This window comes from Chiloscyllium plagiosum, unplaced genomic scaffold (genome assembly GCF_037043375.1).
Source record: "Chiloscyllium plagiosum isolate Xiang-an unplaced genomic scaffold, Cpla_swu_hap1 HiC_scaffold_14, whole genome shotgun sequence".
NCBI classification, from domain to species: Eukaryota; Metazoa; Chordata; class Chondrichthyes; order Orectolobiformes; family Hemiscylliidae; genus Chiloscyllium; species Chiloscyllium plagiosum.
The window spans coordinates 83,926,137-83,992,057 of NW_028270152.1; the positions used below are offsets into that span (position 1 = coordinate 83,926,137).

A 65,921-nucleotide genomic window follows, 5' to 3' on the forward strand; every position below is an offset into this window, starting at 1 on the left:
TGTTGAAAGTGATAGGTGATGAAGGGAGACAGAACGTCTCATCTACTGCATCCATTACACCCAATGTGGTCTTCTCTACATTGGCGAGGCAGGAGGTCAACTTGTGGATCATTTCAGAGAACATCTCTGGACAGCCACATTAAACAATTCCATCGCCTTGTGGCTGAGCACTTTAACTGCCCTTCCCACTCTGCCAAGGACATGAGGGTCCTGGGCCTGCTCCATCGCCAAACCCGAGCCACCAGAAGCCTGGAGGAAGAAAGTCTCCTCTTCTGCCTTGGGACCCTCCAACCACAGGGGATCATAGTGGATTTCCCCATTTCCCCATTTCCCTTAATCCCACCTTATCCCACTCCAACCTTCCAAGTCAGCACCGCCCTTTTGAATGTTCCTATATGTCCATCTTCCTTCCTATCAATCTGGGCCACCCTCCTCTCCGACTATCACTTTCAACCCCACCTTCATCTACCTTTTAGATGAAAGAAGGCAGCTTAGAAAAATGCCAAGTGTTGCAGTAAGCCAGTGGATTCAGAGAAATGTAGGACCCAGCAAAGGATGACCAAGAAACTGAGAAGAAAATCAGAAAGAGAAAAAGCGTGCAAATGAAAGAAAAACATAAAAACTGCTAAAAAGCGTCTATCAATGCATGAAAAAAAAATAAAAACAAGGTCAAATGTGGAACAGTTGGTGTGCGTTCAAGGTAATTTATTGCAGAGAACAGAGAAATCGCAGGGAAATGAAACAGTTTATTTGTGTCTATCTTCATGGAAGAATGTCCAGAAATTCTTCCAGAAACACCAAGTGACCATGGGACTTGTGTAAGTAAAGTCTAAGACCATTCTTATCAGTGTTGAGGTTATCTTTTTGAAAAGAAAGCTGGATTGAGTATTTATAAATCTGACAGACTAGATATACTTCATACAGGAATTTCAGAGGAAGCAGCGATAGAAATGTTGATTGCATCGTGGATTTTCACTTTATTTTCCGACACATTCCCGAAAGGCGTTTAGAGAATCTGGATAAAGCAAAGGTTATAAATATTATCCAACAGTTTAAGAAAGGATGAATTTGGAGAATGGTGAACTACAGACCAGTTATCTTGTCATCCGCAGGCGGGTTGGACTCGATTACAAAGAACATGCTACTAGATATTTAGAAGGTAATAACGTACCTGGGGACTATGATAATGTACCGATGGAAGGAAAAGCAGAAGTGGCAAACATTTTTTGGAATGGTTTGAAGATGATCCTTGGAGACACAGGCAATGAAGAACCTATGGGTAACGTGGAGTTGGATATTCAGGAGCTTTTTTTTAAGAACTCACACAGTAATCTCATAACAAAAATTAGAGTGAGAGGTAACTATTGACCAGGTCACTATTGATGTACGAGTATTAGATCACTGTTAAGGAACATATGCAAATGGGAAAGTAAAAATTAGGTTTACATGCTTGTGAATGTAATTGGAATAGAAAGGATGTAGTGAACCAGTCGCATCGAGTGTTGGTGAGACTAACATTAGAGTATTGTGTAACGTTCGGAGTCCCAATCTCCGAAAGAATAGACTGACTATAGAGGAACTGCAAATGGTATCATCCAGATTAATCCCTACGATGATTATCCAGATTAATCCCTAAAATGGCAAGATTGTCTGATGTGGAAACTCAGCCTGTGATCTCGACTTTCAAAACACAAGAGGTGATTGCAGAGAAACTTAGAAACATAGCGGGGACTGAATAACAGAGGGACATGGAGAAGTACAAGTAGGCGAGATATGGGAGAATCCCACGATATTCTACACGGACAAATAGGACAGAGTAATCAGCAAACAGTTAGTGTCCATTAGAAACCAAAGGGACAATCTGTGTGGAGAAAATTGATGGATTGTTACATGAGACCTTCACAGCTATTTTACTTGGGAGAACGAAGATGCAGGTCCAGAATTCAAAAAATATGGACTGGAAACTATTGAACAGATTGATGTAAAATATGAGCAGGGATTTTAGGCTTTGTTCTGTAAATACTTGAACCAATCTCCATGTCTGACTGAGTTGTATCACAGGCGGCTGTTGGGATCAAGGGAGGAAAGACCCTGACTGAATATTTTAATTAGAATCTGACCATAGGGGAGGTGGCAGAGAACTGGAGAACTGCTAATACGATTACACCTCACAGTAAGGGCCTGAGAGATAGACCAGGTAACTATTGATGTACGAGTATTAGATCACTGTTAAGGAAACTACTGGATAAAATAGGGAAGGAGAAAATTGAACTCCAATCAGAGTCACAAGGTTTGATCAGGGATAATCATCATGTCTTTATCAGAAGGAAGGCATATCTAATGGGCTTGATTGAATTAGTTTGAGGAGGTCGATGTTTAGTTTTGTAGAAAGGCCTTTGACAAATTTTCAGCTGGGAAACTGAAAAATAATGTAAAATCTTACAATATGAAGGATAAATTGACAAGTTACAACGAAAATTGTCTTAGTAGCAGGAGACAGAGGGTGGTGAGAGAAGGCTGTTTGTGTGACGAGAGACTAGTGTCCCCAGGTGTACCACAGGGATCAGTGCTGTGTCCCTTATTGTTTGTGTTATTCATAAAAAAAATATAGATGTGAATGTGGAGGGGGCGAGGTGGAGAGTGGGGGAGGTGTGATAAGTAAATGTATGTTTGACATAAAGATTGGCTGGGTGGTTAGCAGTGAGGAGGAAGGCCTTAAGTTGCAGGAAAATTCAGAAGGAATGGTCAGATGGGCAGATAAATGGGAGAACGAACCAGGCAGGAGAGGACTCAATGAATGGTAGCACACTGGGAACCTCAGAGTGTGCCTCTCCACATATCCCTGAATGTGGCTGGACAGTTTAATGGACGAGTTAAGAATTGAACCTTGGGTGTTGTGTTTCCTAATCAAGGCGTAGATTATAAGAGCAATAAAGGGCTTTGGTTGGGCCAAAATGGAATACTGTATGTAGTTCTGGGAGCCACATTCCAGGAAGGATGTGATTGTACTGGAGAGGGTGCAGTGGTGATTCACCAGGATGTTCCCTGGCATGGAGCATGAAGGATAACTTGTCAAGTTATCCTTCATATTCTAAGAGTTTACATTATTTTTCAGTTTCCCAGCTGGAAATCTGTCGAAGGCCTTTCTACAAAACTAAACATCGACCTCCTCAAACTAATTCAATCAAACCCATTAGATATGCCTTCCTTCTGATAAAGACATGATGATTATCCCTGATCAAACCTTGTGACTCTGATTGGAGTTCAATTTTCTCCTTCCCTATTTTATCCAGTAGTTTCCTTAACAGTGATCTAATACTCGTACATCAATAGTTACCTGGTCTATCTCTCACGCCCTTACTGTGAGGTGTAATCGTATTAGCAGTTCTCCAGTTCTCTGCCACCTCCCCTATGGTCAGATTCTAATTAAAATATTCAGTCAGGGTCTTTCCTCCCTTGATCCCAACAGCCGCCTGTGATTCAACTCAGTCAGACATGGAGATTGGTTCAAGTATTTACAGAACAAAGCCTAAAATCCCTGCTCATATTTTACATCAATCTGTTCAATAGTTTCCAGTCCATATTTTTGAATTCTGTACCTGCATATCAGCTATGGAGAGAGGCTGGATAAGCTCGGGTTGTTTACTTTGGAGCAGAGAAAGCTGAGGAGGGAGTGATTCAGAAGGATAAGATTATGAGCGGCACGGACAGGGTGGATAGCCAGCAGCTGTTCCTTTAAGTGAGAGGGTCAAGAACAAAGGAGCACAATTTTAAAGCGAAAAGTTTGAGGTTAAGAGAGGATTTAAACATTTGTTCACCTAGAGCGCGTTGTGTTCTGGGATTATTTCCTGAGAGGGGAATTATCACGAGTAACCCCACAATCACTAAAAAGTACTTGGACGAGCAATTGGAAGTATCACAACATTCCAGGCTATGGGCCTGGTGTAGGAAAGTGGGACTAATATAGATCGTGTTGTATTTCTGTTGGCACAGAGTCTATGCTCCTGTGAGTGTATGGTTTGGATGGTCAATTATTGTGCAGTTTAAGGCATGAATTGATGAGTTTCTGAAGAGTATATTCACAACGATTATAAGAGTGAACGGTAATAACTCGTTAAATTATGTCAATGTGAGAAAAATAGAAAACAAGTGCAGTTTCCATACAGTTTGACACCAGAGAATGGAGAATGGGGAACAGGGAAATGGCAGAACTATGAAGCCAGTACTTCAGTTCTGTCTTCGCAGAAGTTTCAAACAATACAAAGAAAACCAAGTCTGGTGTGGGAAAATGACAGAGTACATGGAACATAGAACATAGTAAGTAAACGGATTCGGAGAAATTATTGAGCCTGAAAGTAATGGTCATAGACAACACTAACATAGATTTATGAAATGGAAATTATGTTTGAGAAACAGACTGGGAGACAAATGAAAGAGAAGCAATAGATGCAAAACATTTTGAGTTTTAGAAACGTTTTGGTAAATCTCCAAGCCTAGTTTGCAAAATCAAATCTGAGTGGATTGGGGCTAATATATGGCCATATTTCAAGAATGGGACAGCTGGCAGGAAATAGTGAATTGAAATACACAGACTCGTCAAGCAACAACCTGACATTGTCTGTAAGGTATAATTCTGCGAGTATGACTATATCCCAGACTCCCTATCACTTTCCCCGAAATCTCCTGTCTCATCAGCAGGACGGAAATAGCAGAAGTTGTGGCACAGTGGGATACAGTTGGAAGGGAATTGCTTTTGGAATCCTCAACAGTGACTCCGTATCCCATGAAGTCTCATTGCGTTATTTTACACATGGGAAAGGAAACCTGCTGCTGATTACCATGTACCAGCCACTCTCAACTGATGAATCAGTACTCCTGCATGCTGATCAACTCTTGGAGGAAGCACTGAGGGTAGCACGGACGCAAGATGTACTCTGGGTGGAGGATTTCAATGTCCACCTCCAAGAGCATCTCAGCTACAGCATTACTGATCGGGCTGGCCGGGTCCTAAAGGATATAACTGCTAGACTGGGTCTACGGCAGGTGGTGAAGGAACCAACAAGAGGAAAATACATACTTGACCACAGCCTTACTAATCTGCCAGTTGCAGAAGTATCTGTCCATGACAGTATCGGTAAGAGTGACCAACGCATAGTCATTGTGGAGACAAAGTCACACCTGCATATTGAAAATAGCCTCCACCATTGTGGGTGGTACTATCACGGTGCTAAATAGGGCAGATTTCAAACAGATCTAGCAACTCAAGTATGGCTGCCAATGAGGTGCTGTGGGTCATCAATAGCAGCAGAATTGTACACCCACAGAACTTCATGGCCTGGCATATCTCACTCACAACAATTGCCATCAATCCAGAGGATCAAAATTGGTTCAATAGAGTGTGCAGGATGGCAGCAGCAGCACCAGCCATACCTGACAATGAGCTGTCAGCCTGTTGATGCCACCACACAGGACATTTGTGTGCCAAACAGCATAAGCATTAAGTGATAGACAGAGCTAAGTGATCCCACAAGCAAAGGATCAGATCTAAGCTCTGCAGTCCTTCCACATCTAGTCGAGAAACGTTGGGGACAATTAAACAATTCACTGGAGGAAGAGATTCCACAAATTACCCCTTCCTCCATGATGGAAGAGCCCAGCACTTCAGTGTATACGATAAGGCTGATGCATTCTCAACAATCTGCATTCAGAAATGCTGAGTGGATGATCCATCTCAGCCCTCCAGTGGTCCGCAGCGATTCATTTACCAGTCATCAACCAATTCGATTCATGTCCATGCGATATCCAGAAACGGTTGGATATACTGGATACTCCATAGGGTCCATACTCTGACAGTATTCTGGCAATAGTACTGAAAACTTGTGCTCCATAACTTGTCTCTCCCGTAGCCAAACTGTTTCAATACAGTTACAACAATGGCTTTTCCCATTATGTGGAAAATTACCCAAAGTATCTCCTGTATACAAAAAGCAGAACAAATCCAATCCGGCCAATTACCACCCCAACAGTCTACTCTCGATCACCAGTAAAGTGGTGGAAGGTCTCAGTGTTTTTAAGCAGCACCTGCTCAGCAATACTCTGGTCAATGACGCCCAATTGGGCTCCACCAGGACCACTCAGCTCCTGACCTCATTACCGTGGTTCAAACATGGACAAAAGAGCTGAATTCCAGAGGTGGGGTGAGAGTGACAGCCCTTTAAGTCAAGACTGCATTCGACCCTGTGTGGTATCAAGGGGCCTTAGCAACACTGGAATCAATGGGTATCAGAGGTCAACTCCCTGCTGGTTAGATTCATACCTGACACGTAGGAAGGTGGAGAAAGTGAGGTCTGCAGATGCTGGAGATCAGAGCTGAAAATGTGTTGCTGGAAAAGCGCAGCAGGTCAGGCAGCATCCAGGGAACAGGAGAATCGACGTTTCGGGCATAGGCCCTTCTTCAGGAAGGTGGTCATGGTTGATGAAGGTCAGTCAACTCAGTTCCAAGTCTGTAGGAGTCCCTCGAGCAGTGACCGAAAACTTCTTCAGGGCTGCTTCATCAATGACCTTCCCTCCATTTTAAGGTCAGAAGTGGGGATGTTCGCCAATGATTGTACAATGTTCTGCAACATTTGTGGCTCCTCAGATACTGAAGCAGTCCATGTTCAAATGCGACAAGGTCTGGACAGTATCCAGGCTGACACGTGGCAAGTAATATGCAGGCCACACAAATGCCAGACCGATACAATCACCAATAAAATACAATCTAACCTGCCCCTTGGTATTCAATGGTGTTACTATCACTGAAGTCCCCAGCATCAAAGTCCTGGTGGGTAATCATTGTGCAGAAACTCACTGGACTCGCCACATAAACACAGTAACGACAAGAGCAGGTCAGAAGCTCGGAATACTGCGGCGAGTAACTCACATCCTGACTTCCAAAAGTCTGTCCATCATCGACAATGCATAAGTCTGATGTGTGATCGAAGACTCCCAATTTGCCTGGATGAGTGCAGCCCCAACAACACTCAAGAAGCTTTATACCATCCAGGACAAGGCAACCAGTTTGACGGTCCCTTCATCCACAATGCTCCACCATCAACGCTCAGCAGCAGCAGCAGTATTTTACTATCGACATGCTGCAATGAAATGATTCACCAAAGATCCTCAGAAACCATCTTCCCAACTCACGACCACGTCTATCTAGAAAGACAAGGACTGCAGATATATGGAAATACTATCATCCTCAGGTTCCCCTCCAAGTTATTCACCATCCTGACTTGGAAATATATCACCGCTTCTTCACAGTCACTGGGTCAGAATCCTGGAATTCCCTCCATAGTGTCTTTGGAGGTCAACCACAGCACATGGACACCAGCGTTCAAGAAGGCAGCGCGCCACCACCTTCTCAAAGGCAACTAGGGATAGGTAATAAATGCTGGCCCTGCCAGTGTCACCATGATTCACGAATTAAATAAATAGAAATTAACAGAGGAAGTTTGCTGAGTTGTCACAGGGATCGGTGCTTGGGGCCCAGCTGTTCACAATGCATTTTAAACATTTGGTTGCTGGAATCAGGTACAATATATCCCAGCCTGCTGACAGCACTAACGGATGTGGGATTGTGAGTGGGTGAGGAACTTGTGAAAACGCACCGAGAAGACTAAGACAAGTGGAGTGAATGGGTATATACGTGACAGTTGGAGAACAATGTGGATAGAGGTGACAGTGTGCCCTTTGGTGGAAAGATAAATTGGCAGCCTACCATTTGAAAATGATTGTTTGAAACATGTTGATTTACAAAGGGACGTATGCTCCTTTTTGTTGTTTCCTTCTGCATAAACCTCTGAGGCCCATGCAGCGCAGTGAGTTCTGCAACCACATGTCAATACTGGACATGGCATTGGCACGCTGACTAGTTTACATAGACCCACTAAATGGGTAGCTGTAACATTGAAGAAGATCTGATCTCCCTGTACACCAGTCGCTGAAAGCAATATTGCAGAAACAGAATGCAGTGAGGAAGATAAAGAGTTTGTTGACCTTCATTTCAGGAGGATGTGAGTCCAGGAGAAAGGGTGTCTTACTGCAGCTGTCCAGTGGCTTTGGGAGATATCATCTCGAACATTGTGCAGTATTGTGTGCAGTTTTGGTCTCCTTACATAATAAAGGACAAACCTGAATTTGAGGGAGAGCAGTGAAGGATGCCCAGACTGATCTCTGGGATGACGGGCTTCTTGTGGGAGTGTATTCTCTGGGGTGACTGGTCCTGTATTCCATGGGCTTTAGGAAAACGAGTGGAGATCTCAGAGAAATATACAAAACTCTGACAGGGTGAGTCAGATTGGAAGCAGGGATGATAATTCCCCTGGCTGGGACGTCTAAAACAAGGGGCCACAGTATTAGTCACAGGCAGTCACTCTGCATTGAGATGATAATAAATGTCTGCTCTCACTGACTGGGGAACCTGGGGAATTCGCTCGCACCTGGAAACCAAGACACTGATTATAAATAAGGATTTAGGGACAGTAAAGGGATAGTGGGAGAGCAGGAGTACGGTGTGGAAATGAAAGGTTAACCATCATTACATTGGATTGGTTAGCAAACTCGATGGACCCAACGTACTACTGCACTTCCTATTTTATAGTTTCCCAAGGTTACTCAGATTAAGGGGTATGTATATAATGTGGGGTAAGTGCATTGAGGAGATTCTTTCCATGAAATAGAATGGGGGAGGCTCAATGTGTTGTATGACCTCCTCCTTTCCCGATGTTTTTGTGCAGTCAGTGGGAAAGCTCTGTAAATGTTGTGACAAGCTCTCAGATCTTTGGAAGGATGTCTCTACAGGGTCGACAGGACTGTGTTCCCATTCCCTTTTTTATACTGATGCTGAGGCCGGGTGTTCTGTCCGGTTTCATCTTTTCAGACTGCGGAGTAGTTAGATGCAAATGAGTGCCTTGCTTGGCCGTTTCAGAGATCTTTGAAATGCTTATCACATGTCAGGTTCTTTGGAGTCACTTTTAGGCCAGCCCGGGAATCACGGGAGATTCACTTCCTTAAAGTATATTGGAGAAGGAAATTCTGTTTACAATCCATACTGGCTTCAAGGTCACTGTTACTGACCCCAGATTTTAGATCTCGATATTATATTAATTGTTTTTGACTTCCACCAGCTGCCAGAGCACTAGCCTGGTCCGGATTAGTAATCCAGTGACATTTCCACAACATCACCATCTTCACATGGGGACATATCGGAAACCACCCTGAGCTGTTTATTTCTGTGCTGCTTGACAGTTCTATCAGAAAGAACTCCCACCAATTTGCCTGTCGTAATGGGAATGAGGGGGTAGTAATTGGTCAGACTGTAATTATTCCCCGTTTAGGGGACGGGACATAGCTGAGTAATTTTCCACATTGCCAGAGAGATGTCAGAGTTGAGCTGGAATGAAACAGCTTCCCCAAGGACACGGTTTGTTGTGCAGCACAAGTCTTCAGTCCTATTGCAGGAATGGGGTCAGGGCCCATTGCCTTTGCCGTATCTATTGTGTTCAGCTTTTCTTCATCTGACATGCAGCAAATCGAATTAATTAAAGACTGGCATCTGTGATTTTGTGGGCATCATGATGAGGGTGAGGTGTCTCATCGACTCAACACTTCTGGCAGAGGATGGTGCAGATAAAACATCCTTCTCTTTTACACTGATGTGCAGGTCTGTTCCATTATTTAGGATGGGAATGTTTATGAAGTCCTCTCTCCAGTCATTTATTTAACTGTCTATCACCATTTATGACTGAATGTGGCACGACTGCAGGGCTTCAATCAGATCTTTTGGTCAGGTCCGGTAGCTTTAATGATTAAGGTTCATGTGATTCTGACTCTGATATGTTCACCTACACTCGTCATTGAGCCATAGATGGTGTTGATGATAATGGCAGACTGAAGTGTTATCCTGGCAAAAAGTTACAAGTTGTGGTTGAATGCAGGTCTGGTTCTCCTGCTCCTGTAGTCTACAGCACTACATGAAAACGCAGTTTCCAGCTGCAATATCTGCAAGGTAATTCTGCTGTCTATTCCCCAATTCTCACTGAGACCCATTCACCCATAAGCCCTGCACTCAGTGCCCTAACCTGGTTTCTGATGTGGTAATACTTCAATTTTCAAACTCTCATCCTGCTGAGGATCTCTCGCACCTGGTCTTGATTCCAATCTGACACATTCCACAAAAGCATTTAACTGATCTTAATCCAAATGTTTAATTCACTTGAATCTTTTTCCTTGAGTAATACCATCTTCTTTGTTTAAATTGAATGTTGTTCCCTCTGTTTCTCTTCCTGACCATGATTAAAAGCTCTGTACTGTCAGTGATGCCAGCCTTATGTAGTTTCAGAGCAAATTAATTCTCTGGATTCCCAATGATCTTCATCACATTGTATGCTTCCTTTTTTGATTTTATGGCGTATCACTCATGGCTGCCTTGTCCTCCCAAGAGTATGTTTCATCTTCTTGGTTTGAATGTCTGGTTATATCTTCCACATTATCCCCAGAAACTCCTCCCATTGCTGCTATATGGTCTTTCCTGCACAGCTCCCCTTCCAATTAACTCTGGTCAGCTCCTCCCTCATGTCTTTATAGTTACATTGCTCAATTATAATCACATTACAACGAGAAAAGAGCAATAGATATAAACCGAAAGAAGGCGTTTTGAGAGATGGGACACAAAGAATAATTGGTAGATTTCTTAAGTAGATACAAAGGGAGAACAAGAAAGAGGATATAGATATGGAGATATGGAAATGAGAAAACTACATTATCGAAAGAAGTAGATGTACTTCCCTCAACGTTTTGGCAATTCCTGTGTGCTGTGATCCTTTGTACAATGCACATACAACAGAGCAATATTTTCAAATGCTGGGTCTGATGCCAGAACATTTGTTCCAATAATATGACAGACACTAGTTTTGGAAAGAACACAGCAGGCCAATATATTTTATTCCTGGTATAAAGTGGATTAACTGAAATAAGTTGGGAAACCAAAAGCAAGAATTTGTAACACATATCATGATAAGAATGAGAGATTAGAGTTGGGAATCGCAGAAAAGGGGGAATGTTGAGAGAAGGGGAACGTATCACTTCAGATGAGGATCATATTATGTTTTAATGCTTTATAAATTTTATACATCATGTGCATCATTTTTCGTTAACTGTGTCTCCGTTGTTCATTCAGAATGTGTTGGACACATATGAACAATCTTCCTTATCTGAACACACACTGATTAAACAGTATATATAAAATCATTTTTCCTCCATTTCAGACTGTCCTGTTGTCGTGCTAGCAGGACATATGAACACCAACTGGCCACCAAAAGACATGACCCATTATCACTAGTTTCGATACATGCAGACAAAGAAGGACGCCATGTTGACTGTGACAACACACACATCCTAGGACAAAGCCACGCACGAAAGTTCTTTGAGGCATGACATTCTAGCCAGAAGTACATCAATAAACACATCAATTTAGATCCTATCTACCTTCCCTTGAAATGAAGAACTGTAAATTACATCACCCACCTTAAGAAACTAAGACCTATAAATTGAGAGGCGGGACATACCACCAGTGCGTCATCGGAGAATCTAACTGATGATGTTCCCTAGTCATGGTGACGAAACATCCGAAAACAAACTGTCAAACTCAGCAAGTTAACATACATACTTACAAATTGTTATTTTTCTCTTAATAGTGGAATTTGGCACTATTTTGTCACTCATGTTTTTACAGATTACGAGGTGAGGTGAGCTTTTCTGGGTTTGTGGTTTTAATTAACAGGGGAGTTCGATATCGACATCATAACGGTTTGAGGGCTTGTCGTATGGTATTCGGAGAGATTAGAACAGATTTGGGGTACAAAAGGTCCCAGCAGATTCCATCACTCGGCAGTTAGTGACCTAGATCTTCAAATAAAACAGGTGAGAAAATTCACTTAATTTTGTTTGCTTGTGGTTGGCTAAATTTAAGGAAATGGCTTTTAACATTGCTAAAGAGGTTCTGAAGTTTGAAGATGATTCCCAACTTTGCCAAGAAAGTGTAGAAAGACAAAGGAAGGGCATACTTTTAGAATTAACGTGTAGATTAGAATTGGGTTTCACCAGGGACAAAAGGAAATCTGTAATCATAATGGAGTTGTTCAAGCACTTTGGTATATAAGAGAAGCAGGCAACTGCAGTCGAGTTAGAAAAAACCTAAATTGCAAATATGGCAACTGGAATTAGAAGATAAAGAGAGAGAGAGAAGATAGAGAAAGAGAAAGAGAGGAAAAAGGAAGAGAGGGAGAATTTGAAATTCTGAAGTTTGGAATTAGATAAGAAAGTTAAATTAGCAGGATGAAGATGAAGGGAGAACGTAGGGATGGATACAGTATGTTAATATATTGCCACATTTAGGTGAGAAAAATGCCAAAACCTCTTTTATTTCATTTGCAAAATTATCTCGGCAGATGACATGTCCAGGGAACCTGTGGGTAATGCTAGTTCAGACTAAGATGGTTGGCACAGTTTGAGAGGTATGTGCAGTGCTGTTACATAAAGGAGCAAGAGATTATGCAGATGTCAAACAGGCTATTTTGAGTGCTTATGAATTGGTACGAGAAGAATATAGACAGCGGTTCAGAAATATCGAGACAGGACCAGGTCAGACTTATATTGAGTTTGAATTAACCACAGTCATTTTGATAAATGGTTGCAGGCCTTAAAAATGGATAATATCTGTGCAGCCCGATGGCTGGACGAGTTTAGAGACTCACTTTCCAGACATGGTAAGAATTCATGTGAATGAACAGGGAGTTCAAGAAATGAGAAGCACAGCAGAAATGGCAGTTAAGTATGCATTGGTGCATGAGATGAAATTTAGATTCTAGGAGGATTTTCATCCTGTGAGGGATAGAAATTGGGAGAATGGGAGATCTTACACTAAAAAAACATAGAGTAAAGCACACTGGCAATAGTTTACCACAGGTGGATAAAAAAGCCCAAAGGGTTTGAAAGGAAGAGAAAGGCCTCAGCTGTTCACATTATAACGTAGTGGAACACATAAAAATATAGTGTCGATGGTTTAAGAAGGGCACTGGGAAAAGTTATTTTCACTGCAGTAAGCTGGGACACACATGCTGGGCATTGAAGGAAGACACGTTGGGAAAAGATGTGGTAAAGAAGGTTAAGCCAGTGGTATTAGTGAACCTGGTAAAGGAGACCCCAAGTCGAGCAGAGGAGCTGCAGGAGAGTGCACAGTCGAGGCAGTGGCTGTGTATGGAGTCAGTGCCTGATCTCTATAAACAGTCAACCTCTGTCGATAAACCTTACTAAGAAAAAAATGGGGTGTGGGGGGAGGACAAGAAGTTATAATTAGGCAAGCTACGGGATCTGTTCAGTATCTAATAGTTGAGAAGTGAGGAGCCGGAAAGGCACAACAGATCAGGCAGCATCCGAAGAGCAGGACAATCGACATATTAGACATACACCAATCGTCAGGAATGTGGCGGGGGGACAAGGGGGCTGAAAGATAAATAGGAGGGTAGGAGCTGGGCTGGCGGGAGGGTCACTGGAAGGGGGAAAGGAAGATGTAGTTGGCAGTGATATTGATATGTTGGAGGGGAACGTGGAGTGGATAGATGGGAAGAAAGATGGACAGTTAGAACAGTTCAAGAAGGCAGTGCTAAGTTGAACGATGGATCTGTAATGAGGTTGGGGGAGGAGCGATTTGGAAATTGGTGAAGCCAACGTTGACGACGTACAATCTGAGGATCCAGCTGTCCTACCACCTATCCACTTCACCCTCCCCTCTGAACTATCACCATCAGACACCACCTACATATACTTATCGCCTTCCAGGCTACCTTCCACCCAGCTCCACCCCATCCTCCGAGTTAATTCTCAGCCCCTTTCCCCTTCCTTACCTCCCACTTTCCTGATGAAGGACTTGTGCCTGAAACATCAACTCTCCTGCCCTTCGGATGCTACCGACCTGCTGTGCTTTTCCAGCCCCACACTTTACAACTCTGATCTCCAGCATCTGCAGTCCTCGCTTTCCCTCGGCCTCTAATAGTAAGAGATGGAAGTATTTTCATTCTTTCTGACATGTTACTCAACAGTGTGATAATTTGTGAAATGTGGAGAGAAATTAAGCATTCCCTTGTGTAAAACTAGGTTGGAGTGCCAAATCAAGGTTGGGGAAGTAACAGTGAGAGTGAGTGACAGAGTGTCAGTTCCAGGAATACGGTTTGTTCTTGGGAATGATTTAGCAGGATCCAAGGTGGGAGAGGCCCCCCTTATGGTGGAGAAGCCAAAGTAAGACTAGGAAACTGGGGAATTAAAAGAAAAAATACTCAGGGAGTTTTCCAGACAGTGTAGTAACAAGATCCCACTGTCATAAGTTACAACAGGAAGGAAATCCCAAAGAAAAAGCCCGAGGAGTTGATGCACGGAAGACTCAGGCTAAAGCATTTCTAGTGGCTGGAATGCACAAGGACGTGGTTAATTTTTGCTGTCGATGTCATACATGCCAAATGGAAGGTAAGTCACAGACAGTAATAAAACTAGCACCCTTTTTTGCCAATTCCTCTATTCGAAGAACCTTTCACGTGGGTTATGATTAATTGTGGAGCTCTGCTTTCTAAAATAAAAGTGGAAACCAATATCTGCTGATCATAATGGATGTGTCTACCCGATTTCCAGGGATAATTCCATTATAGTGTGTTAAGGCAAAAGGGAAGTGGAGGAGTTGGTAGCTTTCTTTACTCACTGTGGGCTATGCAATGTGATTCAGTCAGACCAAGGGTCTCATTTTACCGATCAGCTGTTTAAGGACGTCATGGATAGCTTCGGCATACAGCAGTTTAAATCAACTGCGTCCCATCCCGAAACGCAGGAAGCCTTGGAAAGTTGGCATAAAATGCTGAAGAAAATATTTACTACATACTGTCAGAATTATCCGAATGACTGGAATAAAGGCGTCTCATTATATTGTTTGCCATTAGAGATGCCCCAAATGAACCTACTCACTTTGCTTCCTTTGAGTTAATATTCGTACATGAAGTGAGAGGTCTTTTGAAATTAATTAAATATAAATTGACAGGACTGAAGTTGGAGATGTAACACTTGGATTATGTATGTGAGGTGAAGGAGAGATTAGATGGAGTAGATGATTTAGCTAAACAGCACATGAAGAGGGCACAGTATGGAATGAAGCAGGTGGCAGATAAAAACTCTGATGATTTCCCGTGGGGATGACGCATTGGTATTGCCACCAATGGTAGTAAATCCCTTCAAAGCCAGGTGTAGTGGCCCCTTTCAAATTAAAAAAAAAATTGAGTCAGTTAAACTATCTGATAAATACACCGGATATGGAAAAATAGTCAGAGAATGTCTTGTGAATGAATAATGCTCCAGAGACATTGAAGAGAGTTGTGACCAGATGAACAAATTGTGCAGTTTATCTGTATGATGCAGTGGTCTTTAGCAAGTGATTAAAAGCTCACATGTTACAGCTGGCAGAGCATGTTGAACGATTACAAGAAGCAAACTTGGTAATAAACTTAAAGAAAACAGAATTCGCGAAGCCAGAGGTGATGTTCTTAGGACATTACATTGGCCATGGAAGGTTGACTCCATGGAACACAAAGACGAAGGGCTTTGAGGAATTTCCACCACTATACTCGAAGAAAGAGGCGGTTCGATTTTTGGAACTAAGTGGACTCTATCGGAAGTTTGTTGCAAACTTCAGCAGCGTATTGGCACCACTGCTGGATTGATTAAAGAAGAATTGTGGTGGACAGAACAATGCCAGGCGGCATTTGAGAATTTTAAAGCAAGATTAATCACCACACCAGTTTTAGCTGCACCTAATATTTTGAAAACCTTTGAAAATTGTATTTGATACTAAGGATATAGGGCTCGGAGATGTATTGATACAGAAAGATGATGATGGAATTGAATGGGCAATTAGCTACTTGTCGAAAAAACTCAATATCCACAAGAAAAAAATACAAAATCTCCATTATTCAAAAAGAATGATTAATTTTTGCATTGGCCTGACAATATTTTAATATTTATATGACAAACAAATTGTCGGAGATGATTGTGGATAACGACAAACCTCCCGCATTTTTTTTGAATATTTAAAGTCCACAATATGAGAGCATTTCATTGGAGTCTTATCTTACCGACTTTAAAATTACAAAATGTACATGCTGTGAGTCCTAAAATGTGATAGCAGATGTGTTATCACAGATTTAAAGGAAAAGGTTTAGAAAAGATTTGACTAACTCCAGTGTTATATATGTGTGCATAATTAATATGAATAGTACAGCTGAGATTAATACTTTTGCAATTCATAATAATGGGATTAAAAATTAGAGAAAAAGAAATGAAGCTATCTTTTCATTCTGCTGGTTCATGCTTTTTCTGAAGGGGGCAGGTGTTATGAAGCCAAAAGCATGTCCGGTCACTTTAAGACAGAACGGGTTTTGCTGAATAGAATGTACAGTCACAGGTGCCAGCTAAAGGTCACACTGTTCCACCTGTCACCATTAGCTGGATAATGGATACCTGAGTTTTGGTTGCTGTTTTGACAACAATTCAAATACAACCAAAGAGTTGAAATAACGCTGAGGTTACCAGAAGCCAACGGTATTTGAATATTATTGTTTGGACACCTGGAAAGCAATCAAATTATGAGAATTATTGTATCATGGGAAGTATGTAAACCCAGCATTTTGAAACTAGATGGAGAGCTACTGCCACCCAACAGCAGAGTAACTGCTGTAGAGCAGGATTGCTTACTGGCCATCTCAAACACTTTCTATGAAAGATACATGTCCATGCAAAAAGCTACTTGTAAATAAAAAAAATGACCCAGGGAGATCAGCAGCTGGAAGAGTGAACACAGTGGGGAAGATGGATTCTGTGTGGTCTTGAGATTGTAATGATTAATATGTGGGTCATTGGACTAGCATATTTTTACAGAGTTGGAGTCAGATAGTAAGTAGCTAAGAAAAGAGGGGTTTATATTTGTGAATAGTTGTTTTTGAGTGTTCACTATTAAAGATAAGAAACGAACTTGTTATTTTTTGTTTAAATACTGGAATGCAGGAGATCTGTGTCGATCATATTTTAACAGATTACGACGTGAGGTGAGCTTTTCTGGGTGTTTGGTTTTAATGAACAGAAGGGTTCGACTCTACCTTGTAAATGTCCATCCACGCTAATCCAATTTCCCTGCATTTGGACCATATTCTTCCAGTCTTTCCTATCCACATATTTATCCAAATGCTTGTGAAATGTTGTTAATGTACCCCCTTCAACGACATCTGCTGGCAGCTCATCCACGTACCATCCTCTGTGTAAAGACGTGCCCCCTCAGGTTCCCTTTTATTCCTTCCCCTTTAACCTTAAACTGATTCCCTCTAATCCTCGATTCTCTACACCTTGGGAAAATATGAGAGCATTAACCCTATCCATATCCCTTGTGATCTTATACAGCTAAAGAAAATGTCCTAGCTTGTCCAACCTCTTCCTATAACCAGACCATTGGGTTCTGGTAACATCTTTGTAAATTTCTACTGTACTCTTTCTAATTTAATAACCTCCTCCCTATAACAAGGTGACAAAACTGAACACAATACTCCAAGTGCAGCCTTACCAAAGTCCGGTGCAACTGCAACATATATCCCAACTTCAATACTCAATATCCTGGGTTTTGGTTTCTCAGCAATATCAGAAACTATTGGGTCTCAACAGAGTTGGAAACTTCAGTGGATGTCTCCTGGCTGCTACTCTCTCTGAATTTTCTCTTGATGCTGTTTTTAACTCTGGATAGGAGAAATGTTTGCGACTTTCTGTGACTGAATATTCTATTTTGCCAGGGGCTGTGTTTATGGGATTTTCCTATATTGTGACAGTTCATTAGTAATAGCTCCACGATCTATTATTCTGTTAACTTGTCCAATAGAAATAAGTTATTCTAAGTTCGTCTATCTCTTGTTTCATTTCATCTTTCGTGTTTCAATAAATGGTGTTTTGCTTCACACCGAGTAGTTTGACCAGTCACATTGCATCTGGAACAGACACTTTTCACTTCCTTTAAAATAAGAAAACATTAGAATCTAGGCTTCAAAACGTTTCGAGGATCTCTGGTGTAGTCCATCACACTAGACTCCTTCTATTCCTGAGTAATAGGCTGGAGGCACTGAATGGGTTGTCCCTGTTCTTCTCCAATAGAGTCAATGGACAGAATGACTTCCTCATATTTCAGTGAAACCAGCGTGAGGTGCTGAATGAACTCTTATTTTACTGTGGCAATGTGCAGTGTCAGTCAGTGCTGTTACATGAATGTTACGGACCCTTTAACAGTGCAAGCCTCAATGGAGTCTGGGTCTTGCTACTCGTGGATACAGACCAGTTCATGAGCTGACGGGGGACAAAATGTTCTGAACATTGTGGAATATTCAGTGTCCATCCCCACTTCTGATCTTATGGCGGGGAGGGTGACGGCCGGGAGATATTGATGAAACAGCTGAAGATGTTTTTGAAGAGAAAGCTTCCCTTACGATTGCCCACAGAGGGGACACAGGACTGAGATGATGAACATATTCCTTTGTGCCATGTTTGACCCTAAAAACTGGATAGTTTACTCTGATTCCCATTACATCCATTTTTGTTAAGCTCCTTGATGTCAACAGAAGTCAACCACTGCTTTGACATCAGGGCCAGTCATTATTACCTGAACCCTTGTGTCAAACTTTTTTGTTCACATCAATAAGTCATGATATAGGAGCAGCGAGTGCTTTCTTCAAACAGGTGGTATTGAATGTGTGGACTTCTCTTCTCAAGAGTGTTCGGAGAGCCAGATGACCGAAAGTATTTGAAGAGCAGGTAGATGGATATTGATCTTTCAGAGAGTTGAGGGCTATGAAAAATTGGGTATGAAAGAGGATTTGAGAACAAGAGCAGATTAGTCATGATCTTAGTGAAGGGCAAGGCAGGCTTGAGGAGTGAATGACCTGCCCCTGTTTCTAATGTTCTCCCATTCTGTTATTGGAAAGTTAGTGGGTGTTATTTTCATGGATGTTCTGTTATTGTTTATTGCAGTCAGTGAGACCAGAGGATTGTGTGAGCCATCGCTGGGTGAGGTATGGGGGTTGTATTCAGTGAATCTGTGTCTACAACATGACCAACAAATGAAGCACAAGTTGCAGAGAGGGGAGAGGGGAAGCTCTGTAAAGAGAGATGAGGGTAATCTTTCATACCCAGCCTGAGTTTTCTAATTACATTTCACAAATCACCTCAAAGCGTGTGTGACAGTCTTGAAGGGCTGAATGGTCTCCTCTGTTGCTGTGAACCAGGTTATAGCAGCAAGTATCCTCCAACTGCTCCTGTCTAGCAGGTATGAGGGGCTGAATGGAACACAGGAACATGGGACTGAGGAGCAGGAGAGGGTCATTAGATAGAACATAGAACATAGAACATAGAACAATACAGCACAGAACAGGCCCTTCGGCCCACGATGTTGTGCCGAACATTTGTCCTAGCTTAAGCACCCATCCATGTACCTATCCAATTGTCGCTAAAAGGTCACCAAAGATTCTGACTCTACCACTCCCACAGGCAGCGCATTCCATGCCCCCACCACTCTCTGGGTAAAGAACCCACCCCTGACATCTCCCCTATACCTTCCACCCTTCACCTTAAATTTATGTCCCCTTGTAACACTCTGTTGTACCCGGGGAAAAAGTTTCTGACTGTCTACTCTATCTATACTTTGAGCCTTCTCTACCAGTCACTAAGATTGTGGCTGATCAGGTTGGGGTCTCCTCCCCACTTGTCTGTCTGTGTCCCGTTATCCATGAATCACTTCTCTATCAAATATTTAATTAATGCAGTTTTCAATCAATGTGAACATAGAGGCACGATAACATTCCAGTGAAGGGAATTCTGACTTGAAAGGTGCTTTCAGAATTTTTCATCATCCCTCTTGTAGACTCCGAGAGTCGTGCAGAATGGAAACAGACCCGTTAGTCCAATCTGTTCACTCCGATCAGATATCAAATCTGATCTCGTCCCGTTTGCCAGCATTTTAGCCAATATCCCTCCTCTTTCAGATACTTTTTAAATGTGCGATTGTAACTGCCTTCACCACTTCCTCTGACAGCACTTTCTGTACACACACCACTCTCTGTGTGAAATATTTATCTTCAGGTTCCTTCTAAATCATTCGCCCTCTCCCCTCCAACCTATGCTCTCTTGTTCTAGACTCCCCTCTCCTGGGGAGCAGAACGTGGCTGTTCAGAACATCCATGCCCCTGATGGTTTTATAAATCACTATAATGTCACCCTTCAGCCTCTGGCAATCCAGGGAGAAACACCTCAACCTAATCAACCTCTCCCTAAAGCTCAAACCTCCACTCCTGAGAGAATATGTAAATCTTTTCTGCAGAAAACCGAGCTGTACTCAGTATTCTTAACGTGGCCTCACCAACATCCTGTACAGATACAACATACCACCACAACCCCAATACTCAATGCTCTGACTGATTAAGGCAAATGTGCCAAATGTGTTCTGTCCCACTCTGTCTACCTGCGACTCCACTTTCAAGGAACAGTGTACCTGCAGCCCTATGTCCCTTTGTTTCACATCACGCCCCAGGACCTTACCATTACGTGTATAATTTCTACCCTGATTTGCCTTCCCAAAATGCAAAACCTCGTATTTATCTAAATTAAACTTCATCTGTCACTCCTTTCCCTTTGTCCCATCTAATTGTGTTCTCGTTGTACTCTGAGATAATCTACGACACCACCTTTCTGATGTAATCCGTAAACTTACTAACTATAGCCCCAATATTCACATCTAAATATTTTCCATAAATGATGAAATACAGTGAACTCAGTACTGATTCTTAAAGCACACTGCTGCTTACAAGCCTCCAGTCTGAAAAATATCCCTCTTTCGTCAAGCCAATTGTGACTAGCTTCTTCTGTATCCCATGTGACTGAAACTTACTAATCTGTCTACCAATCGGAATGAAATACTAGCAATGAAGAGAGGTTGAGTAGGTTAGGTTTATTTTCACTAGAAAAAATGAGATTGAGGGGGACCTGATTGAGGTTTGCAAAATCATAATGGGTATAGACAGGGTGGATGGAGACAAGCTTTTTCCCAGGGTGAGGGATCCAATAACGAGAGGTCACGCTTTCAAAGTGGGAGGTGGAAAGCTTAAGGGGGATAAATGCAGTAAGTATTTCACACAGAGGGTGGTGGGCGTTTGGAACGCGATGCTAGCAGAGGTGGTAGAGGGAGGCACGGCAGATTCATTTAAGATGCGTCTGGACAGATGCATGAGTAGGTGGGGAGCAGAGGGATACAATTCGGCAACAGATTTGGACAGTTCATTTGGATCGGCTCAGGCTTGGAGGGAGAAGGGTCTGTTCCTGGGTTCGAAATTTTCTTTGCTCTTTGATGTTTAAATGAACACCTTGCTGAAGTCCATATAGACAATGTCTACCAAACTGCCTTCATCAATCTTCTTTGTCACCTCTTCAAAAAACTCAACAAAATGAATGAGACATGATTTCCCATGCAGAAAGCCCCGTTGACTACCTCGATCAGCCCTTGCCTTCCCAAACGTGTTTAAATGCTATCCCTCAGAATCCCCTCCAACAACTTACCCATCACTGACATCAGGCTCACCCATCTATAGTTCACTGTTTACTTTTCTAGTCCCACTCCTCCACTGCTTACAACAAATGTTCAATGTGACCAGGTTTGTGATGTAGCCGATGATACCTGTCTCAGATTGGGTCAGGTTCAATTTTAGGAACAAGTCAGACTGGTTTCTGTAATCTGCTAAAATAACACGTTTATGATCCAGAGCAATGTTACTCAAACTATGATGGAAAGATGAATGGCAAACTGTTTGGGTATTGCAAATATATAATCAATAATTCCCTTTCTACACACACACACACACACACACACACACACACACACACACACACACACACACACACACACACACACACACACACACACACACACACACACACACACACACACACACACACAAAACCGACAAAGTCTCTGCCATTTTAACTTGAAAGAAATGAAAAAAGGAAAAATTGCAAGATTGTCCAAAACATTATTCTGCTTCTGAAGATGTTGAGATATTGTACTCACACAGCTGCTAGCAATGGGATTTCATCCAGGGAGAGTGGGATTTGTTTGAATTCCCTTTGCTTTAGGCAGTGAGTACATCCAATGAATTCTGGTCAGCGATCACCCAAAGGGTTCGCACGTGGTTAGCACTGCAGCCCCACAGCACCAGGGACTTAGGATAGATTCCAGCCTTGGTTGACTGTCTGTGTGGAGTTTGTACATTCTCCACTTTCCTCTGTGAGCTTCTAATGAGTGATCCAGTTTCCTACCACAGCTCAAACTGTGTAGGTTCGGTGGATTGGTCATGCTAAATTGTCTGTAGTGGTCATGGATTTCTAGGTTAGGTGCTTTAGTCAGGGGTAACTATAGGGGAATGGGTTGGGAAGGTTGGTGTGGACTTGTTGGGCTGAAGGGTCTGTTTCAATACTGCAGGGATTCTATAAAAATAAGAACGGTGTCGACGACTGTAGAGTTTTTTTTTAGCTCGCACACATTGCTGTGATGAGGAACAATGAAGGAGAGAGTGTGCAATAGGCCATTTTCTCTCGGGCAGATTATATTTTCTCCCTCTCTGAGCTGAATCACACAATAATGTTGTCCTCTCCCAAACTGGACCATGTGAGGTATCCTTGTACATTGTCCAATCTATGTCTTCATCACATTCCCTGTTCCATATAGGTGCATCATTGCTGCTGTCATACACAGAGTCATACCCTTATCAGAAAATGGTCTCAGTCGATTTGAAATACGTTCACATGTCCCTGCGTCATTAAAAAAAAGTAATTTATTCAAAATACCTGTGTTAAAATGAATGCATTTTTATAAGAAATACAGAAATTGCTGGAAAAGCTCGGCAGGTCGGTCAGCATCCAGGGGCCTTTTACATGCTGTAGTTGTACCAGAATCTGGCAGCTCATTCCATATGCACACCACCCTCTGTGTGAAAAGGTGCCCTTTAGGCCTCTTGAAAACCTTTCCTCTCTCACGTTCAACCAATGGCCCTCTGGTTTTGGACGCCCCTAACCTGGGGAAAATTCCTGACTACTCACCCTATCCATGACCGTTCCGATTTTATAAACCTCTATTGCTCCGAAATGTGACTCCTATCAACACGAATACTGTATTTTCAGTCATCCTGGGTCTAAATTCTGAAATTCAATACTGACACCTCTTCCTTCTCCATCAAGTCAAAATTCTAAATCCATTTTAATCAGTTTGTTCGGATATATCCTCAGACACTTCTGTGGACTTTACACGAGACCTTTGTGTCCGGAGGAAGGGACACTATCCTCACTGCGCAATACCCATCAAGCTGTAACATTATTTTCCTGTGTGTTTGCTCATCAGCCTGTTCTGACATGCTGTGACATACCTCTGCAACAGGCAGGACTTGAATCCAGTCCTACGAGTTCAGAGCTAGGAACACTACCACACAAGTTCAGGAATTGAAATCAAATCCACAGCTCTGGCTCAGAGACATGGACACTACTCACTACCCTAGCATACCCAGATTTTGGGTCATATTTGAAGTTCCCGCTTTCAGCTTGGTGTGGATTTAATATAATCAGGTTACCATTACTGAGCTACACAAAATACTTTGTATTGTTAAACAAGTACAAGATATTTGTCTCAACTGCAGGATATTGAGTGCATGTGCTGTGCCATCGAAATTAACTATGAACATAGTGGGCTTTGAGAAGATTTGTAGCTCAGGTTGAGGATTTGAATGTAGGTTTACTCACTGAGCTGAAAGGTTCATTTCCAGACGTTTCATTAATTTACTAGGTAACATCTTCAGTGGACTGTGTGCAAAGCAATGCTGAAACTTCCTGCTTTCTATTTGTATGTTTGGGTTTCTTTGAGTTGGTGATGTCATTTCCTTTGATGATGTTATTTCCTGTGGTGAAGTCACTTCCTGTTCCTTTTCTCAGCAGGTGTTAGATGGGGTCTAACTCGATGTGTTTGTTGATAGAGTTCTGATAGGAATGCCATGCTTCTAGAAATTCTCGTGCATGTCTTTGTTTGGCTTGTCCTTGTATGGATGTATTGTCCCAGTCGAAGTGGTGTCCTCCTTAATCTTTATGTGAGGATAATAGCGAGAGACGGTCATGTCCTTTTTTTGGCTTGTTGGTGTTCATGTATCCTAGTTTTCTGCCTGTCTGTCCAATGTATTGATCGGTACATTACTTGCACGGTATTTTCTAAATGACATTAGTTTTGCTCATTGTCTGTATAAGGTATTTCAAGTTCATTAGCTGCTGTTTTAGTGTGTTGGTGGATTTGTAGCCTACAATAATGCCAAGGGGTCTGAGTAGTCTGGCATTCATTTCCGAGGTGTCTTTGCAGGGGAGAGTGGCTAGGGTTTCTGGACGTGTTCTGTCTGCTTGTTTGGGTTTGTTGCTGAGAAATCGGCAGACTGTGTTCATTGGGTACCCATTCTTTTTGAATACCCAGTATAGGTGATTTTCCTCTGCTCAACGGACTACCTTTGTGCTGCAATGTATGTTGACTCGTTGAAATAATGTTCTGATGCAACTTCATTTGTGGATGTTGCGATGATTGCTTCTGTCTTTCAATATTTGGTCCATATGTGTTGTTTTTCTGTAGACGCTGGTTTGAAGTTCCCCATTGGCTGTTCACTCTACTGTTACATCTAGGAATGGCAGTTTGTTGTTGTTTTACTCCCCTTTAGTGAATTGTATGCCAGTAATGGTATTATTGATGGTCTTCAAAGTTTCTTCTAACTTGTTTCGTTTCGTGTTGACAAAGGTGTCATCCACGTAGCGGACCAGAGTTTGGGTTGGATGATTGCAGAGCTTTTTTGCTCAAGTCTCTTCATTATTGCCTCTACTAAGAACCCAGATATCGGAAATCCCATGGGTGTTCCATTGGTTTGTCTGCCCGTTTTGTTGTTGAAGGTCAAGTGGGTGGTAAGGCATGGGTCAACTAGCTTGATGATATTCTCCTTGTTGATGAAGTTAGTGGTGTTTTGTGTCTGTGTCTTTGGGTCTTCTAATAGTGTAGTCAGTGTTTCCTTGGCCAGGTTAATGTTGATTGAGGTAAACAGAGTTGTTACATCAAAGGAGACCATTATTTCATCCTCTTCTATCTTACTGTCTTTAATGGTCCTCAGAAATTCTTGGTTGGAATGGATGGAGTGGAGTGAGCCTTATACTAAGTTTCCTGGTCTTTGGTGTAGCTTATTGGCCAATCTGTAAGTTGGTGACTGTCGTGATGGGACTTCGAGGTGGTAATTAGTGAGATTGTAATTATTCTCCTCTTCGGGGACTGAACATAGCTGAGTAATTTTCCACATTGCCAGGGAGATGTCAGAGTTGTAGCTGGAATGAAACAGCTTCCCCAGGGACACGGCTTGTTGTGCAGCAGAAGTCTTCAGTCCTATTGCAGGAATGGGGTAGGGCACATTGCCTTTGTCGTATCTACTGTGTCCAGCTGTTATTTCATGTACGTACATCAAATCGAGTTGTTTGAAGACTGGCATCTGCGAGTCTGTGGGAATCATGATGAGTGTGAGTTGGATCATCTACTCAACACGTCTGTCTGAGGATAGTGCAGACACCACATCTGAGTGGTTTTATGAAAGGGAAATTATACTTTGCCCTGTAAAATCATGCAAAGTATTTCTGGAGATGCCTGAGAATGTAACAAGCGGATTTGATGAAGGGGGTCTGGTAGTCACGAGGCTTTCCAGAGATTTTCCACAAGGTATTAGTAAATAAAAGTTCTTAAACAAGACAGAAGCTCGTAGGATGATGGATAATGTATTAACATGGAATGATGATTGGTGAGCACATAGAAATCGGAGAGTCAGGATTAATGAATCTTCATGATAAAGTTGTATCTGCTGGAGGACCACAGCTATCAGTCCGATGGCATCAGTTATTTACAATCTATACTGATAGTCTGAAGGAGGGAGCTGAGTGCAATATACATCTGAGTTTGTGGATGACACTGAGAACCAAAAGACAGGCTGTTATTTAATGGAGAGGACTTCCAGAAAAGGAGCAGTAAAAAGGAATTGGAGTCTTCAGGTGTATGAAACAGAAAGTCGGCATGCTGATGCATCACGTAACTAGGTTGGTTCAAAAGACGGGTTCCTGGGATGGAAGGTTTGTGTTCTTGAGAATCTCTAAAATGGTGAGGCGATTATTTATTGGGGTTTAAATGAATGAGGAGTGGTACTGCTGAAAAATACAAGACACAGAGATGGGTTGATGCGGTAGATGTTGAGAAGTTGTTACCATTCCTGGGTGGAGTCTCGAACTCGAGGACATAGATACCGAATATGGAACATCGATTTCAGTCTGAGATGCAAAGTGATGTCTTCTCCCAGAAGGTAGTGAATGTCTGGAATTCCCTGACCCAGAGAGGTGTGGAGGGATACAAGGAGTCGGCAAGAAAGTGGAGTTAGACCTGGAGTAGATCAGTCATGTTCGTATTAAATGACAAGGCAATCTTGAGGGCCGAATAGCCTACTCTTGTTCCTATTTATTAATTTCACATGTTATGCTTTTGGAAAGTAACTGGCTATTTTCCAGTGAATTTGTTTGAGTTAACCCTGGGTGCGGTATGGGGCCTGTATTCACAGCGAATCTGGATCTGGGACATGACTTACATCTGGAGCAGAAGTCACAGAGAGGGGAAGTCTGGAAACAGCGATTGGGGGTGAGGGTCACTTCCTGGCCCAGCCTGGATTTTCCAAGTACATTTCCAAAATACACATAACCATCGGAGTGGCCTCGACCTACCCCTGTGTCGCAGGTGCGAAGGGCTGATTGGAACATCAGAACATAGGACTGAGGGACACGAGGGGGCCAGTCGGCCCTTTGACACTACTGCACTTGTAAATGAGGTCATGGCTCATCTTATTGTGGCCCCAGCTGCACTTTTCTCTCCATGCATCATTATCCCTGATTCACCTGTCTATGGAAAATCAGCCGAAGCCAGCCTCGATATAATACAAAGACTTTTGCCATCCCAAACTTCTGGGAAAGATGATTCCCACTTGAATATTCTCACTTTGTAAATTTCTTCTCACTCTAGTTGTGACTGAGGATGGAGGGTGTCACTCTTTCCTTTCTAGTCCCACTCCTACACAGCTGACAACAAATTTTAAATGTAACCAGGTTCGTGATATGGCCGATGATAAAGGTCTCAGACTGGGTCAGGTTCAGTGGTAAGAACAAGTCAAGCAGATTTCTTTAGTCAGCCACAAGTGACTAACAGAACGAACGGACGAGTATAGTGGACCTGTTGGTAGCACTGCTGCCTCACATCACCAAGGATCTGGGATCAATTCCAATCTCAGGCGACCCTCCATGTGGAGTTTAAACATTCTCCCCATGCCTGTGTGTATTTCATCTCAGTGCTCCAGTTTCCTGCCACATTCCAAATATCTGCAGTTTAAAGTGGATTGCCCAGGGATGCCTATGTTAGGTGGGTTAGTTATGGGAAATGCAGGGTTACATGGATAAGGTAGAGGGCACGGGTGGGATGCTGTTTGGTGGATCAGTGCGGGCTTAATGGATGGAATATCCTGCCTCCACACTGTAGAGGTTCTATGACAATGACAACAAATTTGGACTACAAACACCCAGTGGGTGTATACCTGATCCACTCTCCTCAAGGTCTTGTATGTTTCATTCTCATTCCACGAGTAACCTGTTAAAACCTTCATAATATAATCCCTTCACCCCAGGAACACGTGAAATGAAACATCGCTGAAGTGCTTTCAATGTAATTATATCCTTTCTCAGATAAGGAGACACACAAAAAAAACTAATCTCACACTCAGATCCTAAGGTTTATATTCGTTTTCTCAAAGTGCTGTGAGTGTTTGGAACTCTCATCCCCACAGAGCACTGAAGGCAGAGATATTGAATATTTTTGAGGCACCGACAGAAGGTTCATGAATAACAACAGAGTCAAGGATTTTCGAGGAATGGGCAGCAATTTGCAGCAATTTGTATCAAATTACACGGGTCCAGAACATACAGGAATATAATGCAAAATGAAATGATAATATCGATAAAATGTTAAGGGGGAATACAAGATGGCGGCGATCCAGAAGGTCTGTTTTACTGGGCTCTGCATCACAGCACTGGAAACGTGGTTCTCTAACCCATCCCATCCCAGCCATTTACGTAAAATTCAACACTAAAAGAGCAACAGAATCTTTACTAATCCCGTTTTGTCAAGTGGAAATGACAAAACATGGGAAAGGATCGATTAAGTCCCAACAAGTGGTGCACCCGTCAGAAGCATCGAACATGCCTGGGGCTGCAGCTGCAACCCACTCTGCTCGTTCCATGGACCCAGGTACTCACCAGGCCTTGGTCACTGAGTTCACCAAGTTATGTGAAATGATTGAAGCCATGACTGAAGAACAGTTCAGCCGTGGCTTCAGCCGCTCTCAGCCGCGCTTCAAAAACATGAGCAGCAACGTGACAGCCTTGGAAACAGAACAGACGATATCAAGCGCCGAACTGCAGTGGCAGGGACCGTAATCAATTCCTTTCAGGAGAGGATACTTGCCTTTGAAAACCAGGTCCATACCTTAACTGAACATGACGACGACCGCGAGAACAGGGTTAGGATGAGGATGTTCACATCTTCGGTTTGCTGGACCGGACGGAAGGTGGTCAGCCAGTGAGTTTATTGAGAACTGGCTGCAGTGATTCCTTCACTTCAAAACTGAAAAGGGACAGGTGAAGACTGAGACAGTTCGTCGGATTATGGTGCGCAGGTCAGACTCAGACCAACGCCTTCGCCCTGTCCTTGTGCGGTTACATAGTTATGGGGATAAACAAAGATTGATGGAATCGTCCAGAACACAATCTTCCAATTGCTTTAATTCAAGAGGGCCCCAGTATTATGTTCTTTCAGGACTTTTCAACGGTGGTGATTCAGGAAAGAAAATCTTTTGATGACATCAACAGAAGAGTAAGGGAACTCGGGATTCAGTATTCCTTACTGTACCCACCGATACTCTATATTGCTTTCAATGGATCCATACACTCTTCTGACTCTCCAGAGAAAGTGAAACCTTTGTGGACATTTTAAAGTAAGATGGATGTTTAGATAGTCATGTTTCTCTCTTCAAGAAATTTTCTTGGATTTTTCTGGTATTAACCAGTGTTAAACTGTAGTCGGGGATGGGTAGAGTATTCACTTTTAACTTCTTCATTAGTATTACTATTTTTTTCTTTCCTTGCTTGTGTCTGGGGTGTGGCTCAAGCTAAAATGGGTTACAAAGATAGTTGTGATGACTAAATACCGACCAAAGGGCAGTTGAAGGCCGATTTTTGTTGTTAATTGCCCCGGATGTCATATTGGTAGTATGCAGAAGATAAAGTTTTATGATATGGAACCGTCCCCACTGGGCGGGTGTGGGGTAAATTCCCTATCGAGTGTCATTGGCACTTTGGATTTTGTTTCATTTTTTTGTGTTTTTTTAGTTTAATTTTGGAAAGTTTTGAGAGCTTGTTAGTTGCCGTAGTCTTATTTTGTGTTGTTTTTAAGCTCAATGAGTTGTTTTTCATTCATGATCAGTGATGTGAAATTCGAGTTCTTCCTCTCTAGAGCTCAAATGTTGCTACAGTGTGCGATGGATAATGATGTTCTTAAATGGTGTACCTGGAACAATAAGCGGAGCCATCTTCCAGTCAAGAGGAAGAATGTACTTTCTAGTCTTAGAAAGGAGAGCGTGGATGTTGTCCTATTGCAGGAGATATACCTTGATGACAAGGAACATTATGAAATTACAGAAGGGCGGGTTTGATCGGATTTATTTCTTGTTTTTTAATAGTAGGAGTAGGGGAGAAGCCATACTGGATAGGAAGAAACTTGCAGTTAAATTCTAGATTATATTTGACACTCAAAGGAAGATCATATCCTGAAATCCTTGAACTATGGGAAAGAACACAGTATTTTGAATGTTTATTGCATCCTGTCGAATCCTTCGGAAACCATGTTAGATGCAGTTTCCAAATTAAGTTATCTTGCCTCGTGGCACATTATTGTAGACGATTTCAATTGTATCACGTACCCCACAGTGGACAGAATGTCCAAAGGTCCCCCAGTACCCTCGTTATAATGTAAGCAATTAGTGGATTTGTGTGCAGAACGAGAGCTGGTGAATGTCTGGAGGCAGATCTACCTTACAAGTAGGGATTTTATTTTCTTCTTTAACCTGCAGAAATATCACACGAGGGTTGATATCTTCCCCATCCTGCAACAATCTTAGATTCGGTGGCATCCTGCACAATTTGGAATATTACCATGAAGCAGTATACCTATTGATTAAGATTAAGGGCAATATAACAGATTTGATACACTGGCGAATGTATCCCTTTATTCATAAGTCTAGTTAGTTCATTGAGTATTTCTGCAATGAATTCAGATCTTCCTTAGCCATTAATTCAGATTCAACCAGTAACCCATCCATTCTATGGGAAATTGCTAAGGCTTATGCCGAGGGAATAATTATTCCTTAGGATGCAGCAGAAGGGGGAGCAGGAACGTTGGTTTGCGGCACAGCTGAGGGCGGCCGAGTGGGCATAATGTGATAGACCCTCAGTGGCTAAGCTGCAGAGGATCAAAATGCTTCAGTCTACAGTGAAATCCACACTCAAACAGACAGCCAAGAAGGAACTTACTTTTGCAAAACAAAGGTTGTTTGAACATGTTGAAAAGCCAGGCAAGGATTTAGACTGTCCTGCCAGGAACCCGAGCGCCCTTCTCAAGCCATTACCTCAATTAGGGAATGCAATGGGATCCTTACCTTCGATTCCAAAAAGATTAATGTCTCCTCTCTGAGGTTTTTCTCCAAATTATTTCAGACTGAACATTTTAAGGATAGATGGATAAAGATGGAGTCATTTTTCAAGAACCTGAGTCTTCCAGGAGTAACCCCTGAATAGGTGTTGTGCCTTAATGCACCATTGTCAGCGCAGGAAGGTGTGAAGCAGCTTCACAATGGAAAGGCGCACGTTCCTGACGGATTTCCTCGTTAAATTTATAAATAATTTATAAACCTATTGTCAGGGCTGATGTTTAACACGTTCCGTCACTCATACAGTCACGAACCCCTCCCTCCATCCTTAAGAGAGGCTCATATCTTTCTGATGCTGAAGAAAGGAAGACCCTGGAGGATTGTGCTTCTTACACACCAATCTCATTTTAAAATGTTGGTTACAAAATCCTATCTGAAACCCGTGCATTCAGGCTGGAATCTTTGCTGCCTTCCGTTGCCAAAGAGGACCAAACAGGCTTTATAAAGGGCCGTAGATATTCCTACAATGTTAAGAATTTACTCAATATGATCCAAGAGTGTCAACAACAATCTGTCCAGGGATTATTGATCTCTTGAGATGAGAGAAGGCATTTGATTGGGTTGAGTGCCCGGATCTCTTCTGTACATTAGAATGGTTTGGTCTTTGCAAGGTTTTTATCAAGTGGGTGAGGTTCCTTTACCGCGATCCTCTGGCTGCGGTTGTCACTAATGGTGTGCCAACCAGAAATATTAATATTTCTCCAGGCAGCCGCAAAGGTTGACACCTTTTGCCATTGTTGGTTACGTTGGTGATTGAGCCATTGGCGGAGGCCATCCGTAGGTACGCCAACATATCTGCCCCAGAAGTGGGATAAAAGTCACGTAAGATTTCATTGTATGCAGATGAGGGTCTTATGTTTTTGTCAAATCCCACAATTTCGGTAGTTCACGTGATGCAATGCATTAATTCACTTTTTGCCTTTCTGGCGATAAGATTAATTTTACAAAGTTGGAGGCCATGCCTATGGGAGGTCTTAGGGAAATACCTGATACTGAGGGCAAATCCTGGTTTCCTTTTAAATGGTCACTGAGGTGGTTTCCCTATTTCAGTATATTCATTGCATTCGTCTTTGATCATTTATTTAACGTGAACTTTGTCCATTTGTTTGACAAAATTAAACAAGACATTCAAAGATGGGAGTCATTTCCAATATCCTGGCTAGGTTGGATAATTGATATTAAAATAAATGTCCTTCCTCATTTCCTATACCCCGTGTGAATGCTTTCTTTGATATTTCCCAAACAAATAACGCATGTAGCGGCACGGTGGCACAGTGGTTAGCACTGCTGCCTCACAGCGCTAATGACCCGAATTCACTTCCCGACTCAGGCGACTGACTGCGTGGAGTTTGTACATTTTCCTCGTGTCTGTATGGGTTTCCTCCCATAGTCCAAAAATGTGCAGGTTAGGTGAATTGGTCGTGCTAAATTGCCCATAATGTTAGGTGACGGGGTAAATGTAGGGGAATGGGTCTGGCTGAATTGCGCTTCGGTGGGTCGGTGTGGAATTGTTGTGCCAAAGGTCCTGTTTCCACACTGTAAGTAATTAATCTAAGATGCTTTTTAGGGAAAGAATGGCTGGTTTAGCTCTTTTATTTGGCACCATAAGTGATTCTTTATCGAGATAACAAAATTGCAACTGCCCCACAGATTGTGAGGAGTTGATTTCCCCGATTAAAAGCAATCAATTAAGTTTTCTCTCATCATGTTTGAGTGCCTGGGCCGCTGAGATCTCAGCATCAATTTGGCTAGACATTGAGTTCTCCCAGAAAAAGTGAACCCTTATTATTCTGTTTTCTTAGATAAAATGACAACGTTTATGGAGTATTGTCATAAACTAATGATGATCAATACTGTTAAAGAATGAAGGACAATGCGTCACGTTGAGGACAATATAGCCAAAATCATGTTTCTTATCCTTATAATTGGTCTACCGTGTTGTCAACCGGGGATAATGGATTCCAGGTTTAAACTGTGGGCAGCGAAGGAGGTACCTTGCTTGGGTGATTTAGAATTAGTAGAATCCCTACAGTGTGGAAACAGATCCTTGGGCCCCAAAAGTCCACTTAGATCCTCTGAAGAGTAAGCCACCCATACCCATTCCCCTACCATACTAAATTTACCCTGATTAATGCCCCAACTTACAGATCCTGCAAACCTATGAGCAATTTAGCAATGGCAAATTCATCTAACCTGCACGTCAATGTGACTGTGGGATAAAACCTATGCAGTCACAGTTGACAATATACTAAGTCCACACAACCAGTCACACAAGGCTGGAACCAAACCCTGGTGCTGTGAGTCAGCAGTGCAAACCACTGAGCCACCACGTGCTACTTGAGGGAGAAACAATGATATCATTTGATCAAATAACTCGTAAGTATGGGCAACCTAGTAGAGACTTCTTCTGGGTTTTCTTTCACACGAGAGATTTGATTTAAAAATTACTTTTAACAGACACTTATAGATCCGATATAGAGAAGTGGATTCTTACTGTTCAGAATACCCTCTCTGTCAGTACCCTTAATCATTAGTTGGATAGTGTCCCCTCAGACAAGACTGTGCAGCTTCGTGACGTCTGTGCGAGAGAGTTGGGGGTTTAGATCTCTTCACAGACATGGGAGAATATTTGTGAGAAAGCTCAAAGGATTTTGATCTGTAATACGGCCCATTCCATGCAGTTGAAAATTCTTCATAGGGACTATCTGACACCAGATTTCCTCTCAAAATTCAAAGTGGGATTATCTTCAGCATGCCCTAAATGCATAATGACTACAGACACTCTTACTCATTGCATGTGGTCCTGCTGCAGGCTTTGTATATGTTGGATCACTGTTTTAGGTGTGGTAGAGTTGGTCTTGGGGACCGAATTGGAGATGGACCCGGTTTCTCTTTTCCTGGGCCTGCCCAGAGTATATTACGCAGATGCACATGGGAAAAAAAATATCCTTACTTTCTGTGCTTGGAAAAATATTCTGTTGTGCTGGATGTCTGAAAACTCCCCGGGGAGTTGTGTCTTTGTAAGCTCATCATGGAGAATATCCCTTTGGACTTTCTCACCAGAATGGTTCACCAAAAATCAGAGGTTAATATAAGTCATAGAATCATAGAGTCATGGAGATGTAAAGCATGGAACAATACACTTCAGTACGACCCATCCTTGCCGATCACATATCCCAAACCAATCTAGTCCCACCTGCCAGCACCCAGCCCATATTCCTCCAAACTCTTCCTTTTCATTTACCCATCCAAATTCCTCTAAAATATTGCACCTGAATTAGCCTCCCTCACTCCACCTGGCAACTCATTCCACACACGCACCATCCTCTGTGTGAAATAGTTGCCACGTAGGTCTCTTTTATATCTTTCTCCTCTCACCCTAAAACTATGCCCTCTCGTTCTGTACTCCCCGACCCCAGGTACCTATTTACCCTATCCATGCCGCTCATAATTTTGTAAACCTCTATAAGGTCACCCCTCCACCTCCGACGCTCCAGGGAAAACAGCCCCAGCCTGTTCAGCCTATTTCGAAAGCTCAAATTCTCCAACACTGGCAACATCCTTGTAAGTCTTTCCTGAACCCTTTCAAGTTTCACAACATCTTTCCGATAGGAAGGAGATGAGAATTACACGCAATATTCCAACAGTGGCTGAGCCAATGTCCTGTACAGCCACAACATGATCTTTCAACTCCTGTAATCTATACTCTGACCAATAAAGGAAAGCATACCAAATGATTTCTTCACTATCCTATCTACCTGCGATTCCACTTTCAAGGAGCTATGAACCTACACTCCAAGGTCTCTTTGTTCAGCAACACTCCCTGCGACCTTACCATTAAATGTATAAGTCCGGCTAAACCTTGCTTTCCAAAAGTGCAGCACCTCACATTTATCTGAATTAAACTCCATCTGCCACTTCTCAGCCCATTTTGCCATTTGGTCAAGATCCCGTTGTAATCTGAGATGACCCTCTTCTCTGCACACTACACCTCCAAACTTACTAACTGCACCTCTTATGCTCGCATCTAAATCATTTATGTCAATGACAAAAAGTAGTGAATCCAACACCGATCCTTCTGGCACTGCACTGGTCACAGGCCTCCGATCTGAAAAACAACCGTCCATCACCACCCTCTGTCTTCTACCTTTGAGCCAGTTCTGTATCCAAGTGGCTAGTTCTCCATGTATTCCATGAGATCTAATCTAACCATGGAGAACCTCATCAAAATCCTTACTGAAGTCCCGATATGTCACATCTGCCCCTCTGCCCTCTTTGTTACTTCCTCAAAAAAACGCAATCAAGTTGGTGAGACATGATTTCTCACGCACAAAACCATGTTGATTATCCCTAATCAGTCCTTGCCTTTCCAAATACATGCACATCCTGTCGTTCAGGATTCCCTCCAACAACTTGCCCACCACCAACGCCAGGCTCACTGCTCTATAGTTCCCTGGCTTGTCTTAACCGCCCTTCTTAAACAGTGGCGCCACGTTAGCCAACGTCCAGTCTTCCAGCACCTCACCTGTGACTATCCATATTACAAATCTCTCAGCAAGAGTCCCAGCAATCACTTCTCGAGCTTCCCACAGAGTTCTAGGGTACATCTGATCAGGTACTGGGGACCCGTTTCAAGACATCCAACACTTTCCCCTCTGTAATATGGACAGTTTGCAAAGGTGTCACCATTTATTTCCCTACATTTTACATCTTCCATATCTTTTCAACAGTAAATACTGATACAAAATACTCGTTTAGTATCTCCCCCATACTTCCTGTACTAGGAAAAATATTCTGTTGTGTTGGATGTCTGAAAACCCCCTGGGTCTGTTGGGTAGTTGTAAACTCGTCATGGAAAATATCCCTTTGGACTTTCTCACCAGTATATGGTGCACCAAAAAGCACAGATTGAAATAAGATATGGCAACCCTTTTTGGATTACCGCGATACAGGCTTATCTGCCACTTTAAAAGAGGCATTTATTTAGTCATGATGATATTGTCTAATGAATCAAATTGAAGAATTATGAACATATGAATGTGTATCAATTAATGCTCTTGAAGAACGAGAGCTATCACTTTGTTATGCTGAACCGTATTATTTATTTATTATTTATTGGGGGTTTTTTTTCTTCTGTCCGTTTAGCGATTTTAACTTGCTTTGCATGTACATGCACAAGAATGTTTTTTTTCCAGTTATTTAAGTTGTTTTGTTATTGGTTTTATATAATAATAAAAAAATTCTTCTTCAATAAAACATTTGTTAAAAAAAATTAAAATGCTAACATTGATAGAATAGAGACCCAAAGAACTCTCATTAGAGAGACCACTCATGCTGGTTTATGCTGACGGTCACCACATGGGTGATGGGGTGAGTTTGAGAGAGCATCCCCTTCGTGGTAACCTCTGTCAGTGTGAGGAATTGAATCTGCGCTGGTGTCCTCCCTCTGCATCACAAAGCAACCATCCAGCCAATTGAGTGGGAGACTGTGGAACTGTTGCACACAGAATCAGTCAAGGGGCAAGATAAGCTTTCATGACAAGGAAAAATGTATATTTGATATAACGGTCATGATAACGGCTGAGGATAAAAACGTTCTCTGCTAGAAATTGTATTTTATATTGAGACAAGTGTTTGGAAGGTGTCTTTGGCTGAATACAATAAGGGGAGACAAGCGAAATAACCATAATGACTAATTGTGATTAGATATCGATAACCAGAAAATAAGTGCATGTTTTTGATTGGCCTGTGGAAAGCATGCTGACTGTTGCATGAATTTATAAAGAAGATGATATATATTGTTCGGAGATTCCCTTTCCATACGAAATGCTTTCTGAACGCAAGCTGGAAGAAACCCGGGGTAAAAAATGCCTGAGAATTGTCTGCTCGGTAACAGGAAGCTGGTGGTTGAATGAATGAAAGCTCCTGTGACATGGAGCTGAGAAAACCATCAGATCATCACCGAACGTAATGAATTACTGAATGGCCTCATGATGGATTTTAATTGTGTGTGATTTGTAAAACATATTTCTCTACTCCATCCTCTTACTTGTTACACACTGGGGCACAGCCGTTTTCCTGAAATTGGGAACAAGTTGGAACATTATCTGTAACATTCCATAATTGGCATTCTCCAGAATATTCTATAACTGTGTGGGGGGCATTAGAAATGCAAGAGAGAAAGAGAGGGAAGATGATGCATGCAGTAGTGAGAGTGGTGGAGCATGAACCTTGATCGGGAGAAGGTGCTATAACAGATATGCAGTGAGTGTGAGGGAGCAGAGAGAATATGGTGACCCTTATCCTGACAAAGGGGGCAAGGTTATTGATGCTTGTCCTGTATTGCTGGGCATTTCTTCAGACCGAAGATACTGCACTGAGCTGGGTGGTGAGCTCAGACCAGGCTCAGTGGGTCTGGTGGTGTGATCCCTCTGGGAAGAGAATGGTCCCCCTCTGTACTAGCCCATCCACCAAGACCTCCGTGCTGCTGTCGACAAACCGTGGTGTAATTTCCCCTTAGCTGCCATGCTCGGGTAAACTGTGCAGGACAGCTCCAAACTGAGAAAGTTCAACCGTGTGACAGTTGGCCTTTTAGAGATGGCATCATTGCCAGGAATCACAGAATATCCAGGGGCATCCAGGCGACTGTGAATACCTCCAGTCATGATGGGTGGGAGAATCGGGCTGGTATTGTATGGGAGGGACAATATGGAGTGGGGTGGGTAGTTAATGAGATGCGTTTGGTAAGATAACACCAGGAAACTAGCTCAGCCTCGTGCATACAACCCCTCTGTCACACTTAATGAAATTGTCACTGAGACAGTTTTTTGTTTGAATCAGCCCAGTGAGGCGAAGACTCTGCTTTCCTCACTCCCAGTTACAAAGCTGCAGAACAAATGCTCATCCAAAACTCTCCATCGCCTGAACTCACAGAAATATCCCTTTCACTCATAATTCTTCATAATATTGACCCGTGTTGAATGATACTATCGAAATGTCTTCATTTTAGCATTCTGAAACCTGTGAACATATCCTTCATGACATTTTTTCTCAGTCTCCCCCCCCGACTCCACTGCAAAACACACTCATTTACAGTCATACTGCATGAGACTGCCAGTATGACTGACCATTTGTCCCAGCTGGTCCACGGCAACCAAAATGCCCATCCACACTCACCCCATTTCGCTGCCCTTCTTCTGTATCCCTCTCATCCTTTCCTATCTGTGTATTTGTCCAAATGCCTTTTCAATGTTGTTATTGTACCCACCTCAACCACTTCCACTGGCAGCTCAGTCCATATGCGTACCACGCTCTGTGTAAAATTGTTGCCCCTCAGGTTCCTTTTTATATATTTTTTTCCTTTCCAAACATTCATGGGTGTTCTCTAGTCCTCGATTTCCCAACCTTGGGAAAAAAATTGAAATATTCACCCCATGCACCCCTCTCGTGATTTTATAAGAGTTACACTTCTATAAGAACCCCTCAGTTTCCTGCGCTGTAAGGAAATAAGTTCTAACCTGTCCAACCTCTGCCTATAACTTAGAGCCTTTAACCCAGGAAACATCTTTGTAAATTTCTTCTACATTCTTTCTTGTTCAATAATTTCATTTCTAGAGCAAGGTGAACAAAACTGAACACAATACTCCAACTGCAGCCTTACCAACATCCTGTACAACTGCAACATAATGTCCCAACTTCTATACTCAATGCCCTGATGTAGGCCAGTGTGCCAACAGCCTTCTTCACTGTCCTGTATATCTGCGACTCAAATTTCAGACAACCGTGCACCTGATCTCCAATGTCCTTTTGTTCAACTACACGCCTTAAGACTCTGTCATTCATCATTAAACTCCTACCTGTATTTGACTTTCTAAAATGCAAGACGTCACACTTATCTTTATTAAACGCCATTTGCTATTTCTCAGCCCACTCGCTTATCAAGGTACTGCTGCCATTTCTGATAATGTTCCTCACTGTAAATGATGCTTCCTAATTTAGAGTCATCTGCAAACGTACTAATCTTGCGCTGTGCACTCTGGTCTAAACCATTGATGTAGTTAACAAACAGCAATGGGCCCATGATCGACCACTGAGGCACTTCACTAGTCACAGGCCTCCAGTCCGACAAGCATACCTCCAACATGGCCATTTGTTTCAACACATCAAACCAATTGTGTCGCCAATTTGCCTGTTTACATTAGAGTCCATGCCATCTAACCTTCCAGGGCGGCCTACCATGTGGAACCTTATCAAAGGCCTTACTGAAATCCACATAGACTATGTCCACCACCCTGCCCTTGTCAACCTTTCTGGTCACTTCCTCAACAACTCTAACAAAATTTTTAAGGCATGATCTGCCACGCACAAAGCTATGCTGACTGCTCCAAGTCAAACTCTGTCTTTCCAAATACATGCACATCTTATCACTCAGAACCTTCTCAAGTGGTTTACCGAAAACAGATGTGAAGCTTACGGGTCTCTATTTCCCAGTCTTTTCTTTTCAGCACTTCTTGAATAAGGGCACATTTGTTATCGCCCAGTCTTCCGGGTCCTTGGCCCCTGAACTGTCTTCTCTTGCCTCTTGCATATGTCTGATCAGGATCAAGAGGTTAATCTGACTTTAAGCATTCTAATATGTCCATTAGTACCATTAGTGATATGGACTGTACCAAGATATGACAATTAACCTCCCAAAGGTCACAAGTCTTCATGTCTTTCTTCATGATAAACACAGAGGGGAAATTGAGGACCTCACCCTTCTCGTGAGGTTTTACACATGCGTGCCTATTTTTTTTATTTTAAGACGTCCTATTCTCTCTCTAGTTGTTCTTTTTCTTAACTATACTGAATTTGGATTCACACCAATCTGCTCAGCCAAGGCTATCTCATACCCACTTTTCGCCTTGCTGATTTCCTTCTTCACTCAATTCCTGTATCCCCTGTGTACATCCAGGGATTCCCTTGGTCCCAGCTGCCTGTACCTGAGCCACGCCTCCTTTTTTGCTGGTCAGAGCCTCAATATCTCTTGTCATCCAGGGTTCTCTCTTCCAGTCTCACCTTCCCTTCACCATCACAGGAACATATAGAGCTATCTCATTTTTGAAGCCCGCCCCCTTGCTGGGGATCCTTTTACCTGGAAACAAACTACTCCAATCATCCCCTGCAATCCCCTGTCTAATTTCAACAAAATACGCCTTGCCCCAACTTAGAACTTGAATCCGTGGACCAATTTTGTCCGTACCATAACTATTTTAAAATTAATACAGCTCTAGTCACTTTTCCCAAAATTCTCCCCCACTTTACCTCCGTCACCTATCCTACCCTATTTCCCAAAAGTAGGTCGAGTTTGTCCCTTCCCCAGTAGGACCCTCTATATATTGTTTGTGGAAACTATCCTGAACACAACTTAACGAATTACGTTCTATCTAAGTTCTTAACCATCTGGAAGTCCCAGTCTATGTTAGGAAAATTAAAATCACCTATTATGGCAACCCTATTGCTCCTGCAAGTCTAGCCAGTCTCCCTGCATATTTATTCCTCTAATTCCCATTGATTATTTAGAGGCTTATACTGCAACCACTATAACATCACCATTCCGCTCTTACTTCTTTGCCCAGTTCAGAAAACCTCATTGGATATTATCTCAGTTATTTCATCATTAAATACTAGAGTGATATGCGCCTTTAACAGAACTATTGGTATTTAAATTGTGTCCATTTACATCTATTCCTCGCAGTGATTTTCACATTCGTAGCACCGCTTGTCAAGGTACAGTGGATACATGGAGCTGTAAATGGATGGGAACTGCACATCCTGTCACTTCCAGCATTGGTTACATTTTTCCCCACACTGGGCAGTGATCTAATACAGTGTTAGCGAACAATGCAATAGGCTGGGTTTATATGCAATAGGCTGGGCGGCACGGTGGCACAGTGGTTAGCACTGCTGCCTCGCAGCGCCAGAGACCCGGGTTCAATTCCCGCCGCAGGCGACTGACTGTGTGGAGTTTGCACATTCTCCCCGTGTCTGCGTGGGTTTCTTCCGGGAGCTCCGGTTTCCTCCCACAGCACACAAAGATGTGCAGGTTAGGTGAATTGGCCATGTTAAATTGTCCGTTATGTTAGGTAAGGGGTAAATGTAGGGGTATGGGTGGTGTGCGCTTCGGCGGGTTGGTGTGGACTTGTTGGGCCAAAGGGCCTGTTTCCACACTGTAAAGTAATCTAAGTAAAGTAATCTAATCTAATATATGACTGAACCAGTGCGGACTGCGCAGCTCCCCAGGATTATAGATCAAGCATTGTTGTGGGCTGCACAGAGTTTAACTCTGGATATTGTTGGGTTGCATACAGCTGTACACTAGCCGCATCTACACTGTGCTCCATCCTGAATATGTAATGGATGGGCTGGTTATGTGAGTTGGATTGAGAATGTGATAGAACTAAACATCTAACAATACCTTTATTTTGTGTTTTCATTCTTGTGATTGGACCCGTCAAATCCTGACTCCTCCTGTTAGACCCATCCTTCTGGGTGAGTCACGGTGAGTGTTGTTGCAGCATCTGAGTGTGCAAAATGACCAACAAACGGAGCAGAGGATGCAGAGAGTGGAGTCTCCGTAAAATGGAATGAGGGAATCACCATCAGATCAGCCGTGGTCTTTGTGAATGGTGGGGCAGGATTGAATGGACCACCAATGCAACTAATTCATATATTTCTGTTTGTTCCAAGCAAACTCCCCTTCTCTCCCAGTCTCCCATACTGGTCGGGAGTGAGTCATCTCCTGCATAACAGTTTGCTGGGGCCTCACTAACATCCAGATTTCCTGTGCCCCAGTTTCGAGCTCTGAGTGACTCCCTCCTTTCCCTGTGCCCCAGTCTCAAGCAGACTGCGTCCTGTTCCTGTGTCCCAATCTTGGGCAGCTGAGTGACTGCCTCCTGATCCAAGGTTTGCGATAGTAGATGTCCCCCTCCTGCTACTGAGTAACAGGCTCCAATATCTCTGTGCTCACCTGCCGCTCCTGTGGAATGGACTTGGGGTTCTTAATGGACTCTTCACATTCCTGACAGCTTCTCCTGACTAAAAGCCTTTCTCCTGTTTCTGTAAAACACCATCAAAATTTGAATGATGTATTTTTGTATTTTACTCTCAGCAATTGAGCAAACAAGCTGACTGACAGAATTCAGAAGCTGAATAGCCTCCTTCAGTCTCTGTGTCATACACTCAAGAGGCAATAGCGTCTCAGAGATTCACAGCTCGGAAAAATACCTTTCGGTCTGATCGTCCATACCGACCAAATATCTTAAATAAATCTCGTCCCCCTTGCCAGCACTTGGCACATCTCCCTCTAAACACTTCCCAAGCATGTATCCGTTCAAATGCCTTTTAAATGGTGTAAATGTAATAGCCTCCACCACCTTTTTTGACAGCGGTCTCTGTGTGAAAATGTTGTGCCACATCTCCCTTTTTAAATCTTTCCCCTCTCACCTTAAACCTTTGTCTTCTTATTTTGGACTCGCCTATCCTGGGAACAGACATTGACTGTTTACCTTATCTATGCCCCTCATGATTTTATAAACCTCTTTAAGATCACCCGTCAGCCTCAACACTTGAAATTGGTCCCAGCCTATTCAAACTCTCCCTGTAACTCTAACCCTCGAACACCTGCAACATTATTTTAAATCTCTTCTGTACCCTTTCAAGTTTGACAACGCCCTTCCGACAGCAGGGAGATCAGAGTTAAAGGCAATATTACAAAAGTGGCCAAACCAATGTCCTGTACAGATGAAACATGTCGTGAAAATGTTTAGACACAAACCACGTACCAATAAAGGGAGAGGTAGAGGAACTGAAGGAGCTCTCTCTCTCTCTCTATTAATATTACAGTGTGTCCATGCACAGTACATCATGTTGATGAATACCCACTGTCCTGAAAGCAGCCACAGTTCCTTCATTCAGAAGCAGGCAGCCATTCACGTCGTCTTCGGGTCTCCATGTAGAAAGGAATGGATGTATCTTGGATAAAGGCCATCCCCTTGATGCACTTAATCCCACCACCAACGAACTACATCGAAATATTCATGTATACGGAGAGCAATTGGGTCACTTGGAGCATCAAGGAGCAGACGATCAGGGATGGAGCAAAACCTCCCATGTTTGAACGGGTCTGCGTGAACCCCCCAGTCCACAGTCTCATTAATTCCTGTAATCCCTCTCCATTTCAGTAACATACTGCCTTCCATTATTCCTGTAAATGAAATGACAGGTTATATCATGTTATAATCTATCTGCCAAATGATTATCCATTGCTTTTACCACTCTGTATCTATTTGCAGACTCTCCATACTCTCTTGATAATGTAATCTCTTCCTTAACACAGCGACATCACCAAACTCAGTATCAGTACATCTGTTCCATCCCACTGATCATTGATATAGATTGTAAATAGTTGAGGACCCAGCATTGGTCGCTATATGACTCAACAGTTTACGACCTGTCCAACTGATTAAGACTGATTTATCCGGAATGGCTGCTTCCTGTTTGATAACCAGTCCTCGCACTTTCCTATGTAACACAGTCGAAGGGCTGAATAAGAACGAGGAGCATCAGTCGGCTATTCAGCCGCTCGAGCCTGCTCCACCATTGAATACAATCATTGCTGGTGTCATCTCTGCTCCACCATTGAATACAATCATGGCTGATGTCATCTCTGCTCTGCCATTGAATAAATTCATGGCTGATGTCATTTCTGCTCCACCATTGAATACAATCATGGTTGATGTCATCTCTGCCCTGCCATTGAATAGAATTATGGCTGATGTCATCTCTGCTCCACCATTGAATACAATCATGACTGATGTCATCTCTGCTCTGCCATTGAATACAACCATGGCTGACGTCATTGCTGCCTCTGTTCCACTTTCCTGCTCTCTCTCAATTCTAAAACTCTGGTCTCTTGCTGTAGATTGCACCACATGAAAAAATATCCACTCCACGTTTACGTTTTCAGTTACTCTTAACTTTTTGTAGACCTCAATGAGATCTCCTTTCATTCTTATAAACTTGAGAATATAGGCCTAAACTGCTCAATTTCTCTTCATTAGACAAACGGTTAATCTCTGGATCAATCTAATGAACCTCTTCTGAATTGCCTCCAATGCAATTGCATCCTTCCACAAGTCAGCGCACCCAAACTGCACTCCGGTTGCAGCCTCGCGAATGCCTTGCATAGTTACAGCAACACACCCTACCTTTCTACTCTGTCATTTTTCAAATAATCACTGAAATTATGCTTGCATTTCTCGTTACTTGCAGTACGCACATGCAGGTTTTCTGTGATATGCATGCGGACACCCATATCCCTCTGTTCCAAAGCACTTTAAAGTTTCTCTCCATTTATGTAATAATTTGCCTTTCTATTACGCTGGCCACCTTGAAAAACCCCATATTTATCCAATTTAATTTTCATTGCCAACTTTTGGGCCATTTGCCCAACCTATCCATATTTATTTTTATATCTCTTCCATCTTCATTCCGAAGTAATTTCTCACCAATGTTAGAGTCATCTGAAAATAGTATTTTCTATCCCGGCAACCGAGTAATAATATCAAACGCAAATAGTTGAGGCATGAGTACTGAAATCTATGGCACCACACAAGTTGCATTTGCCAAAAGAAAATGACACATTTATTCCATCTGACTGCATTTTGTTGGTTAACCAATCCTCCACTCAAGCTAATAAATTACTCCTTAACCCATGTTGTCTGATCTTACCACTTACTCTTTGGAGAAGCGACATATCCAATGCCTCCAGGAAGACCAGATAAATTCCATCTCCAGGAATCCTACTGTCCACCTTGTTTGGCACATCCTTAAGTAATTCAAGCAAACAATTCATACTCGGTTTATCCTTCGTAAAACCGTGTTGATTCTGATGGATTGTGGTTTAACTTTGCAAATATCCTCAACAACGGATTCTAATAATTTGCCGTAAATTGCAATAGTTTTATCGTTACGTTTTACTCCCTAATGGGAACAGTTATTATAAGTTCTTCCTTTTTGAAAATCTTTACGTTTTCTTTGAATTCCTGTTTAGAGGGCCCACATTTTTAAGCGATCTGCTCCAATTGCTGTGTCAGAGAATGTATGGCTGAATGGACTCATCATCCTGCTGGTGTACAAAATCGATGGGCTGACGTCTTTCTGGTTTTCCGATATTCTCATCTCTATGGCCAGAATGACCTCCTCTGGTTGATGTGTTAGAGGTTGGGGGATAATGGAATCTTCTTGTTGCTGTGTAACATTTTGAGGGGATGATGGGTCTTCACATATTCTTCCATAACAGGCTGGAGATACTGAACGGTCTCGTCATGCATCCCTGAGATGGGACTGAGGGAGTGATTGGTCTTCTCCAGTTCTCACACAACAGACACGAATCTGAATTATCTCCAACTTTCTTATCAAAAAATCTCTCCAATACTTTGTATCCTTATCCAATCCACCAATAAAGAATCGGAGGGGCTGAATGACCTCCTGTTATCCCAGAGGAACAAATGTCCAGTCACTGTGTGGCCTCAGTTCTTGTATTACAGACTTGAGGAGGCTGAATGGACTGATTCTGTTGCTGTGTAACAGGATACTGGTGCAGCATGGCCTACTCTGGCTCCAGTGTTTTGACTCGAGGGGCTGATTGGCCTCCTCCTTTAATCTTACATCAGACTTCATGTCTGAATATCCTTGTCCTGTTCTGGTGTAAAAGAGTCGAAGGCATGAATATCCGTCTGCTGTTCCTGTGAAACAAGGTGGAAACGTGGTATGGATTACTCCATTTATTGTGTAATTGGCTTGTATTGCTGACTCCTTCCGGTGATCGATGTACAAATATGATCATCTTTCATTCTTCTAAACTCAACCTGATCATCCTTTCCTTATAGGTTAACGCATACATGACAGGAATCAGTTGAGGGAACCATCTCTGAGCTGCTTCCAAAGCAGAAATATCCTTTCCTCAGTGACGAGTTTAAATCTGTACACACTACTCCAGATTTGATCTCACTAAGACCCTGTACAGCAGCAGCAACACTTTACCAGCCTGCTTTAAGGTTCCCACCCAGGTTAGAACATTCTCAGCTGGCTGGGGAAATACACAGCATTGTTGAAACATCATTATCCCTCTCTACTCCACCACCATAACAGGAGATCTGGAGAAAATGTCACAATGACGCTTAAGAAGGGCATAAATGATGTGGCGAGATGATCCCTAACATTAATTTTTCCTGAGCCCACGTCGCCCAGATTCTACAGAATCTAATAAGGTGGAGCACAGAAATAGCAAGGAGAAGGAAACATTGATGGGAGTTATATATCAAAGTGAAAGCTGCAATACATATGTTGGGCATGTTATAAAACAGGAAATGAGATATACACGTTTGTGGATACCGCAGTAATAATGTACTGTTGACATTATATCTAGCCCAACTAAATGCTAATGCTGGGAAAAATGGATTTCATGAGCACGTGTGAGATGGTTTGCATTAACATTATGTCCGCACCGAGCTCGAGATCAGGTTATTTAGCAATTGGTGTCGGGTGATCAGAAGAGCTAATTGAAAACTTTGCTGTAAAGGACATTTTGGGAACAGTGACCACAATGCATTGGTTTTCTTTTATGCTGTTTGAGTACACGACAATTTTTGTTTTATTTGAAGTAACCGTTATAAACCTGAGTCATACAAGCCATGAAGGTGTTGGAAGGAAGTGTGGACTACAGATGCTGGAGATCAGATTCGAAGAATGCGGTGCTGGAAAAGCACAGTCAGGCAGCATACCAGGAGCAGGAGAATCGATGTTTTGGGCAGAAGCATTTCAGAATGAGGCTTATGGGCCAAGCGGGCTGAGAGATAAATGAGAAGAGGGTGTGGCAGGGGCGAGGTAGCAGGGAATGCGATAGGTAGGTGAAGGTGGGGTTGAAAGTGATAGGTGATGAAGGGAGACAGAACGCCTCATCTACTGCATTCTTAAACCCAATGTGGTCTTCTCTACCTTGGCGAGACAGGACGCCAACTTGTGGATCATTTCAGAGAACATCGCTGGAACAGCCACATTGACCAATTCCACCGTCTTGTGGCTGATCACTTTAACTACCGTTCCCACTGTACCAAGAACATGAGGGTTGTGGGCCTGCTCCATCGCCACTCCTTAACCACCAGAAGCCTGGAGGCAGAAAGCCTCATCTTCTGCCTTGGGACCGTCCAGCCACAGGGGTCAATGTGGATTTCACCAATTTCCCTATTTCCTTAAACCCCACCTTACCCCAGTCCAACCTTCCAACTCAGCACCACCCTTTTGAACGTTCCTATGTGTCCACCTTCCATCCCATCAGCCCCACCTTCATCTACCTATTAGATCAAAGGAGGCAGCTTAGAAAAATGCCAAGTGTTGTAGTAAGCCAGAAAAATGTAAATCCCAGCAAAGGGTGAACAAGAAAAAGAAGAAAATCAGAAAAAGTAAAGCATGCAAACAAAAGTAAAACGTAAAGACTGCTAAAAAGCTTCTGTCAATGTATGAAACCAAAACAAAAACAAGGTCAAATGTGGGACAGTGAGTGTGCAGACAGGATCATTTATTGTAGACAACAGAGAAATTGCAGGGAAAAGAAACAGTTTTTTTTGTGTCCATCTTCAAGAAAGAATATTCAGAAATTCTCCCACAAATACCAAGAGACAATGGGACTTGTGCAAGTAAAATCTAAGATCACTCTTAGTGATGAGGTGGTCTTTTAAAAGACAGCTGGATTGAGTATTGATAAATCTGACAGACCAGGTGTCCTTCATACAAGTATTTCAGATGAAGCAGCAATAGACATATTGATTGGATATGCGGATTTTCATGTTATTTTCCTGCACATTACTGAAAGTCATTTAGCCAATCTGGATATGGTGAAGGTTATAAATATTATCCAACAGTTGAAGAAAGGATGAAGATGGAGAGCGGTGAACTACAGGCTAGATAACTTGTCATCCGCGCTCGAGTGTCTGTTGGGCTTAGTTACAAAGAGCGTGCTACTAGATATATAGAAGGTAATGGCAAAACTGGAGAGTATGATAATGCATCAATGAAAAGAATACCATAAGTCGCAAAAATTTTTGGAATGGTTTGAAGATGAATCTTGTGGACATAGGCAATGAAGAACAAATGGATAACGTATAGTTGGATATTCAGGAGCATTTTGTTAAGAACTCACACAGTAAGCTCATACGAATTAGTTAAAACGAAAGCTATTGGGAAGAACATATGCCAATGGGACAGTAAAATTAGGTTTACATTCATGTAAATGTAATTGCAATATAGAAGGTGTTGTGCACCAGTTGCATAGACTGTTCGTGAGACTAAGCTTAAAGTATTGCGTACCGTTTGGAGCTCCAATCTAAGGAAGAATATACTGATTACAGAGGAACTGCAAAAGGTATTATCCAGATTAATCCCTAAGATCGCAAGATTGTCTGATGGGGAAACTCAGCCTGTGATCTCGAGTTTCAAAAGATTAGAGGTCATTGTAGAGAAACTTAGAAACATTGAGGGGACTGAATAACATGCGAGATTAGGGAGAATTCCCACGATATTATACACGATCAAGGAGAACAGAATAATCAGCAAATAGTTAGTGTCCATTAGAAACCAAAGCGGACAATCTGTGTGTGAAGCTGGTGAACATTGATAGATTGTTACATGAAACCTTCATATCTCTTTTAGTTGGGAGATGGAAGAGGCAGGAACAGAATTCGAGAAGATGGACTGGAAAGCTCTTGAACAGATTGATGTAAAATACGAGCAGGGATCTGAGGCTTTTTCCCTTATGAAATTGGACCAATCCCCAGGTCTGGATGAGTTGTATCACAGGCTGCTCTCGGGGTCAAGGAAGGAAAGACTCTGACTGAAAATTTTAATTCGAATTTGACCACAGGGCCAGAATTCTAGAGAACGGCTCATGCGGTTCCACTTCGCAGTACCAGTGGTAGAGATAGACTAGGGAACTAGCAACCAGTGAGTATTAGATCACTGTTAGGGAAACTACTGGAGAAAATAGGGAAGGAGAAAATTGAACTCCAAGCAGATTCGCAAGGTTTGCTCAGGGATAATCATCATGACTTTATCAGAGGGAAGTCACATCGAATGGATTTGATTGAATTAGTTTGAGGACGTCGCTTATTTAGTTTTGCAGCAAGGACTTTGACAAAGTTCCACATGGGAAACTGGAACATAACTTAAAATCTCAGTATCATGGATAACTTGACAAGTTACAACGAAAGTTGTCTTAGTGTCAGGAGGCAGAGGGTGGTGGGAGAAAGCTGTTTGTGTGACTGGAGACCTGTGTCCCTGATGTACCTTCGGCATCAGAGTGGTATCCCTTATTGTTTGTGGTATTCATAAATGGTGTAGATGTGAATCTGGAGGGGGTAGGTAGAGGAGGTGGGAGTTGTGATAAGTAAATTTGCGTTTGATACAAAGATTGTGCAGTTGATTGGCAGTGAGGAGGAAGGCCTGATGTTACAGGAAGATGCAGATGGAATCGTTAGATGGATGGATCAGTGGTAGATGGAATGTAATTCTGATAAACATGAGGCGGTGCACTTTGGAGGAAGGAACCAGACAGGGGAGGACTCAATGAATGGGAGCACACTAGAACGCTCAGAGCGTGCTTCTCGACACATTCCTGAATGTGACTGACCAGGATAATGAATTGACGAGTAAAGAATTGGACCTTGGGTTTATGAACCAGGGCGGAGATTATAAGAGCTATACAGGGCTTTGATTAGGCAAAGATGGAATACTGTATGTAGTTCTGTGAGCCACGTTACAGGAAGGATGTGATTGTAGTGGAGGGGGTCCAGAGGAGATTCACCAGGATTTGCCCTGGGATGGAGCATATCACCTATGGAGAGAAGCTGGAAAAGCTCGGGTTGTTTACTTTGGAGCAAGAAAGACTGAGGGGAATGTGATTCAGAAGGATAAGATAACGAGGGACATGGACACAGAAGATAGACAGCAGCTGTTCCTTTTAATTTGATGGTCAAGAACAAGAGAGCACACTTTTATAGTGAAATGTTTGAGGTACAGAGAGGACTAAAAGATTTTGTTTAACCCAGAAGGTGTTGCGGTCTGGAATGTATTTCCTGAGAGTGGAGTTATCATGGGTAACCACGCAAACGTTCAAAAGTGCTTAGACGACCACTTAGAAGTGTCATAACATTCCAGGCTATTGGCCTGCTGTAGGAAAGTGGGACTAATATAGATCGTGCTGTACTTCTGTTGGCACAGAGTCTATGCCCCTGTGAGTGTATGGTGTGGAAGGTCAATTATCAAGGCAAGAATCGATGATTTTCTGAAGAGTATATTCACAAGGGTTATAAGAGTGAACTGTAATAGATTGCTAAATCATGTCAATGTGAGAAGTATGAGAAAACAAGAGCAGCTTCCTTACAATATGAAAACAGAGAATGGGGATTGGGGAACCGGGAAATGGTAGAACTATGAAGCCACTACTTCAGTTCTGTCTTTACAGAACTTTCTAACAATACAAGGAAAACCAAGTCTGGGTTGGGAACATGATAGAGCAAATGGAACTTAGAACATAGTAAGTAAATGTTTTAGGAGAAATTATCGGGACTGAAAGTAATGATCATAGACAACACTAACATAGATTTATGAAATGGGAATTATGTTTGACAAACAGACTGAGAGACAAATGAAAGAGAAGCAATGGATGTAAAACATTTGGATTTTTAGAGATGTTTTGGTAAAGCTCCAAGCCCAGTTTGTAAAATCAAATCTGAGTGGATTGGGGCGAATATATGGACATGTTTCTAGGATGGGACAGCTGGCAGGAAACAGAGAATAGAAATAAACAGACTCGTGAAGCAACAGCCTGACATTGTAAGATATGATTCAGTGACTATGACTATGTCCCAGACACCCCATCATTTTCCCGGGTTATCTCCTGTCTCACCAGCAGGACAGACACAGCAGAAGTGGTGGCACAGTGGGATACAGTTGGAAGGGAATTGCTCTGGGATTCCTCAACAGTGACTCTGTATCCCATGAAGTCTCATGGCATTAGTTTAAACATGGGAAAGGAAACCTCCTGCTGATTACCATGTAATAGCCTCTCTCAACTGATGAATCAGTACTCCTCCATGCTGAACAATACTTGGAGGAAGCACTGAGGGTGGCAAGGACGCAAAGTGTACTCTGGGTGGGGAATTTCAATGTCCACCACTAAGAGTGACTCTGCAGCAGCATTACTGATTAAGCTTGTCGGATCCGAAAGGATATAACAGTTCGACCGGCGGTGAAGTAACCAAATAGAGGGAAACACATACTTGACCACATCCTTACAAATTGCCAGTTGCAGGAGTATCTGTCCATGACAGTGTCGATAAGAATGACCACCGCATAGCCATTGTGGAGACAAAGTCCCACCCTCACATTGAGAATAACCTCCAACATTTTGAGTGGCATTTTCACCGTGCTAAATGTGACAAACTTCGAACATATCCAGCAGCTCAAACCTGGATTTCCATCACGTGTTGCGGGTCATCAATATCAACAGGATTATACTCCTGCACAAGCCTAGCATATCCTCCTTTCAACTATTACCATGAAGCCAGAGGATCAACCGTGGTTCAATAGAGTGTGCATGAGGGAGGAGCAGCACCATGCACACCTGAAAATGAGGTGTCAGCCTGGTCAAGCCACCAACCAGGACAACGTGTGTGCCAAACAGCATAAGCAGTAAGTGATAGACAGAGCTAAGTGATCCCACAAGCAATAGAACAGATCTGAGCTCTGCAGTCCTTCCACATCTAATCGAGAATAGTTAGGGACAATTAAACAAGTCAATGGAGGAAGAGATTCCACAGGTATCCCCATCCTAAATGATGGAAAAGCCTAGCCCTTCAGCGTAAAAGATAAAGTTGATGCATTCGCAACAATCTTCAGTCAGAAATGCTGAGTGGATGATCCATCTCGGCCTCCTCCAGTGGTCTTCAGCAATTCAGTTACCAGTCATCAACCAATTTCATTCACTCGACACGATATCCAGAAACAGAGACAATGAATACTCCAAAAGGTACAAATGCTGACAACATTCTGGCAATAGTACTGAAAACTTGTGCTCCAGAACTTGTCACTGTCTGAGCCAAGCTATTCCAGTAACGTTACAGCAACAACATTGAACCGATTATGTGGAAAATTACTCCAAGTATCTCCTACACATAAAAAGCAGAACAAATCCAATCCGGCCAATTAACAACCCATCAGTCTACTTTCGATCATCAGTAAAGTGATGGATGGAAGGTGTCGGTGCTTTCAAGCAGCACCTGCTCAGCAGAAACATGGTCAAGAATGCCCAGTTGGGGTTCCACCAAGGCCACTCAGCTCCTGGTCTCATTACTTTCGTTCAAACATGGACAAAAGAGCCGAATTCCAGAGGTGGGGTGAGAGTGACAGCCCTTTCAAACAAGGCTGTTTTCGACCAAATGTGGCATCAACGGGCCTAAACAAAACTGGAATCAGTAGGTATCGTGCCATCTCCTCGCTGGTTAGAATCATACCTGACACGGAGGAAGATGCTTAAAAATGTGTTGCTGGAAAAGCGCAGCATGTCAGGCAGCATGAAAGGAGCAGGAGAATCGACGTTTCGGGCATAAGCCCTTCTTCAGGAATATGTAGGAAGATGGCCGAGGTTGATGAAGGCCAGTCAACTCAGCTCCAGGGCATCTCTGCAGGAGTACCTCAGAGCAGTGGCCGAGGCCAAAACATCTTCAGCCGCTTCATCATTTACCTTTTCTCCATTATAAGGCCAGAAGTGGGGATGTTCGCCAATGATTTCACAATGTTCAGCAACATTTGTGGCTCCTCAGATACTGAAATAGTCCATGTCCAAATGCAACAAGATCTGGACAGTATCCAGGCTGACAAGTGGCAAGTAATATTGATGCCAAACAAATGCCAGACTATGACCATCACAAATAAAATACAATCTAACCTGCCCCATGCCATTCAATGGTGTTACCATCACTGAATCTCCCAGTATCAAACTTTTGGGGGGTAATCGTTGCTTAAAACTCAACAGACTTGCCATTTAAACATAGTAAGGCCTGGGGCCTGGGGCGCTCAGGGAACTAAACATTGTTTGGCCAGACCACTATTGGAATATTGTGTGCAATACTGGTCTCAATGCCATCGGAAGGATGTTGTGGAACTTGAAAAGGTTCAGAAGAAACGAATAAGAATGTTGCCAGGATTGGCAGGTTTGCGCTACAGGGAAAAGCTGAATAGACTGGGATTATTTTCACTTTAACATGGGATGCTGAGGAGTTATCGTATAAAGGTTTCTTAAAATCATGATGAGCATGGGGTCAATAGATAAGGACTTTTCTCTGGTCATGGGTGGGGGGGGGGGGGGGGGGGGGGTCCAAACCTACAAGACATAGCTTTAAGGTGAGAGGAAAAGATTTAGTAGGGACCAAAGGGACAGCTGGGATATGTATGATATAAGCTGCCAGAAGAAATGGTGGAGGCTGACAGATGTATATTTAGCAGGCATCTGGATGTGTATATAAATAGCAGGATTTTAGAGGGATATTGGCAAAGTTCTGGCAAATGGGATGAAAAACGTCATGGAGGAGATGGACCAAAGGGTGAGTTTCCGTGTTGTACATTTCGATGACTCCATGTCTTGAAATGAGTCCACATTATAGAAGAGGCGGTGTTGGAAGTTTTAAAACATAGAGGTAGATAAATCCCCAGGACCTGATCAAGTGTATATCAGAACATTGTGGGAAGCTGGGGAAGAAATTGTAGAGGCCTGAGCAGTGATATTTGTGGCATTCTGGGCAGTGATGGAGGTTTTCTGAGATTACAAAGGGATCTTGATGAAATGAGTGAATGGCTGAAAAACTGCAGATGGAGTTCAATTCGGGTAAATGCGAGGTAATGCATTTAGGTTACAACAAACAAGGGTCGAGCTTTCACAATTAATGGTAGTGTCTTCAGTAGTGTTGTACGCCTTGGGGTTCAGGTACATAGATCTTTGAAGTTTGCCACAAGGAGAGACAGGATGGTTATAAATGGTACTTGCTTTCATTGCTCAGTCATTCGAGTTTAGGAGTTTGGGAAGTCGTGTGTAAATTGTACAGGACATTGGTAAGGCCTGTTCTGGAATACTCTGCCCAATTATAGGAAGGATATTAAGCTGGAGAGGGTTCAGATCACATTTACCGGGATGGTGATGGGTATAGAAGGTTTCAGTTATAAAGGAAGGTTGTATAGTTTGGGACATTTTTCACTTGAGCCTGGAGGTTGAGAGGTGAGCGTATAGAAGTCTATAAAATAATGAGGGGTATAGATAGAGTTAATGTGACTTGTCTTTTTCCCAACAGCAGGTCATTTTAGAACTAGGGGCTACATTTCTTAAGGTTAGAAGGGAGAGATTTAAAATCAGAAAACATAAGGAGCAAACTGTTACAGAGTGTGTTTTGTGTGTGGAATGAAATTCCCAAGGAAGGGGTACAATTACAAAGCTTGAAATATTAGTACAGGAATAGGAAAGGTTTGAAGGGATGTGATCCAGGAACAGGCAGGAGGGACGAGGTTAGTTTAAGATTATGATCGGCATCAACCGAACAGTTAGTTTCCGTGCTGTATGACTGTCTGACTATGAAAATAATGTTGTGGCCTTATTTAAGAAAGACTGCAAGAGGAAGCCAAGGAACTGCAGACTGAGGAGGCAGAAATCAAGGATGGGTAAGTTGTTGGAGATCATGCTGAGATGTAGGATTTACATGCATTTGGAAAGACAGGACTGATTACAGACAGTTAGAGTGGTTTTGTGCGCGGGAAAACATGTATCACAAACTTGACTGAGTTCGTTGAAGACGTGACTAAGAAGATAGATGAAGGCAAAGCAATAGATGTTGTTTCTGGGTTCAGCAAGGCCTTTGACAGGGTTGAGCAAGGTACACTGGTTAGTAAGGTTAGATCACATGGGATCAGGGAGAGCAAGCCAACTGGATACACAACGGGTTTGATAGGAGGAGGTAGAGGGTTGTTGTTCAGACTGGAGGACTCTGACCAGCAGTGTGCTGTAAGGATTGGTGCTGGGGCCACTGATGTGCATCATTTATACAGAGGATCTGGGTAAAAATATAGGAGTCACTGTTGGTATGTTTGCGGATACCAAAATTAGTGGAAGAGTGGGCAGGGAATATAGTTATCGAAGGGGATGTTAATCAACTGGGCCAGTGGGCCAAGGAATGAAAGATGGAATTTAATTCAGGTGTTGGATTTAGTTAAGACAAACCAGGGAGGACTAATGCAGTTAATGGTCGGGCCCTGGACAGTGTTGTCGAACAGAGAGAGACCAAGGGGTGCAGTTACACTGTTTTGGAATGGCATCACAGGGTGACAGGGTGGGGAAAGCAGCATTTGGCACACTTGTCTTCATTGGTCAGAGCATTGAGTACATGAGTTGGAGATATTTGTAACATTGTCGTCAATATTTCTCCTGGGCAGAGGAGGCCATGGGAGGGTAGCCTTATAAAGGTTTATGAAACCATGTAGGGCCTAAGTAAGGTGAAAAGCCAAGGGTAGGTGAGTCCAAAGCTAGAGGCATAAACGTGAGGTGAGAGAGCAAGGATTTAAAGAGGGAGCTGAGGGGCAACATTTTCCATAGAGGATGGTGCATAGACAGAATGGACTGCCAGAGGAAATGGTAAAAACAAGTACAATTACAACATTGAAAAGATACTTGGGCAGGTACATGGAGAGGAGAAGATTGGAAGGAGTAATAGGCCAAACACAGGCAAATGCAACTCATTCCGTTTAGGAAACCTCAAACAAAGAGTCATGCTGCACAGAAACAGACTCGATGTCTCCAGTTGTTGGAGGAGGAGACTATCGAGACAAGGTATGTTGTAGTGACTGAAGCAAGTTACAGCGATATGGACGGTCGTCTGGACTGGAGGTTTCAAATATGTCAATTAATTGGTAATAGGGGAGGAGATGACAGAGATAGGAACTGTTATAGGAGTTAGAATGATTGAAGACACTGGTCCACAAGATGACCCATAGATACAATGTTGGAGAGGGAATAGAGAACAGAAAGATCACAGGCAGCATTACCACTCTCTCATGTGAGGCCTGCATTGCCCTCTGTTGTCCTGGTGGTCATCAAGACAGCACACGCCTGGAATGAAAACTGGGAACTCCCGATGCTGTCTCAGTACAACAAAACTTAAAGTAGGGGTGGAGACTGAGCCTGGGGTGTGCCTCTACTGTCCTCCCCCTCCAGCACTATGTCTATGTCATGTCTTGTTAGATGATATTTGGAGCCCTCTCATTGCTCTCTGCTCTGTGCACTGTGAGTGATCTTACCTGGCAGCAAGATTTTTTAAAGGCTCCCGACCTCCCTGACCTTCGTCTCTCTGGCTGACCAACCATTGTCCCAACCAGCAGTTGGCAAGTCTATTGAGTCAGGAACTCCTTGAGTACCTGTAGAAGACACATAAATAAGCAGAATGGGAAATTAGACTGATGCTGTGAGGGTTACACATGTAGAATGGCAGTGAGCCCACAGAGATCTGGAAAATTCCAGTCTCCACCAGAAACTCAGTAAATGTTCTCTGGACACAGGTTTAAATCCAGCCATTGCAAATGATTGAATGTGAATTAAATGCTTCAAAAAGATGTAATTAAAAACCTGCAAGTGAATATTAAACAATTGCTGATGTTAAGAAAAATCCATCGGGTGCATTCCTGTCTTTAGTGAAATAATCTAAGATGGGACTGGGATATCACAGGTATTACAGAAACACCAGCTGAGGGAGGGACAGGACAGGCAGCTCAATGTCCCAGGGGACAGATGCTGCAGGAAGGACAGAAGGGGAGCTGAGAGAGGAGGAGAGCTGCTGGTTCTGACTGGGTGAACCATCCCAGCGGGACTGAGAGAGGATATTCCTGCGGGACCGCCCAGTGACGCTGTGTTCGTGGGATTAATCAATAACAATGGGTCTTCCCTTTCCTCTGATTGTTCTACAGACCCCGAGAGCCCCGCCCTCCTGCACCTTGACCTTCTCAAGATGGCGGCCCTCCGCTCCCACTTCCCTCAAACAAGCGACCCTGAGCCGCTTCCCTGATCAGAGACCGCCGCCTCCTTACACGGGCCTGGAGGGTCTTTTCCGAGTTATATTTAACCTTTATCCGGGATTTGTGAATTCTCTCCGCTCCTTTCTCCCTGCGAGGCTGCCACACACCAGCTCTGATCACCGCTCTCTGAAACCGATCCCCGCCGCTGCCGGAGAAAGCAGCTCCATGTCTCTCTCTATCGCGACCAATGTGACACTGCGCATGCTCCATATAGAAACCACACTGCGCGTGCGTCTGAGAGTATCAGTGAGTTTATAGAGAATATTCATACTGCAAAGGATCATGGGTGAAATATTAGTCATTAACAATTGCTCTGTCGAGTTACAGACATTGAGATGGTTAGTATGTAAATACATTATTCGGTCCAATTTAACCATACCGGCCAGGTATGTAAATTACCAATCGTTCTGAGAGTTTGAAAATAAGTTTCTTACTCGAGTTGTGTAAACCGACCTGTGAATTATTCTCAGCTCGTCCCCTACACTATTGAAAAATCACCGATGTGTTTATCTAAGGATTGTTTAAATCTCCTTTATGTACGTTATCAGATTTACATCTCAACTATTTCTTAGAAATCTCACATTGATTCATGGGAAAGGTTTAATGCTCCGCTATGTAGTGAGAATGATCAATCCTGCAAAATAGTTTGCTTTCTGACCAATCCTGAAGCGTTCACTCCCCGAGAATGCTTTGGCCCCGTTCCTCACTCACTCTGGTTAGACGACCGGCCGCTGCTTGGTCTTCCTGTTCCGCCCCTTCCTCCCAATTGCGGAGTTGATTCAGGCGCGACTCAGCAGGCTAAGGGACAAGGGAAGTTAGAGTCGATGCCTTGTGATAGAACATAGAACATAGAAGAATACAGCGCAGTACAGGCCCTTGGGCCCTCGATGTTGCGCCGATCAAGCCCACCTAAACTACACTAACCCACTATCCTCCATATACCTATCCAATGCCCTCTTAAATGCCCATAAAGAGGGAGAGTCCACCACTGTTACTGGCAGGGCATTCCATGAACTAACGACTCGCTGAGTGAAGAACCTACCCCTAACATCAGTCCTATATCTACCCCCCCTTAATTTAAAGCTATGCCCCCTTGTAATACCCGACTCAATACGCGGGAAAAGGTTCATACTGTCGACCCTATCTAACCCCCTAATCATCTTGTACACCTCAATCAAGTCACCCCTAAACCTTCTTTTCTCTAGTGAAAACAGCCCCAAGTGCCTCAGTCTTTCCTCATACGATTTTCCTTCCATACCAGGCAACATCCTGGTAAACCTCCTCTGCACCCGTTCCAATGCCTCCACATCCTTCCTATAGTATGGCGACCAAAACTGCACACAATATTCCAGATGCGGCCGTACCAGAGTCTTATACAACTGCATCATGACCTCAGGACCTCAATTCCTCTACCAATAAAAGCCAGTACGCCATATGCCTTCCTCACCGCACTATTTACCTGGGTGGCAACTTTCAGAGATCTGTGTACATGGACACCAAGATCCCTCTGCTCATCCACACTACCAAGTATCCGACCATTAGCCCAGTACCCCATCTTTTTGTTATTCTTCCCAAAGTGAATCACCTCGCACTTAGCTACATTGAATTCCATCTGCCACCTTTCTGCCCAGCTCTGCAGCTTCTCTATATCCTGCTGTAACCTGCCACATGCTTCCTCACTGTCAACAACTCCTCCGACTTTCGTGTCATCCGCAAACTTGCTCACCCAACCTTCTAACCCCTCTTCCAGGTCATTTATAAAAATGACAAACAGCAATGGTCCCAAAACAGATCCTTGCGGAACACCGCTAGTGACGGCACTCCATGAAGAAACTTTGCCATCAACTACTACCCTCTGTCTTCTTCCATCCAGCCAATTCCTAATCCAAACCTCCAACTCACCCTCAATGCCATATCTCCGTATTTTCTGCAGTAGCCTACCATGGGGAACCTTATCAAACGCCTTACTAAAATCCATATATACCACATCTACCGCTTTCCCCTCATCAACCTCCTTCGTCACCTTTTCAAAGAATTCAATAAGGTTTGTGAGGCACGACTTGCCCTTCACAAAACCATGCTGACTATCCTTGATCACATTATTCCTATCTAGATGTGCATAAATCCTATCCCTTACAATTCTCTCTAAGACTTTGCCCACAACAGAAGTGAGACTCACCGGCCTATAGTTACTAGGGCTATCCCTACTCCCCTTTTTGAACAAGGGAACCACATTTGCTATCCTCCAGTCTTCTGGGACTACTCCTGTAGACAAAGAGGACATAAAAATCAAGGCCAATGGCTCTGCAATCTCCTCCCTTGCTTCCCAGAGAATCCTAGGATAAATGCCATCAGGCCCAGGGGACTTATCTATTTTCACCTTTTCCAGGATTTCCAACACCTCTTCTCTACATACCTCAAAGGTATGTAGTGTAGTGGTGTAAATATCCCGAATCTTGGATCGAGATGCCTGAGTTCATTTCACAGCTTGTACTGTGTGTATAATAACAACTTTATTAAGAAAAAACAAGGGAAGGCAGGAACAGAGTAAAAACAATAAAACATGCAAACAATGTGGTGGGGCTCTCAATGCTCTGGTAATTTTAGTCTTTACCATGTGTTTCAGGGCCCCAGGGCATCCCAGTACAGACTGTGCCACTCCTCCTTGTGCACAGTCAGATACCACGATTGTGGGTCAAAGTGATGTGGTGGGGTACAGATTCTGGTGCTGGAAGAGCACAGCAGTTCAGGCTGCATCCGAGGAGTAGTAAAATCGACGTTTCGGGCAAAAGCCCTTCATCAGGAATAAAGGCAGAGAGCCTGAAGCGTGGAGAGATAAGCGAGAGGAGGGTAGGGGTGGGGAGAAAGTAGCATAGAGTACAATAGGGTGAGTAGGGGAGGGGATGAAGGTGATAGGTCGGGGGCGGTCGGAGGATGGAGTGGATAGATGGAAAAGAAGATAGGCAGGTAGGACAAGTCAGGACAAATCACGGGGACAGTGCTGAGCTGGAAGTTTGGAACTGGGATGAGGTGGGGGAAGGGGAAATGAGGAAACTGTTGAAGTCCACATTGATGCCCTGGGGTTGAGGTGTTGGGAGGCAGAAGATGAGGCATTCTTCCTCCAGGCATCTGGTGGTGAGGGGAGCGGTGGTGAAGGAGGCCCAGGACCTCCATGTCCTCAGCAGAGTGGGAGGGAGAGTTGAAATGTTGGGCCACAGGGCAGTGGGGTTGATTGGTGCGGGTGTCCCGGAGATGTTCCCTAAAGCCCTCTGCTAGGAGGTGTTCAGTCTCCCCAATGTAGAGGGCACCGCATCGGGAGCAACGGATACAATAAATGATATTAGTGGATGTGTAAGTAAAACTTTGATGGATGTGGAAGGCTCCTTTAGGGCCTAGGATAGAGGTGAGGGAGGAGGTGTGGGTGCAGTGGCAGGGGAAGGTGCCAGGTTGGGAGGGTGGGTTGTGGAGGGCGTGGATCTGACCAGGTAGTCACGGAGGGAACGGTCTTTGCGGAAGGCAGAAAGGGGTGGGGAGGGAAATATATCCCTGGTGGTGGGGTCTGTTTGGAGGTGGCGGAAATATCGGCGGATGATTTGGTTTATGCGAAGGTTGGTAGGGTGGAAGGTGAGCACCAGGGGGGCTCTGTCCTTGTTACGGTTGGAGGGGTAGGGTCTGAGTGCGGAGGTGCGGGATGTTGATGAGATGCGTTGCAGGGCATCTTTAACCACGTTGGAAGGGAAATTGCGTTCTCTAAAGAAGGAGGCCCATCTGGTGTGTTCTGTGGTGGAACTGATCCCCCTGGGAGCAGATACAGCGGAGGCGGAGGAATTGGGAATACGGGATGGCATTTTTGCAACAGGTAGGGTGGGAAGAGGTGTAATCCAGGTAGCTGTGGGAGTTGGTGGGTTTGTAAAAAATGTCAGTGTCAAGTCGGTCGTCATTAATGGAGATCAAGAGGTCAAGAAAGGGGAGGGCGGTGTCAGAGATGGTCCAGGTAAATTTAAGGTCAGGGTGGAATGTGTTGGTGAAGTTGATGAATTGCTCAATCTCCTCGCGGGAGCACGAGGTGGCACCAATGCAGTCATCAATGTAGCGGAGGAAGAGGTCGGGAGTGGTGCCGGTGTAATTATGGAAGATCGACTGTTCTACGTAGCCAACAAAGAGACAGGCATAACTGGGGCCCATACGTGTTCCCATGGCTACACCTTTGGTCTGGAGGAAGTGGGAGGATTCGAAGGAGAAATTGTAAAGGGTGAGGACCAGTTTGGCCAAACGAATGAGTGTGTCAGTGGAAGGGTACTGTTGGGGATGTCGGGAGAGGACAAAACGGAGGGCTTGGAGGCCCTGGTCATGGCGGATGGAGGTGTAGAGGGATTGGATATCCATGGTGAAGATGAGGCGTTGGGGACTGGGTAAACGGAAGTCTTGGAGGAGGTGGAGGGCTTGGGTGGTGTCTCGAACGTGTATGGGGAGTTCCTGGACTGGGGGGATAGGACAGTGTCGTGGTAGGTAGAGATGAGTTCAGTGGGGCAGGAGCATGCTGAGACAATGGGTCAGCCAGGGTGGTCAGGCTTGTGGATCTTGGGAAGGGGGTAGAACTGGGCAGTGCAGAGTTCCCGGACTGTGAGGTTGGACGCTGTGGGTGGGAGATCTCCTGAGGTGATAAGGTTCTGTATGGTCTGTGAGATGATGGTTTGGTGATAGGGGGTGGGGTCATAGTCGAGGGGGCAGTAGGAAGAGGTGTCTTTCAGTTGGCTTTTGGCTTCAGCGGTGTAGAGGTCAGTGCGCCAGATTACCACTGCGCCCCCTTTATCTGCTGGTCAAATGGTGAGGTTGGGATTGGAGCAAGCGATTGGAGGGCTGCGCGTTGTGAGGGTGAAAGGTTGGAGGGGGGCAGGGGGGTAGACAGGTTGAGACGGTTAATGTCCCGGCGGCAGTAGGAAATAAAGAGGTCGAGGGCAGGTAATAGGCCAGCGTGGGGTGTCCAGGTGGATGCAGTGTGTTGGAGGTGGGCTAATGGTCCTCAGAAGGTGGGCAGGGGTCCTGCTTGTGAAAGTAAGCTTGGAGACGGAGGCGACGGAAGAATTGTTCGATGTCACGGCGTGTATTAAATTCATTGATATGTGGATGGAGGGGGATGAAGGTGAGGCCTTTGCTGAGAACTGACCCTTTGTCCTCAGTGAGGGGAAGGTCTGGAGGGATGGTGAAAACTCGGCAGGGCTGGGAGCTGAGATCTGGTGTGGGTGTGGAGCTGGGAGTGGGAGTGGAGCCTGTAACTGGAGTGGGGGGAATGGAGGTGGAGTCATGAACAGGGTTCCACCCCCATTCCCCCCACGCTGACGTCATCATCCTAGGAAAAATACTTCCATTGGCTACCTTTCTAATCCCCTGATCATCTTGTATGTCTCTATCAAATCCCCTCTAGCCTTATTCTTGCCAATGAGAAGAGTTTCAAGTCTCTCAGTCTTTCCTCACAAGACCTTCTCTCCAGACCAGGCAATGTTCTGGTAACTCTCCTCTGCACCTTTTCCAATGTTTCCAGATCCTTCTGGAAATATGGGCACCAGAACTGAACACAATATTCCAAGTGTGACTGCACCAGCGTTTTGTATAGTTGCAGTATGGTATTTCAACTTCGGAACTCAATTCCTCCACAAATGAAATCTAACACACCGTTTGCCTTCTTAACAGCACTATCAACCTGGGTGGCAACTTTCAGGGATCTATGTACATGGACTCAAAGATCCCTCTGCACACCACACTACCAAGAATTTTTCCGTTGACCCAGTATTCTTCTCAAAGTGCATCACCTCACATTTAGTTGCATTGAACTCTATTTACCACCTCTCAGCCCAATTCTGCAGTTTATCCAAGTCCCCTTGCAACCTGTAACATTCTTCCACACTGTCCACTACTGCACTGACTTTAGTGTCATCTGAAAATTTCCTAATCCATTCACCTATACCTGCAGTGGTTCCAAAACAGATCCTGGTGGCACGTGACTAGTAACTGGACTCCAGGCTGAATATTTTCCATCAACCACCACTCGCTGCCTTCTTTCAGAAAGCAAGTTTCTAATCCAAACTGTTAAATCGCCCTCAATTCTATGCCTCTGCATTTTCTCCAACAGCCGACCATGTGGAACCTTGTCAAAGACTTTACTTTTGTTCATGTGTACCACGTCAAATGCCCTACCCTCCTCTACAAGCTTGGTGACCTTCTCAAAAAACTCATTGAGGTTTGTGAGACATGACCTGCCCTTGACAAAACCAAGTTGACTATCTGAAATCAAATTGATGTTTGCCAGATGATTATAAATCTTATCTCTTAATCCTTTCCTAAACCTTTCCTACAACAGAAGTAATGTTCACTGGTGTATAATTACCTGGGTCATTGCCCTTCTTGAACAAGGGCACAACATTTGCAATCTTCCAGTGCTCTGGTATCAAATCTACAGACAATGACAACTCAAATATCCAAGCTAAAGGCTATGCTACCTTCTCCCTAGCTTCCCAGAAAATCCTCGGATAAATCCCATCCAGCCCAGGGGACTTGTCTATTTTCACTCCTTCCAGCATTGATAACACCTGTTCGTAACTAACCTTGATAATTTCTAGTCTAATATCTCATACCTCATTCTCCTCCTCTACAATATTCTCCTTTTCTTGAGTGAAAACCGATGAGAAATGTTCATTTAGCATCTCTCCGATCTCCACAGGGTCAACACTCATTTTCCCATTCTGTCTGTGATTGGCCCTATTCCTACCCTAATCATCTTTTTATTCCTCACATACCTATAGAAAGTTTTCGGGTTCTCTTTTATTCTATTTGTTAAAGACTACTTGTGTCCTCTCTTTGCTCTTTTTATCTCACTCTTTAAATACTTCTTATCTGATCTGTAATTCTCCATCGCCTCATCTGAACCATCTTGCCCCATCAACACCTAAGCCTCCTTCTTCTTCGTAACAAGAGATGCAGTTTCCGCAGTAAACCAAGGTTCCCTTACCTTATCATTTCCTCCTGTCTGACAGGGACATACCTATCAAGGACAAGCAATATCTGTTCCTTAAACCAGCTCTACACTTCCATTGTCTGCATCCCCTTCATTTTGCTACCCCATTCTGTGCATCTAATTCTTGCCTAATAGCATTATAATTGCCCTTACCCCATCAATAACTCTTGACCTGTGGCATGTACTTATTCCTTTCCATCGCTAAACTAAACTTAACCCAATTATGGTCACTCTCTCCAAAGTGCTCACCGACAACTAAATCAAACACCCAGTCTGGTTCATTACCAAGGACCAGATCCATTGTGGCCTCCCCTCTTGTCGGCCCTTCAATATACTGTGTCAGGAAACCCTCCTGTACACATTGGATAAAAACTGATTCATCCAACATATTAGAGTTATAGAATTTCCAGTCAATTTTGGGGAAGTTAAAGACCCCATAATGACCACCCTGTTACTTTCACTCTATCCAGAATAATTTTGTTAATCCTCTCTTCCACCTCCCTGGAAATCTGCGGAGGCCTAAAAAAGAAACTCCAAGCAGTGTGACCTCTCCTCTCCTGTTTCTAACCTCAGCTCACACTACCTCAGGAGACTAGTCCTCATCAAAAGTTCTCTCAGCGACCGTTATACTCTCCTCGACTAACGTGACATGCATGGACCCATTGCAGAGCTTCAAACTCCATGAGGCAGCCATACTCTCTGACAGACAGACTCCGTCTGGAACCTCCTCTGTCCTTCCGACCTTATGCACTGCCTGTGCTCCTTCATTTCCCCTTTGCACGTTCCCTTTCTAACCCACCCCCACCTGCATCACTCCACGAATGGTGCTGTCAAGGGCAGAATACCCTCCCTAACCTTCTCTATCCTCTTTTAAGATGTATTTTAAAATCATTCTCTTTAATCAATTCTCTTTGATCATTCATGAAACACCTTAGGAGATTTGCCATTGTGAAAGATTCCATACAATGCAAGTAGTTGTTGCTTTTGCTGTACATTAGGAGAAACAGGAATAATGCATTCAAAGTTCTAACAAGAAAGTCACTGACAGGTGTAGTGTGCAGGCCACCAAATAATAACTTCACATTGGGATGGGCAATAAACAAAGAAATAACTATTGCCTGTAAAAATGGTACGGCTATTACCATGGGTGATTTTAATCTGCATGTAGATTGGTCGAACCAGCTCAGTCAAGGTAGCCTTGATTTCATTAAGTGTATCCATGATAGTTTTCTTGAACAGTATGAAATGTAACCGACAAGGAGCAATCTATCCAGCATCTGGCCCTGTGCAATGAGACAGGAATAATTAATGACCTCAGAGTTAGGGATCCTCTTGAAAGAAGTGATCACTGTATGGTTGAATTTAGAATACATATAGAGAGTGTGAAGATAAAATCTAATACCTGGGTCCTGTACTTCAACACAGGGAACTACAATAGAATGAGGGAGATAAAGTAGACTGGAAACAAATACTTTATGGTGGGACAGTTGATGAGCAGTGGAAGATTTTCAAAGACACTTTACAAAGTGCTCAGCAATGGTATATTCCAGTGAAAAGGAAGGACTGTAAGAAAAGGCATACTCTGCGATGGGGATCTAAGGAAAGCGATCAAATTGAAAGAGAAGGCATGCAAAGTGGCCAAAGCCAGCCTGAAA

At 43.4% G+C, this 65,921-nt stretch overlaps 1 long non-coding RNA gene across 2 annotated transcripts; it reads right to left on the reverse strand.

Annotated features, from left to right (window-relative positions):
- Positions 1–41,335: 41,335 nt before the first annotated feature.
- On the reverse strand, positions 41,336–57,391 carry LOC148148003 (uncharacterized). Of its 2 annotated transcripts, none has more exons than XR_015759282.1 (3): positions 57,303–57,391; positions 56,484–56,600; positions 41,336–43,296 (listed from the first exon to the last, which is right to left on the reverse strand). It is a non-coding gene; the product is annotated as an uncharacterized LOC148148003 (long non-coding RNA). The 2 variants fall into 2 exon arrangements; XR_015759281.1 differs by lacking the exon at positions 41,336–43,296 and adding an exon at positions 44,841–45,838.
- Between the last annotated feature and the right edge of the window lie 8,530 nt (positions 57,392–65,921).